The 72,089-nt window shown below is 32.9% G+C and overlaps 1 pseudogene; it reads right to left on the reverse strand.

The window, feature by feature from the left end:
• Positions 1-5,909: 5,909 nt before the first annotated feature.
• LOC139707676 (SMC5-SMC6 complex localization factor protein 1-like) lies at positions 5,910-50,301 on the reverse strand (annotated as a pseudogene).
• Positions 50,302-72,089: the final 21,788 nt, after the last annotated feature.

A 72,089-nucleotide genomic window follows, 5' to 3' on the forward strand; every position in this document is an offset into this window, starting at 1 on the left:
TAAATCTAAAAAATAAATGAATAAATAATTAAGGCAACTTCAGTAAAAATCAATACTGATTTTTACTTCGATCTGGAACATTACTTTCAAAATAAATTGGTTACTGGCATTCCAAACAAATCATGTTGTAAAAAAATGTTAAGTGAAAAAGAAATTTTCAAAAATTTGCCACATAAACACAACCAATAATTAGGAATATATTTTTGTTTATTTTATTTTATTTATTTTTCTGGTACCAAGGATTGAACTCAGGGGCACTTGACCACTGAACCTCACCCCTAGTCCTATTTTGCATTTTATTTGTCTAGGGTCTCATTGAGTTGCTTAGTGCCTTGCTTTTTCCTGAGGCTGGCTACTGATCCTATTGCCTCAGTGTCCTAAGCCCATGGGATTATAGGTGTGTGCCGCTGCACTTGGCAGCAATATATTTATGTACAGTAATTTTCCCTATGTAAATGGAAGTGATTTTTAATCACATTTAAATAGCTTTTAACAAAGAACAAAAACTTGTCAAGAAAAATGGTTTTAAGGAACCTTTAAAAAATGGCTTTTGATGTCCGTTAAGAAGATCATTTTCTCCAATAACATGTCAGAAGCATGAACTTGGAAAGAACTTAAATGGCAGGAAAATAAGAAATAAGGCATCTAGACTTACCTAATCTTGAGGAATAGACTGAATACTACTAGTCAAAATAGTCTGTTTTTGATGATTTCATTAAACTGGTATTTTTATTCTTCATCATTTTTATTGAATTTCAACTAAAAGAACCTCTTACAAAATAATTACCCAGACCTTTGGCTTAGTTTATTGAAAATTACTCAAATTTTTCAAAGACATAGTTAATTACTGATATTAGATTTGTCTATAAGCCTTCTAATTTTATACTTTCACTAATTTCATAATATTAAATAACACCTGAAAATTTTTACTTTCTTCATACCTTCAAATCAAAACAATTCCTAATAGTTTTTCCCCCATTCGATTGGCAGTTTTCTTCTTTACAATTCTGCTATTAAATTTTCCTAGAAAGTTCTTTCAAAACATATTTTAATTTTATCAAACTCTAACTAGTGCTTGCAATTTCATCTTCATTTTGTAAGAGAATTCAAAGTAGAAAAATGCATGTTTAGGGCTAAGTCAGATACTTGAGATGTACTTTCCTTAAGATAAAAACCTATTATAAATTAAACCATTCTGGTCATTCAATAAAATTTATCAAGCATCATGACTTAAACCATCATAGACCTAACCTTGAAGCTGAAAAGCCATCAACAACAAACACTCTTTCATCTGTCAGTCACCACTTTTGGATTAATTTTTTCAATATGACTATATCACTTGGGGACAGAAGGTTGGAGAAGCAACGGCAATTTTAGTTCATCTACTATCAAGACAAATGATAGTATGATAGGTGCAAATTCGATGCTAGATTCCAGATTTTCAATTCAGTGCAACTTATCTTTTGGAAGCACTTTTTTTTTTTTAAAAACATCTATTCTTTGGTGGAACTAAAGCATATGTTCCCAAGTAGTGAGCCGTTCTCTACTATAATGATTAATAGCCATTAAAGTATTAATGTTCACTTAATCCAATCTAGATACCCAGGGAAGGAAGATGATTAGATTTACCAAATCTGGGTTTAACATCCTAAAAATATTTGGGAGCTAGTATACAAAAACAATTTTAGAGAGAATGTTTCAATTCTAATTAGAGACAGCTATTTAGGAATGTCTGGATAAGGGCCTTTTGAGAGTGAGTCTGTGTCACAGGCAATATGATGTTATAATATTTAAAAATATTATGTATACATTTATAATTTATACTGTTTTTATAACTGAACTAGTCACTTTGCTTACTTAATACTGCTGGATTTTAATTCGGCAACAGTTTTTAAAAACCAGAAAAGTGTTCAATGTCCTTCTGTTTTTAAAAGGGAGGGAAAAGGTGTATATCCTTAAAAACAAAAATGTTCTAAAGCAAAAAAAAAAAATCACTTGTATCTAGTGCTAAGGGTTGTACTTCAAACTTAAAACCTACAGTAATTAGTTCAAATATACAAAATATTACAAAAAGCTAATAACACAAAAATACTACCAAATAGCAGATTCTTCTGTGAAAAAAAAGCTAATCACTTGGATGTATATGTGGTAAACCTAAGAAGTCTCTTTTTCAAACATTTTAACAGAGATACTCCTTCCCCTTTAAAATTCACATAAATTCATGTCTCAAGAAACAAAGATAGGTAGAGGAGAGGTGTATGTTGTTTGGTATTTTCATAAACTTGAAACATGAGTTGAATATATTTTGGGTGTTCTAGAAGACAGAAATTGACTATAACAGGGCAAACTCTTTAAAAAAACTAATACCAATGTTAAAAATATCTTACAAGGGGCTAGGGTTATAGTTCAATGGTAGAGTGCTTGCTAGCATGTGTGAGGCACTGGGTTCGATTTTCAGCACCCCATATAAATAAATGAAGAAAATAAAGGTCTATTGACAACTAAAAAAAAAAAAAACTTACAAAATGTTTATTTTTTCTCACAAGGTCTTGAGATATGTATGCTTAGAACCAAGTACATGAATAATACAACCTTTTCTAATTAATTAGCCTAATAATTTCTAAATATATATGAGATAGTAACCAAGAAAATATATCCTCCAACTCATTTTAACTTACAAGGCAAATTTCTGGATAACAATTTAACTTATAGGGAATAGTTAACTATTCCAGGACTCCATTTTTGACATAGGCACAGCCTAATTCCAGTAATGCCATCATTGACCTTTCTAACTCAATCCACATTGGTTATAAAAACAATTATCATTCTGAATTTTGTAAGCTCCACGTCAGCAGGAGGTACAATTGGTGTGGAAGCTGTGTGATAATGCCTAAGGGAAAGAGTGCCTCATGTCACTCAAAGATGACCCCTTTCTACTCATAAAGGAGCAACAGTGACAGGCTCTCATCAAGTTCATCACTAAACTGGAAAGGTGTATAAAGGCATGAGGGCACATTCCACCATTTTTTTTTTCATGTAAAGTTATTCATTTAAATTTCTGTAACAGTGTTAAGAAAAAAAAACATTTTCTGGAGTTTATATAAAGTATCTAACTGTTAATGCATTTGTATTTGCCTAAGAATGAGTACTAATTCACTAACACTGAAAACACACTCTACATTTGACCCACTCTAAAATAAAAGTGCTAAAATAATACTAATCAAAGGACTAAACAGCCAGACTATTGAATATTTACATTTAAAGACAAAAGCAGAGCACCATTACTGCAAATTTTAGAAACACATAAAACTGAAATTAGTATTATTTTTTTGGTATTGGCCATCAAATCCAAGGACACTCTACCACTGAGCCACATCTCCTAGCCTTTCTTTATTTTGAAAACAGGGTCTTCTTGCTAAATTGCCCAGCTTGACTTCCAGTTTGCAAGACTTCTGCCTCCCCAGTTGTGGGATTATATGTGTGTGACACCAAGCCTAGCTTAAATTACTTATTTTTAACAGCATTTTCGAAGGCAAGAAAACTCACAATATTTAAGCCTAGATTACCTTCCCAGACTATTAAGTCTTTGTTTTTTTGTAGAGTCAGGCCATTAAGTACACCAGCTGGTACATTTTAGGTATTCAAGAAATACTGAATTCAAAACAATTATTAATTATTTTCATTTGACTTATATGAAAACCTGTGTTTTTCTGAACAGAAGATAGTAAATGATATAAAATCTGAAAGAGTACAAGTTGGAATAACATTATTCAGCTGGACCTATGAGAAGTTTCCAGCTAAACATCTAGGACTCAGAAAGACTATTTTAAGTTTTTAGAATTTCCACTTTTCTAAGATTTAAGGCAATTATTGTTTTTAATAACATATATATATATGTATATATACATTTATATGTATATATATATGTTTATATATGTATATTGGAATATTAAAGGTTGAAATACATACTCATATCCTGGTATTGTTAACTAGACCAAAAAACATAGTGACCTGTGTTTGCCACACTGGACATTCAAAGAATGAAACTGCAATATTCTTACAAAGAGAGACTTCAATGGCATTTGAATATGTCATCACAACTTGTAGAAGTTGGCAGATAGAATAGTTATGAAATATTAATGAAAATATCAACCAAATGACTATTTCTCTATGAATATCTATTTTAGAAAACTACTTTTTTCTACCAGTGCAAAACCTCAACTCATGATGTCGATTACTTAATTACCTTAGCATTACTGCTAACTTAAGCAATTACATCTTACATTCTACTTTAATGATTCATTATAACCAAAAGAGGAGGTAAGAACTAGAAAGGAAGTAATATTTATTAGGTGCTATATAAAATGATAGACTAACTTAATTCTATCATGATAGGAATGCTTGATGTTATTTCCATCTGATATGTAAGAAAATCAAAGCACAGAAATGAATTTTCCTTGTAACTTAGTCATTAACAAACTAGACAAAAGATTTAAAACTGACTTGATGTTAAGGCCTATGTTCTTCAATTTATAATAATTTACCAAGCAAACATTATCCCAGGTGCCTTCATAAGTGAGGTAAAATGGCAACTCCTGGGAAACAAAATGTTCACAGTCGTCATCTGGGGAAGCATGTTACTCCTTATGAATATCTTAACATCCTTTAGAGAGTTTCCCCTATGTCATTTTTCTCTGATAGTTTGGCAGATTCAGTAATAAGGAGAAATATGTATGATGTTATATGTGAAGGCTAAATAGAAATTATTAATATTTCTTACAGTATATATAAAATTTTAATTATTTAAAAATATGGAAAAACATTGTTTTCGGAGCTGACATACTAATGTAGCAGTTTAGTTTAGATTATAAACTCTATAGTAAGAAACTGAACATTTGTATCTTGTTAAAAGATCTACTTCCAAGATAAAATTGATGTATATTTCTTCAGTAGATTAATTTCTGAGATCATCACTTTAGTTACATAAAAGCTAAATGGAAGTTTTAATGTTTCTTTTCCAGCTGTAGCACAATGTAACTTATTTTATAGTGAAGAAATTCCAATTTTAAAAGTGGTTATTATCCATGCCCTGTCTTTTAGTTTTACTATAAATTACTATTTTGAAAAACCTGTTATTTGAAACATTACTACTGTATATTCATATTGTACATTAAATTTTTAGATAATCTCACATCTAGTACTTAAATGCCACTTATAATCTTAATATTTAATAGAACTTATTATGCAGGAAAATGTTTTTACTTATAGAATACTGATTGTATGGAGCAGTAATATACTTTGTACATGAACTGCTAAAATAAAACAGATTAAGGGATGGAACTGTCAGACTTTGCGTATTAAGTGCATTTAAAAACATAAGAATAATAATTAATATTTTAAATTTCAAAGATGTTTATTTGGGAAACACACAAAACTAAAATGTATATTTTAGTCCATCAACCCATAGAGAAGAAAAGGTAGTTACAAGTTTACAGACACACATTTCCATGAATATCCTTACTATGATTCTAAGACCTAGAACACCTAGAGGACATTACATATTGATTTGAAAAAATATTTAAATTAAATTTTTTACATTTACAATGAGTAGATAAATAATATCAATTCCAGAACAACAACAACAAAAAAAATCAGATTAATGAAAATAGTTGATACCAAACTTTTTTTTTTTTTTTTTTTACTTCTGAGTCAAATTCTACACACTGTAAAAAGACAGAAGCTTAGACTATACTTCTGATGAAGATTTTTAAGTGCTTTTAAAATTTTTCAAGGCTGTAAAGTCTGTCAATAAATAAATAAAATTACTATCTGTCAGTAAGCCATGAAGTCTGTACTAAATGACTAAAGCAAGTTGAACATGTTTAGAACACTGACTCATATTTTTTGGCATCATCATGAAAACTCTGTGACTGATCGACACATCATTTCCAATGTCACTAATAAGGCCTCTGTATGTACTCCAGGACATACTTTCAAATTCTCAGGCAGTTCCTGAAGAATATTTGGGAGCTTCTGCAATGTCTTTATATTTCTAGCATAAAGATCCAATAACCAGTCAGTATGAGAACTAGGGGTTTCTTTATAACTTTTACAAGGCATACGCAGGTCATTTAGATGAGTTAACCCTTTGAAAGCTAAGATGAACTCTGAGGATAAGTCAAAAATCGAACAAAAATTTAGCAACATCCTACTAAGTAAAAATGAACCAAATTCAAGTTGCTGGTGGTAAAAATGTTTCTCTGCTTGTGCATGAAAATTCTCCACTGTGTCTTCTAGTTTTGTAATAGCAAATAGTTCTTCCTTGGTTTGAGGTGATACTACATAATCCAAGGGCAATTCCCCTTTAGAGTTTCTCTGCTGTAAAAGCACTGGGCCTGTAAAAAAGAAAATGCAAAATGTTAAGGGTAAAATATTTTTATTTTGGCAACTTAACAGCTGTTTTCTCTCTCTTTTTTCCCAAAGCACACAGGGTTCTATTTATAATCATGTTTTTAACTAATTCATGTTTGCATAATTAAGTGGCTATACATACTAACTGCCTAATAAAGGTGCATTAAAAAAAAGCAAAATTCTGTCAATTGCCTAAGGAGATTAAAAGTATATTCCTTAGGTGCTGGGGTTATGGCTCAGCGGTAGAGCACTTGCTTAGCACATATGAGGCCCTGGTTCAATCCTTAGAACCACATAAAAAAATAAATGAATAAAATAAAAAGTTACCTCATTAAAAAAAAGTATATGTCTGAGTGAAATATACAGTATATATGATTATAAATGAAAAAGGCTTTTATAAAACTTTATTAATTATCATCTTAAAATAAGAATTTCAGTATTTCCGTAAGAAATTAACAAAATAGGGGCTAGGGATATAGCTCAGTAGGTAAAGTGTCTGCCTTGCATGCACAAGGCTCTGGGTTCAATCCCTAGCATCACAAGGAAAAAAAAAAAGAAATTAACAAAATATATATTTTTCTTAAATTCTATAAGAGTCCCAAGGCTGTCTCATATTACCAAGAAGGAAAAGTAGTGCCCTTTTCCACTGGTGGTCAACAATTCTGGTAGTACAAAAACTGGAAAACCTTACTTCTTTTATCCTTGTTTATGCTTAATTTTAGTATAGGTAAATGATTCCAAAAAAATTAGGTGTTAATTATTCTGCATTAAACTCAGATCTTAATCTGTCTATCCAAGCTAAATGTATCTAACTACTTAGAAGTACTGAAGATATAGTTTAGGATGCTGTAGTAAAGGATGGTATAACAGGGCAAAATAAAAATAACATAGTATTTGGTGACACAGCAAAACAAAGGAGTATTAGACACCAAATCTTACAATAATTTATGCACTTAGTTATAAATAAGATGTCAGAATGGATATAAAGGTTTTAGTACTAGCAGACACCTTAGAAAGTCACACTGTTGAAGATTATATTATCACAGAGAGAACATACTGTAACTGTGAAACCTCCTAATGGTAACTTTGATTAAACATACATAATGACTGAGATATAAAATGCATTTCATATTAAAAAAAGACAAAATTATGAATACTTAAATAAAAATTTTCGAGACATAAATTCAATCTTAAAATTATTACTCTCAAGACTAAACTACTCAAAATGGATAGATAATACAGCTACTACATGATAATGTCAAACGATGTAACAGATTTAAACCAAATATTACTGAGGCAATACTAAGTCTTGTACAATTGTCAAAAGACCTTAATAAATTCAAGAACAAGTAGATTTCCTCTCCCAGGTCAAGGAGCTCATCCATTTACTATCATTCACTAGATAAAATTCAAATTGGCTGATGGAATACTGAAGTCTACTAGAGAAATGGACCTAATATAATATCTTTTATATTAACAATACTTGAAGCAAAATCAGCTATTGGCTTGAATGTCAGATACAAATTAAGTAGAAAAACAAAACACTTAGGAGTAGAAAAATAAAACATTTAGGAGGTCGAATGTTATGTTTAGTAAACAATACTAAAAAAGAAGGCAGAAGAACTGAAATATATTGATTATGAAATGGTTAGTAAAACAGACACACTAACGCCTTTAGGGGGCAGGAGAAGACTATAAATAACCAAATGGCTTATGTTATTGTGCTATACAACCTTTCTTATATGTATATACAGAAAAAAACAAAGAGAGAGAGAAAGAAAAGAAAAAAAAAAGACATCCCCCCCCAAAATATGCTTTTCGTTTTTATGAAGAATCAAATGCTTTCATTATGGGATAAAATCATGTTAATTTCTAAGATTAGAGTACATGAAAGCAATGAGAAATTTACATAAATTTGTTTTTGTTTTATAAGCTCATCAATTTTCTTTTGTTGTTCTTTTTAAAACACAAATCAGTTTGAATATTTTGATGTAAATTAATAATATTCAGCTCAGATTTAAGAATGTTACTGAAAAAAGAAAGGGGCTTGCTGAAAGCAAAGATTAAATATCAGTAGAAAGAGCAGTAGTTGAATATTAAGCTTAAGTTAGCCTTTTTTATAAAATCCCTGCACAACAGTTATTACCATTTGAAAATTCTTCTACTTTAATTTAATTGACTGCAAAATGTGAATGAAGAAAAAGATTCTAGGACATCTTTTTCACAGTCTGTAAAGATATGCCTTATAAAAATAATACTGAACAGTTACATATAAAAAGCATGAAAAAATTCAAGTAATCACATGAACATTTACATTCATTTACTAATAAGCTTTCAGAAATGACTAGTTCATAGGGATTTCATATATTAAATGAAAGGATTAATATCTAAAACCAACACATTCAATTAAAAAATCCACTCTTGTACATGAACCGTAATAGACTTAACAATATATACATGCGTCCATAATATGAAAAGGCTTTTATCACTATTAATAAAAGGTGATTACATTCTATGAGACTTTTTATCCTTACTTTTTTATTAATATGAAATGAAAACCTCTTTTCTTACAGGTTTTAAATATAAAATGCTATCTACCTCCAAGGGATTCGTCAAAAAACTGGATAATTTATCAAAACCCATTTAGCATAAATGCACTCACCCCCATGCTGTAGTAGCAGCTTGCCAATTTCTACATGTCCGTTTGACAGTGCATCATGCAAAGGAGTCACCCCGTCCACTTGAGTGAGCAGATCTACCTCTGGACAACGTTGCAAAATTTCCTGGACACACACTGTGTTGCCATAGTTACAGGCTTCATGCAAAGGCGTCCAGCCAGCATTGTCTAAATTAGAAATCAAGGCAAGTTTTAAAACAGCAGAAGTAGGACTTCTGTTAGTAAAGTATTGATGTTCTACTTCTCTTATCGGAATGATTTTGTACGCACTTCATATTAAAAATAAACTTTGCTAAAAATACCCAGTGTAAGTACATTGCTTTAAAGAAAAAGAAATTTAAATAATTAAAGACAATTTTAAAATATTATGAACAAAATATAAACACTAAAAATGTTTCTATAACATTAGCTATAAATCATTACATAATGAAATTCTTGGGTTTTGCTAATAGCTATATTTTAAAGACATCTTAGGTAAATTAACTCAAGTGTTCTTTCTTAATGTGACATAAAACTGTTTTATATCACAAATATTAAGACATTGTATAAAACCACAAAGATTTAAAACTTACCTTTAACATTGATGTCTATTCCTGGCAAAGAAAGAAGAAGAATCAATTTCTCCACTTGGTTATTTATGCAAGCTCTATGCAGGGCTGTTTCTCCTGCCATGAAAAATTAATAGATTATTCCAGAGAAGACAAGATATCAACTAAAGAAAATAATCAAAGGGCATGAACTAGGAGATCTGGCCCCATGCCAGAAAATTATTTATTGAGTTTTCCTTTTGATTAGTTTAAACATCTCCTGCATTAGAAAGTGTGTGTGTTGGGGGGGGATCCCCACCAATTCATAGAGCTTCTGTTCAATCAGCAATTCAGCAATGAAATTCTACAGCAAAAGGTTTAACATAGGCACTGTCTCCCCCTAGTTCAAGTTTTAAAGCTTCAGCCCTGCTATAAAATCCCCAAATGATCAGAGAACACCAAAAATACTGGGTTTTGTAGCAGTAAAAGTTTAGAGTGCAATTGCCCTCTCTTAAATTTATTCATGAACCTGCATTAAATGTATGGCTCCTTTTTATACAGCATTTATAGCTTAATTCAAATGAATGTTTCTGGCTAAGCACGAGTGCCTCTACACACTCAAGTATAATTCAGAACTTCAAATCCATTAACAGATGGTTTGCTGCTTCTCAATAGGCTGTCTGGCTTGGCTACAGCAGCACAGAGAGGGAGAAATGGAGGAATCTTAATATAAACACCACACACACACACTACACGGGAAAAAAATCTCTAGTACCATTTAAAGCTGAACAAGTGTAACAAATAGAAAAGTAAAGATTTGCTAGGAGGAATGCAATTAGTAGTTGCTGGCAAAAATTAACTATATCTGTCTTGTTATAACCAAGATTAATAAATTATAAGTGATGATTTGACGTAAATTTGTTAAAACTTATTATAGGTGACTGCTTAAGAAACAAAATGAAATACTGAAACACACTTGTTCTTACTATAAAATACTATGTAGTTTATTTTTATAATGTTCAGTTTTACAGATATCTCTGTAACTTCTACTAAAATATTACTTTTACATGCACAGAGAAGCTTTTCAAGTTTTTTTGTATTATTTCTCAATTCTCTTCCTCTCCCCCAGTTCCTTCTGTTCAGACTAGTCATTCATATTCATTTTACTTTCTGCAACAATAAAACAAAGAAAAAAGACCCTGATTTGTGAAGTTAATATTAAAGATCTCATGTAATACATTTTTCAGATTTTGAGCCAAACGAGACATTATTTTGAATTTGTGATATGAAATTATGAATTTTTATCATATTGAAAGACTTTGAGAGCTTTACTCTATTTCTATGGGTGTCATATTAATACTATATTGAAAATATGATTTAGTTTATAAACAAAAGATTCAACAATTTACTTTGGCCAAGTACAGACTCTTTAAAGATAACTTACATTTTTAAGTTAAGAGATAACTACATAAAAGGGGTGACAGTAAATTATTACAAGACTCTTCTTAGTTATTCCATCCTTTAGGTGCTTAGGTTCCAGTACAGTCAGAACCAAAAGCCAAACACATTTCATAGTCTGGGCTCAGTGCCTAGAAGAAAAGAGCCCATATGCTTAACACAGCTATGTAACATAGCCTACTCCTCATTCTTTGTTCACAAAATGTCTAAGACTGAAAGAGATGAAGACTGAATTATACTTTCAAATCAGAAGACACTGATCCTGAACAACACAGGTTGAGGTGGAATAGAAAAGTAAGGCTGGCAAGTCTGGAATATGCTCAATGAGTGCTGCACACTATGTTTAGTATTTGGAAGGCCAGGGGGAGAAAAGAAAGGGAGGAATACTCTATTATACCAGGTATTAACTGATCATTTTCTCTGTACAAGTGACAGTACAAGAAAATAATATGGTATCCAGGAAGGCATTTCCTGGACCTAGTCCAATATTTAAGCTACAAGTATTCATCAGGGCAAAATTTACAAGTACTGACTATAACCACAAAAAGTTCTTAGCATAAATTAATTTAGATACTTGGAATACCTTTTAGATTAGTCTTATGAAAATTCATCTTCGTAACTAAAGAGGGGCAATTCTTCTTGGAACATGACAATTCTCCTTCTGACTTCTTTTTCAATTTTTTAAATGATGAGGAACATTTAGCAAGGTTCAGCTCCCTGAAAAGAAAAAAAGAAAGAATGAAAGCTTGTTTTTCAGCAAGGCATGCCAGCATATATTATATGGTGGGTATTTTTCTTAAAATCTAATTTAAACTCCCTTAATCACTCAGTCTTCACTGTTAATTCTAAAATTGATTTCAATCATATAGAAATAAGTTTTTATGCATTAATTTTCATTTTACTAGCCTCAACTACTCATTGCGAAGGTTCTGAATACAGAATGTGGGGTAAATAAAAGGAAACCAAGTATAAACCATATCTGACAGAGAAAATAAAGTGAAAAACTAAGATTAGAACACAGGCCTCTGCTCCCAATTCTTATTTTCATGTGAATACTATTCTCTTTTTTCTTTTAGAGAATAATTCAGGCTTTCTGAGTTTTCTACAGCATACATCTAGAGGAAGTTTCTCATTTTGGAGAAGGTAGTACAACAACTTGAGTATCTCAACATGAACATGCCTTCTGAAAGCTCATCTATATAATGGAAAAGCAGTAATTCAAATCACAGGGCAAAAATTGTATAAAACAGTAATTGTTATACAGATAAGCTAAAGTTCAAGGAAGATGTCAAAAAAAAGCTGTACTCCAAAATAACGCACAGCAGAGATAATAGCAACACTTACGGTAACTCTGACAGTCCTTCAACATGTTTCTGCTTAGCACCATTCAGCATTAGTAAAGCTCTCGGAGATTCAAGGCAAGGTCGCTGTCCTATTTTCTTTGGTATTGGTATTTTTCCAGCTCCATGCATAATAGTTTTCCCCAAAGCTGGCAAATAGGAATATACCTGTTGCAAAATATTATTATATTGCTTTCTCAACTACAAAGATAGCAGTAAAAAGAAATTAATTGATTAACTATTAAATGTGATTACATTTTCTAGATTTCACTATTACAGTTTCCACTTTATTTGAACACGATAAAATATTAAAAAGCTGATAGTTCCATGTCAATATCATGTAGACAAGAAGGAAAATACCTTCTTGAAAATAATTTTTTTATTATTCAATTTTAATACTCATTTAAGAAAGTTGATTTGTCTTATATCCAACTTATGAATCACTCGTATACTTTTACATTGATGATTTATACAACTAATATTCTGTCATTTCCATTTTAAAAATAATTTTCTTCAACAGAAAGGCTGAAATAAATGAATAATGAGTGAATAAGGAGTGAAAAGAACTTTAAAGGTAAGTATTGTTGTAAAACAATTTACCCAATCTGATCAATAAATAAACTTACTTCTTATTTGTTGAAGAAACTGCTAGATACTAAATCCTAATTATATCTTCGGGTAGCCTAAATAAAACTAGAAAACCTTGGATCAAATGTAACTTATATGTATGTGTATATAGGATATATATCATTTATAAATTTTGTTCTTTATAAACCATTAAATATTAGGTGGAATTGTTTTGAATCTAGTTCAAAATAATCTTATGTATTATTATAGAAGTGATTAGGGAACAAAGATTACTGTTCCGCTTTTCTATTATCAATCCTTAATTACTTTTAAAAATGATTAAAAATTTCTATTCACTGAATTTTTTCTATATTTTTACTGATGCATTATAGTTGTCCATATGGAGGAATTTGTTTTTACATATCTGCACATGTACACAATATAACAATATAATTTGGCTAATATTCCCCAAGAATCCCCCTATGGTCCCTTTACTGATCTCCCTTTGATTTTCGTAATTAAACTATTTTTGAAATAGAAAAATACTAGTTCTTTTATGGGTTGGAAAGATTTGTTAACTCTGTTCATTTATTAGAAATACCTAAGAATATTTAAAAGTTGAATTTATAAAGATACTTCTTAGGAATTACAACATCTAAAATAGTGCTTACCATTTTATGAAGAGAGAGTGGCTCAGAAGAAATACTGATAGAGCTCTGCAAACACAACTTTTTAAAGAATGCCTCGGCAACAAACATTTGAAGCCAGGAGGAAGAAAAGGAGCAAATGAAAATCTCTAATTCCTGTGAAGAAAAGTCTGCAGAAAAACAAGAGAAGAAAATAGAACTATATTCTTTCTATATATTTTTCTCTTTTGGGGGCGTTTAGGGGACTGGAGATTGAATCCACAGTCTCTTCACCATTGAGCTTTATCCCTAAGCCTTTGTATTCTGATAATTTGTTTAGAGGCTCACTAAGTTATTGAGGCTAGCCTGAAACTTGAGATCCTCTTGTCTCAGCCTCCCAAGTTACCAGGATTACAGATATGTGCCACTGTGCTCAAATGAATTTTTTTTCCTTTAGACTATTTCATCAGTAGATTTTCTTCAACCAAATGATGGTTCCTACACCAAAAACATTTATCCACATTATAAACTACACACACATATACACACCAAAGGAAAAAAAAAGTAGTTTTCCTATTCTTTGCCTTTAAAGAGAAAAAAAAATTATGGCATGAACTCTCATTTTACTTTTTATTACATCAAATAAAAGCCTTACAATTGCATACACACACACACACACACACACACACGCAGAATAAATAATATAATTATACCAAAATACATGAGATTTTTATCACTATATTTTCCAATTAACATAAAAGATCTCTTCTCATGAAACAGCTGCTTCTTTGGAAAACTAGTACTTAGTTTTGACCACACTTATTTAATTTGCAACGATCAGTCTTGAGGTGATAGGAAAAAATATATTAGACTATTACTCCTAATAACACCCATAAATCCTATTACTGAAGAGAAGAAAGACAAGCACAAGATAAATAAAGAAAACATAAAATAGAGAGTATGTAAGTAAAGATTTCATTAAAAATTTGCACTTGGGCTGGGGTTGTAGCTCAGTGGTAGAGTGCTACCCTTGCACGTGGGAGACACTAGGTTCAATCATCAGGATCACATAAAAATAAAATAAAGGTATTGTGTCCATCTACAATTAAAAACAAAACCAAAAAATTTCATTCATTCTACCATGAGGTTATTTTATTATATTGTATTTGGGAGGGTATTACACCCAGGGTTGCTTCACTGCTGAGCAACATCCCAGTCCCTTTTACTTTGTATTTATTTTGTTTTGTTTTTTGGTATTGGAGATTGAACTCAGGGGTACTTTACCACTGAGCTATATCCCCAACTCTTCTAATATTTTCATTTTGAGATAGGGTCTTGTTAAGTTGCCTAGGCTGGCCTCCCAAATAACTGAAGTCACTGGGATTACAGGTTGTTGCCACCGTGCCCAGTGACTATGGGCTTATTTTAAATGAAAAACAACCAACAAAAAGACACCCAAACCCTCAAATCTCTGCTATTCAATTACATCAGTGTTCCAGTAAGATGGAAATGCATATACAAATGAACTGAAAGTGATAAAGTACTAGGGTGATTTTTCCCCTGTAATCTATTTAATGTTATAAATTTTCTATTATTACTATCTGTGTAACAAAATGGATAAAACAATGGAATGTCAAGTAAAGAATGATACCAAACAATAGGATACCAAAAGAGCTAAAATTAAACAAAACAAACAGTATAAAAAAGTTGAGATACTATATAATATGGTAGATTAACTACACTGAAACAATAAAGTCAATAAAAGTAACAAATATTTACAACACATAAGAATTACAATTACATGTATTAATTAAAATATTTTTAAAATGGGGCTAAATAAGAAACTTAATAGCCATATTAAGTTTTATAAAGCTTGACTTCTCTACTCAGAGGTGGAGTTTCTTTTAGTCAGGACAATGCAGTCACGCACTGAATACCTGCTCAGATGTATTCACAGAAAGGCTGGCACTCAGGTGTCCTTGCAGTCATTGACCCTTCTTGACCAACTGATTATCAGTGAGGAGGAGGAAAAAGGTAGGATTTTTCTTCAAGGGAAATTTTGGTTCTCACAAACGGAGAAGGGAATGCTATTGGCCCCTAGTGGCAAAAGGCTAGGAATGCTATTAGACATCCTATTAATGTGCAAGAGAATCTCAACAACAATTATCCAGCCAAAACATAACCAGTGCTCAGACTGAGAAACCTTGCCTTGATTAAAGAGATCGAGGCTCTTGCGATGTGACAGACTACTATACGAGTCTTTAGCAAATGATTCCATTCATATGACAACCAGATTCACATATCCCTGAACAGATATGATTGCTAAACTCATAACTCCTTTCACAATGATCTCAATGGAGATATGGTTTTTATGAACAGGAAATGAGAAAGGAGTTACATTTAATTTCTACTTATGGACATTAAAAACCCTATATCTACCATCACAGAGTTTACTACAATGAATTGATCTGTTAACTTGAACTCTAGGCAGTCAAAGGAAAGGAGAAAAGGTCTGACTGTAAAATTTGAAGAAGATAATCTCACACTATCAAATGGAGTTATTCATCTAAGAAGAAGCTATTTGGTAAGCTTACAGAAACAGGGAAATACAAACTCTAATGGATCCACATATTACCAGGTAACAGAATAAAATAGAATAAAAAATAACAGATGAACAAGAGAACTTAGCCAAGACTGCAAAACCTTTAAAGAATAGGATCATATTTTTTAGCCCTCACAGAATGTATATCACTAAATTGCACAGAATAAACATTCATATTTGACAGATGAAAAAATGAGTGACAGATAACTTTTTACTAATTATAATTATCTTTTTACTAATTGTAATTATCTCATTCAAAATGCTTCTTTTTCTTTCATAGAAATAAAATACAAAGTAAAGCAAGAACAATCTTTTGAAAAGTTAACCAGATCTTTCCATTCCCTTGTTAAATAGCTTCTAATTCTCAGCATGGCTTACAAGTTCCTACATAAACTCCCTTACCCATTTCTTTGGCCTTATTCTGACTCCATTGATATTATTACCAGTCGGTGAGAAGGCTTCACACAGCCTCAGCTCTTTCCTACTTTAAGAATTCTGGTAAATTTTTACTCTTCTGACAAGAATACTCTCCCCTGAATGTACCAAACTTTTGCTTATCTTTCAAGTTCTGTGTTTTTTGATCATCCAATACAAAGTAGTTCAGTATCAACCCCTGGTTTTAATTGTTCTCAACATTTATTTTTAAATGATGTATAATGGTACATTTACATTAACTTTATTACAATCTTCCTCTCCCACTGAAAGCTCCAAAAAAGCAAGAATCATGTTTTATTTCCCTCCTTCACTATATATGAAGTGTTAAGTTGAATGCCTAATTGAACACCAATAAAGAAGTGTTGTATGAATGAAAGAAAAAGAAGCATTTTGAACGAGATAATTACAATTAGTAAAAAGATAAAAATTTGCATTCATGGAAGCATTAAAAGGGAATAGATGTAAAAAAAGTAAAACTGAATAAAAACAAAAAAATATCAGGAAAAGATAATAATGCAACCCAAGGGAAAAGGAAGGTTTATTAAAAATACTCTTAAGGGATGGGGTTGTAGCTCAGTGGTAGAGCACTTGCCGAGCATGTGTGAAGCACTAGGTTCAATTCTCAGTACCACATATAAAATAAATAAATTAAATAAAGGTCCAGCAAGAACTAAAAAAAAATATTTAAAAAAAGTACTCTTAAGATGTGAAAAATAAAAATTTTAATGACAAGTATTCTTTCCCATTGGAAAAAAAAAAACAGAAGAAATTTGTTTAACTCAAGAATTAGCAAACAATGGTTTGCTGCCTATTTTTATGAACAAAGTTTTACTGGAACACAGCCATGTTCATCCATTTATATACTGTGTATAGTTGCTTTTTCTTACTAAAACTGCAGCACAGACAGGACAGAGACAGTAGGGACAAAAAAGCCAGAAATGTTTACTATCTGGCACTTTACATTAAAAAGGTTTGCTAACCCTAGTTTACGTCAATAGACTGGGAATTTCAATTAGGCATTGAAAATAAATTTCACATGACCTTAAAATACAAGAAGGAAATTCTTTTTGTCCAAAATGTGAATCTGATAGACACAAGATGTGATGGAAAGAAAGTAAGATTTTACTTGTCTTCTGAACTATTTATTGCCTTAATTTTCACCAATTATAAACTAACAAGGGTAATACTAAAATTAAACGAGAAAGATGGATCAATATCTTCAACTGGAAGTAATGCTACAGCAACATAGCATCTTTACTTACAAATTAGAAAAAGCAGAAGATAGTAACTGAGCCAAAGAATAATGAAAAAAAGCTGGGTGTGGTGGTGCATGCCTATACTCCCAGAGACTGCCTAGAATGTGGCAGGAGGATCAGCAGTTTGAGCCAGTCACCCCAACTAGGCAAGACCCTGTCTCAAAATAAAAAGGGTTGAGGTGCTGCTCAGTGGTAGAGTGTACCTGGGTTCAATCTCCAGTACTGAGGAAAACCAAACAAAGAATGCAAAAAAGTGTTAAAAAATAAAAAAGCAAACAACCCAATGTCAATGATTCTCAAATTTCTTCATAAAAATATGAGCAGAAAGGATATAATTAGAAATAACACCTGGTTCACTTTGTAGGGAAAAGTGTAGTATTCTACAAATCCCATAATAAATATAATTTTATTTTGCACTTTAGCTATAGAAAAGTTCCTGCTTTCTTAATGTTGAAATGTTCACTTAATTTTCTACACCCTGATAAATATTAAATATAAAAACAATAATATAAAATAAATTTAAAAAAAACTAGGGAAATATTTAATTTGAACCAGTTTTAGAAATATATGCTAGAAATTTTTAACTAGCCTATCTGCAATCTAATTTGGAACCTATGGAAATAAGTGTGTGTGTGTGTGTGTGTGTGTGTGTGTGTGTTACTGGTATTGGACTCAGGGAGTTGTACAATGCTAGCCAAGCACACATCTAGAGTTTTAAAGATTAGTGATCAATTATATATCCTTGGCATCATTTTGGTGACATGATTATCAAAGTAACATTAAGTTCTACCTCAAGTTAGTCATAGGTTTAAACTTCTAAGGTTTAAATTTGACATGTGAAAATAAGAATAACACTGGATAACAATGCCCTACTTCATAGTAAAGAGAAATTTATGAGTAAGGAAAGCATTGAAGCTACACATAGAACTCTGTTAACATAAAGCTCAAATGTCATGTATTTGACTAAACTATAAAATAACTTTTATTTCCTTAAAGGCAATTACTGTGTACTGGAAATAACATATTTAATTGTATTGGTAGGCTCTAAAGCCATTGCTAATCCTGTCCTGGGCCCTCAAACTCAAAGAGGTTTCATTACAGAATGGAAACAAGGAATTCTGTTAGCCAAATATTATTTGTCACTCTGGCAAACAATGCCAGAATTCTGCTGTTTCTAAAAGGACAAAAAACCCTACACTACCTAGTAGAAATGGTGGGACAGAAATGATAAGGTTCCAAAGGAAGATTGAATTTGTGCTAAGAAATGTTAAAAAGTCACTCAACAAAGGACAGCTAGTCCACAAAAGAAAGAGCAATCACCCCCTTGGCTCAATAAAAAAGAAAGAGAAAAAAAGGAGACAAAGTGCTTTAGATAAAAATCTTCTAACTTTGGTAGTATAAAAAAAAGACCTCTCTTTCCAGAGGACATCATCAAATAAATCCTGAACCCAGTTATAACCTGGATTCCTATTCTGGAATCTCTCTTTCAAGTATTAAATTGCTTGACAGCGGATTCAAGAACTTTTTCTTTATATAAAACTAAGATGCACTGCAATATGTGCAACAAAATTATATGTTTTAGCAGTCTAAATAATTGAAAATTAAGTATGTAAAAATCATCTTTTATATCTGAGAGCCACACAAAGTACACTTGATTTAAAATATGTTCATTTTTGGAGTTCAGAGTTACAGAAACAAAAAGGAATGGCAAGAGTTCAGAAAAGCATACTCTTCCTAAATTGGGCTATGAAGTTAGAAAACATACATAAGGTCTTAGGGAAGCCTTCCTCAGACTAGACATGTCAAAGAGTTGACTAGAACTTACCATAAGATGATAGTTGTGAAAAGGAATTCTGTCATCATAAGACTTAAATAACACTCTTCATTTAATTTAGAAAAAACTTTAAAATTAGATAATAAGGTGAGGAGGAAAAGTGAGAAAATTATGCGTATAAAGTACTTCTATTTGCTTCATCCATACTCCTTTCTTGTTAGATAACCAGATGAAAGCAACCAAACTAGTTGGCTAATAGTTTTTTTACATTATATTAAGAAAAACTATACAGCAAAAGGTACACTGGGGGGAAATATTATAATGAGTGATATAAACCAGATTAATATAAGGGGCTTTGTAAAAAGTATTCTTATTCAATGAGTTTCATTTTTTAATGTTATTAGGTGTTTATATAGGAAAAAACCTGGTAATTATTCATATAGCACAGGTAAGACAAGAGACTGATAATGCATCCTACTCAAAGAATTAGAGGTATTAAAGATACTGAAAATAGTTCTGAACATGTAAGATTCTATAAAACATACATTAAAAAGTGAATCTATTTCTTCAGGGATGGGGTTGTGGCTCAGTGGTAGAATGCTTGCCTAAGCATGTGTGAGGCACTGGTGTTCGATTCTCAGCACCATATATAAGAAAATAAAGGTCCACTGACAACTAAAAAAAATATTTAAAAAAAAAAAGTGAATCTATTTCTCCAATGAAATGGGGGTAAAAACTAATTTTTAAAACTACTGCATAAGATTGTCTAATTACAATTTTTAGTTATAGAATCAGAAAACCATATTAATATTATACATAACCATATAATAAAAAATTTCTTTCCATATATTATTTTTATTCTATTAAGTAATATTCAACTTTTATGAAACATCAAAATAATATTTTTGGATAATAGGGGCTGGGATTGTGGCTCAGTGGTAGAGCACTTACCTAGTATGTCTGGGTTCAATTCTCAGCACCATATATAAATAAATTAAAAATAAAGGTTCATTAACAACCAAAAACTATTTAAAAAATACTTTTGGGTAATAAATAATATATATGGGGGGATGCCTCCTGTAATATTTAGAGGAAAATAAGAATACAAACTTGCATATATAGTAATAATCTCAACTACATAAAAATACTTACAAATACTAGAAAAACATCATAAGTTAAAAGTGATTATCTATGTGGGTGCATTATGGGTAATTTTATCTTCAGTTGTTCCTGTATATATCTGTCTATCTATCTGCAATTATTTTAAGGAAAGCATCATTTAAACATACATTAGAAGATTACATACTGCTTAAAGGAAAGTCAAAACTAATTTCTAGCTGGGTGGGGTGGTGCACACCTGTAATTCTATCAACTCAGGATGCTGACGCAGGTTCCAGGCCAGCCTCAGCAACTCAGTGAGACCCTGATTCAAAATAATAATATAAAAAGAACTGGGTATGTAGCTCAGTGGCAAAGTCCTCCGGATTCAATCTCTAGTACCACCAAAAGAATTGAAAAAAAAAAAATTAACATAACAATTTCCAGAATGAGGCTAAGAAAAAACAAAGACACACTTACCATCACATGAAAGGGAAATATAAGTTCCTAAGTCATCAGACATGTGTCTCATCACATTTCTACCCATCTTAAGACCAAGGAAAACCCAATAATCTATTGCTGCTCCAAGAATTCCAGTCAATAAGTAAGCTAGTTCATGTTTGAAGACCTAACATTAAGATGGGAAAAACATTACTAAAATATATTAAAATATGACATCTCTATCATTGAGTACTTTTTGAGGCTAAGCTTAGTTATTAAAAAAAAAAAAAAAAAACAGAGTATGCTAATGCTAAAAGACAGTGTTAAGAACCATAGTACAGTAACTCCTGTTTTCCCTCTTTTTCCATTCATTCACCCCCAACTCCTTCACCTTTCTTTCTATGTACACAAGTATGTATATTTCTCTCTTTCCACATATATATCTGGCTTGTTTTACAAATTATGTTAATGTGTTTATATACATATGCAGACACACACACATACACACACACACAGAATTTATCTCCAGTTTGGGTAATCCTTATCTACAATTATTAGGACAAGAAGTGCTTTACATTTCAGATTTTTTTCAAACTTTGAAATTATCTACAAATGCATAAGAGATATCTTGGGATAGGACACAGTACAAACACAGAAATTCATATCTGTTTCATATATATCTTACACAGAGCCTGAAGGTAATTTATATGATATTTTTAGTGGGCCTACAAACCCATCAAAAGAGGCCAGGTGTGGAATGTCTCCACTTGTGGCACCAGGTTAATTAGTTTTGGATTGGAGGACATTTAGAATTTTGGATTAGAGATGCTCAATTGTATACAAAAAAGAAAAACAATAATTTCTCTAGGGAATAGTTTACAGCAAACTGTTAAAATAATTTTTTCTGACACTGTAAAGTGCTTTATTCAGGCAATAATTCAATTTAAACAATGAGAAAATACATGGTTTCTGTGGATTTCTGTTAACAGGAACATATATGACAATAAAAGCAGATAGATTTGCTACCCTTACTATTCAAATATAGAATTATCCTTTACATGTCTCTAAATGACATTTTTCAGAAAAAGACAAAAACAAAACAAATAAAAACTTTAGCCAATTTGTCGTAAAGAAATAGTGATTCAAATTTTAATTAAGTTATATTAAATACCTAACTTGAATATGTATAGAGATCAGCCTTCAAAGGATAAACATTATTTATATTGTCACTTTTATAGTAAATATTATTAAATTCCTATAAGAAACATAGCAAGGCTAAGTGTGGTGGCGCACGTCTGTAATCCCAGCAGCCAGGCTGACTGAGGCAGGAGAATCACCAGTGCAAAACCAGCCTCAGCAACCTGGAGGTGGGGTCGGGGGCCACCTGGGGATATGGCTCAGTAGTTAAGTGCTCTCCTAGGTTTAATAATTGGCATACACACAAAAAAGTATTATTATATATTATATAAAAGCATAAAAACCTTAGAGAGTGATTTACTCTTGTTTAAAAATATCCTTTTAATCCACGAAATTCAGTGTGAAGATGAAAAAGTGTGAAAATAATATTTAAAAACACCTTTAATTTTAAATATAAACACTTTTTAAAAATGACATTAAAACTAGCTGAAATTTCTATATTCCTGGGATTTGTTGTCTAGGCATGTTGGATGTATGAAAAAAAATCACTAAATTAACAGTTGGGTAGAAGACATTTAAGAAGATTTTAATAAATGCTATGGTAGCCAAATAAATTGTAAGTGCTATTTTCTGTCATCACACAATGCCTAAAAGGGATTAGTGACAGAAAAATTCCTAATATATGAAACCCTCAGTGACTGCTAGATTTGCTTCTTCTGCCCTCAGCAAATGAATCTCCTATAGGTATATTTTGCACTTTATTAGGACATTATTCCTTATCTTAAGAAGAAACTACACAAGTGATTTCAAAAGGAAAGTTCTATTTCTGGTTTGTTGTGCAAACACAGGCAAATGGTCAAGCGGCACATACATCAGGCTTGCCAAAACAAGTGCTTATGGAAGGAAAACTCATAGTGAGAATCAGTACTAGCTGTACAGGTCCTCTGGCACCCTACTACATTCTATGGTAGCACACTGCATTCTGTCAGGGCTGGGTATTATAAACTATGAGAGAGATCCTGAAGCATGGGGTTGAGGGGATTTTAAGTTGCATAATAAACACTTAAAGAAGGAATGGTCTTCTTTTGATATGACATGGGGCCACAATGCATGGCCTGATCCTACCAGGTCAGAAATCACAGGCTGGTAACAGCAGTACTCCTTCACACCTTATTAGAAGGCTTAGTTAAAAAGGATTGCAGCTGCAACTGTGTGGTATGGGGAGCTAACTGCAAGATTGGCCGTATCACCAATACCAAAGCCTCCTTTGTATGATCTGAGATTTAGGATCTAGGGTTCAGTATTAGTCTCTAATTTGCAGGAAAACAACTCTATTCTTTGTAAAGCCAAATATGTAGATGTGATCTCTTTGAGCAAGTAAAGGTAACCCTTACTCTCATCATTCAAGTTGTCAAGAGAACATAAAACAGCAAATTGATCATGTCCATATGTATACCACAGAATGTTTCTTCCAATATTATACATATGAATATTAGAAATGATATCACTTAAAAAACAAATAAACAAGGGACTAGTACATTTTGTTTTCTGAATGTAGTCCCCATCTCAAGTTTATATTAAATCAGGATTACTTAAGATCCTTAATTCTGAGACTGTGAGGTAAGTTAGCCTTCAAGGTAAGTCTCTAAGTCTCACACAAAACCACATCCAGCAATCCACCAATCAGAATTAATAAAATCAACCAGATAGGACTTTCCCTTTTTCCTTAGACAAATGTATGTATACCTATATCTGAAATCTTAATTGAACATTAATATTAAATTTACCTTGATATTAATGTTATTAAGCAGTTAGAGATGGGCAAAAGTGGTTTTGAGGAAAAACTGTAGATTCTTTACCATGGAAAGATCCTGGTAAAGTTATTTTTTAAGTGTGTCACTGGGCTAAACATGCATGTTACTTCTGATCCATAAATGTATTCTACAAAAAAGACACCACCAAATCAGGTTTTTAGATTTTTTATACTATATTCTTAATTATGACACTTAGCATAACCAAGACATCGCACCATGGATTATACTCACAACCACTTCAAGTGTATAAACAATGCTACTATTTCTAGTATAATGGATATATATGCTTCAGAAGTGGATTAATAAGAAAATGGCAAATAAACCAAAGGAAGAAGCTTTCTTGAAATACTGAAATGTTTGCTAAAGCTGAAAGAAGAGAACATGAATATTCTAAGAATTAACAAAGAAATAAAGACATGATTTGCATATATGACATATATTTACCTTAGAATTCCTTTCTAATATGTTAAAGTGTATTACCAGACATTGTCAGTACAGTTCTCTATTATCTTGCTGTATAGTACAAGTAATCTACAGTTTATAAACTTGGTGATTTTCCAAAAACTGACTACTCTGTAACACAGAACAAACTAACATCATGGCCTTTTAATACTCCCAGATTAAGAATTTCCACAATATTCCACTGAAATAGATGACAAACTACTCTTTTGCAAAGATGCAAACATAATGCACATACTGTGCCTCTTCTTGCTTTAACCACTGGTATTTGAAACATAAGAAAGCAGGCTTCACCAGAGACTTGGACGCCAATCAAGACTTTGACCTAATAAGCTGTGACAGCTTGAGTAAGTTACTTAAAGTCTCTAGCTTCAATTTTCTAATCATTAAATATAAACTAACTTCTATTCTACCTATAATTGTGGGGTTAAGCTTAAATAGCTCTTAAGGATATTTCAAGGAAAAATGGGTCTAACCACCAAAGCTTAGTAAAATTCACACCTCCTCCATAACCTTGACACAGCCCACCTCTGCTCTTTGCCAAGGAAAGCCCAAAGCTTTCTCAGATTAATGACAATGAAATTCACAGCCATTGTGTCACTCTGCAATACTTGCTGATTGACATTGTGACAAAACAATATTAGCATAAACTGAGGACTTCTGTTTAGCTAATGACTTAAATTGAATGCTTCAACTCAGCAAATCAAGAAACAAATGCTTTACAGTAAGAAAAATGATGTCTGTGAACATGTGTGGAATTCTTGAACTAGAAACTGCCAAAAAAGATTTAATTAAGTGCAAGAATGAATTCTTAACAGAAAGGTAATACAATAAAAAAAAAAAAAAACACAATTTATGTGAATTTAAGCAATTCAAATGTTAAAATATTAATCTGCAAAATCTAAAACCAGCTTTGATATTATAACTAATGCTACAATTTATTGCAGACTGCTTCTCAAATATGTTGCTTTTATTTATAAATTTGAACAAAAATCTTCAAGTTAAATATATATAAATCTGTTACTATTTTTATCAGTGTTTCTTTAGCAATTTCTTATCTGTGGTTATCCATTGGTGATTTAGTAAAATGTGAAAACATCAGTTTTGTTATTGATTTCAGATATTAATATGAAATTTCATTTATTCATCAAATGGATGAAGAAAGGAAATGTTCTATAATGAAATATTTTCTCTCTTAAATGATTTTATTTTATTAAAAGTAAAAAAAAAAAAGACAGATGGTAATTTATAAACTCTGGCTTACAAGTACTATAATCAACTCTGATAATTAGGTGTAGATAGTTCTATTTTGGTTGAAGATTAAACACTGAATATTTTCAATTTATATATATTTATATAGTCATGCTTCTTTTAAAATCATATACATGTGCAAAAAAGTGCCTATCTACCTGGTTATAGTCACATATAGTATTACTTGATTCCAAAGAAATCCAGTTATACCTAGGAGTAATCTTGCTAATTTTTAATGTTGATTTACAAAAGAGAAAAAACCCTAACACCCTAAAAGATTTTTTTTTTCTTTCCTGAAGCATGAATCACATGCCCAATAAATAGAACTTTAAAAAACAGCAAGGAGGGCTGGGGCTGTGGCCCAGTGATACAGCGCTTTCTTGCCTTGAGACACTGGGTTTGAACCTTAGCACCATATAAAAATAAATAAAGGCATTCTGTCAAACTACAAATACAAAACAAACAAACAAAACAAACTAGAGCCAGGGAGGTAGCACAGGCCTGTAATCCAAGTGGCTCAGGAGGTTGAGGCCCTAAGCAATTTAGCAAGACCCTGTCTCAAAATAAAAATAAAAAAGGCTAGTGATGTGGCCCAGTGGTTAAGCACCCCTGGGTTTAATCTCTGGTACAAAAACCAAAACAAACAAACCAAAAAATCAAAATAAATAAATAAATAGAGCCTAGCAAGAATTTCTGTTAATCAAATCCTAGGGAATTCTGATAAAACCAGTTTTGAAAACAAAATGTTGGATGAACTAGATAAAGTATTTTCTGAAGAGAAACAATAAATTATGAGTAATTGCTAAGCCAAGATCCAAGAGAAGTGTAAAAGTTAAGCAAAGCATTCAAAGCTAACTGACTTTGCTCTGAGGATTCCTGCTGATTTTATCAAAAAAAGCTGAGATATAAAGCTGTGTTTTGAGGAGTCTAGGGGAAAGGGGTTTTAAAAGGGGAGGGGGAGATCACAGTCTAAGGCCTAATTCTCAATAAGCTAAGACACTGAAGGACCTCACCCCAAGATTAAGAATGAATCAAAAGCAAAACTACATTTTTAAACCCTTTTACTTCACTTGAACTACCCAAGGTCCATGAGACAGACACTGGATTAGAGTTTTCTTTGACTGGTAGTACAACTAGGCACCTGGCAGAAGTAAACATAAATTCTTTTTAGAGGAAGATATTTTGATCTTTGGCAAACTAGTTCTACAAATAATTTTTCAAATGTAATTGAGAGCACACAGCGAATGATAACTAGTTTGCAAGAAAAATTAAAAAGCACTAGGGAAGGAAACAGCAGAAATAACAATAAAAACAGACCCACAAAAACTTCAGATATGAAATAATCAGTCATAGATTATATAAAAACTTATTGCCATTGTCTTTTTCAATTTTTAAATTGATTTTTAAAAAAAAATAAACAACAGTGGAATGCATTACAATTCTTATTACACATATACAGTACAAGTTTTCATATCTCTGGTTGTATATAAAGTATGTTGACACCCAATTCGTATCTTCATACATGTACTTTGGATAATGATGTCTATCACATTCCACCATCCTTGCTAGTCCCCTGCCCATTTCTTTTCCCTCCCAACCCTCTTCCCTATCTAGAATTCATCTATTCCTCCCATGTTCCCCCTCTCTACGCCACTCTGAGTCAGCATCCTTATATCAGAGAAAACATTCGACATTTGTTTTTTGGAGATTGGCTAACTTCACTTAGCATTATCTTCTCCAACTCCATCCATTTACCTGCAAATGCCATGATTTGATTCTCTTTTATTGTTGAGTAAAATTCCATTGGGTATATATGCCACATTTTTTTAATCCATTCATCCACTGAAGGGCATCTAGGTTGGCTCCACAGTTTAGCTATTGTGAATTGTCCCATTTTCAAATACAAAAGAAACCTTAAAAACTTTGCAGGGGGTTGGGGATATAGCTCAGTTGGTAGAGTATTTGCCTTATATGCACAGCACCACAAAAACAACAACAAAAAAACTTTGTAGGGTATTAGTCACCATAAAAACACATCATAGCAGGCAGTAAAAAATTTCTAGGGAAAAAATGCAATGATCATGTTTAACAATACATTAAGAATGTAGCTGAAGAGAAAAAGTAAACTAAAAATTGAATGAAAATGCCCTACTCAGAATGCTACAAGTATAGAAAAGAAAAAACAAAAACCCACAGAGGATAAGAAGAGGAAGTATAATACAAATTCAATTGGAATTTAAACAGTAGAGGAGAAAAAAATAGATCTGAGAAAATATATGATGAGAAACTAATATGAGAGCATAGTTTGACACTAAAGATTTCCACTCAAACCACTGTTTACTGCCTCCAAGGAGAATATTTCCTAACTAAGCATCTTAACTAGTACTTATAGTACTTAGGCATCACAACTCTAGCAGTTATAGTGATATATGAATTCAGAAAAACAAAATGGTCCTATATATATATATTAATAAAATTAAAAAATGAAAAAAATCACAATTCAGAAGAGTTGATTAAAATAATTTTTGAAGTTTGATATAGTAGGTGACAAAGAACACTGTAAACCACAAAGAAAACATGTTTTAGTCCTTAATCTTATAAGGGACAAAAAGAAAAGTTTAGTAAATTCCAGAAAGTATAAATTGTATAAGGCACATTCCTTAACTATAATTTATCATTAGAAATTAACAAAGAAAAGCATAGTCAAACAAACCCATTCATCTTAACAAAACCCCATCCATTTAGAAATTTTAAAAGACCTTTTTAAAATTATTTCTTGGATCAAAGAAGAAATAAAAACTGACAATAGAAAATACTTTAAAAAATAATAAGCATGACTTACATTAAAGTAGCAAATCTATAAAATGAAGATCAAATTGTACTCCAAAGGAAATTAAGTATTAGAAAGAAAAACCAAGAAGAAATAAATCTAAACATTTGAGAAAACAGAAGAGAAAGTAAAAAATTAAAAATTAAAGAGCAGGAATTAACACAAAAAATAGATGATAAGTCTCAAAAGCAGATCATACTTAAAGAGAAAGGTGAGTAATATTTAGTATGCACTCAAAACATGCCAGTTTGTTGCTATACTTTACACATTTTCTTTATACGCTGGTGTAATTTTACTACACTAAATATTCTGGATTCCCCCATTTTAGTTAATATGTAATAGATATCATTCCTTGTCAAGTTATCTAGACAGAATTGTCCCTTTTGTAACAATTGTATAGAATAGCAGAAGAGATTTGTATATAATTTAATAATTTCACTGTGAAGATTTAGGGAATTATGTTGTTTGCAATTTCATATCATTAAGTACCATGGTGCAATACATTCTTTTTTGGAGGGATGGGGGAGTGTTACTGGGGATTGAACTCAGGGGCACTGGACCACTGAGCTACATTCCCACCCCTATTTTTTGTATTTTATTTAGAGACAGGGTCTCACTGAGTTACTTAGCACCTCTATTTTTTGCTGAGGCTGGCTTTGAACTCTTGATCCTCCTGCCTCAGCCTCTGGAGTTGCTGGGATTACAGGCATGGGCCACTGCGCCCAGCTCCACAGTCATTCTTATGGATTCATTTAATTATGTAAAACTACTGAGTACTAAATTTTTATAGATACTTCAACATTCCCTCCTACAAACAAGAATAATCCCTTCCATAGCATTCTAATGAACAGTAATCACTAAAAAAATCACTTAAAAATTTTTGTAAGCAGAGAGACAAAAATAATATCCTAATTCATTTAATGATAAAAGTGGTATATGAAGACCAAAATGCCTGACTTTTGAGGATAAAGAGACTCAATTTCTTTGCAAACATGCAAAATGTATTTAGTCACTCTCACTTTCAATTTTGTATTCATAAAATGACAAGCCTTACAGTTTTAATTCAGGATACTGTAAAGAATAAATAAGATACAAAAGTGCTTAGTAGATTAGTTAGGGTGTAGTTAGTGCTTGGTGTATAAATATTATATATATTTTTAAAATTTCACATTCTATAAATAATAGAAAGATTGAAAAATTTTTAATATTTGTATTCCTTGTCCATGAGTTGCCTATTATTAATTTGTGCTCAGTTTTCTTTGGGCTTACTGTCTTATTGATTACTAGAAGATATTTATGTATTATGAATATAAACCCTTAGTGTATACCTTACTTGTTGCAACATGTTTTTCAATCTACCCTTATTTTTTATATTTATTATGATGTGGTTAACTCAAGAATATTGGACAATCTGTCATGAATTCTTGGTGTCCTATTTTTCCTAGAATATCCTTCTCTCCACATCAAATTTATATCAATATTAATTTATCTTAATATTGGAACCCAGCTTATCACTTCACATATTTTACTGCATTTAATTTTCCCAACTGTATTACAGATAGATGATACACTAAAGTCTCCAAGTATTAAATTTGCTGTAACAGGTAAAATCTACGTATGAAGAAATATTTCAGCAAATAATTTTTAACATCCAGAAAGGTAGTTTAAAAAAAAAGCAAAGCTTCTTATTATAGTGCCTCCCCAAAATTGTATGAATTGATTCAATTTTTTTTACTATAGTTCTGAAATATATAAAAGTAAAAAATTTTAAATCGTGGCTACAGATTTCATAGCAGTAATCAAATAACATTTACTAGCTACTATAACCAAGTGAGAGATGAAGAAGCTGGTCTCTAAGGACATCTATCTTAAAATTAGATAAACTAAAGAGAAAACAAAAAGTAATTAATACAATAAAGAAAAAGTGTATCCATACAATATTCATACAAATATTCATACAATAAAGAAAAAGAAAAGGTGTGTTCATTCAAGGTACAGTCATCCTCATCAACTGTCAGGAGATTTGTTTTGGGACCCATCTTAGATACCAAAATCTGCAGGTAACTAAATTTGTGAATAATGCCTTAAAATAACATAGTACATGCATGTAATTTAAACATATCCTACCATATGTTTTAAAGCATATCAGATTACTTATAATATCTAATACATCTAAATGCCATGTAAACAGTTGTTATACTGTATTGTTTACAGAATAATAACATGAAAAAAAGTCTGTACATGCTCAAGGAAGACGCAATTTTTCCCCCAAAGACTTTTGATTAGTGGTTGGTTGATACAGAACCTACAAATAAAGAAGACCCAGTATACTTTTTCCATAGGCCATTAATCCTACTTACGTCATTAGACTTGCATTTCTCTTTGTGAGAATATATAGTCCATTCCAAAAGCATATTCACTGGTTTGGTCAAAAGCCCAGAGGTCTCACTTCCTGACCAAAAGATTTCAAGAAGAATTGCCTTTCCTGTTATTTTTTAGACTCTGAGAATCTGGCCAGTCATATAACCTAATGAAAATATGAACAAAAAGTAAATGTTTATGCCCCAATTGATGATAGCGGTATCTTCAGTCAAAAACACAAAAGATTACTAGCAATGATTTAATATAAAAAAGGTCATAACATGTAAAGATTATAACATAATTACAATAAAGGACAAAATACAAAAAATAGCCTCACAGTTAAAAAAAAGAATCACACTAACATAAACGATAATCTATACAAGTTTAGAGTATGGGGAAAACTTATTAAGTATATCATAAATTCAGTGTTTAAGATTTTTCTTCAGCATTCATTTACTAAAGAAGTTTAAAATATATAAATCCTTTAAAGTTAAATCACATTTATCTATCTGAATAAAGAACAAGAAATAAAAATGTGAACTGAGGGGGAAAAAAAGGGGGCATATAAAACTTTACTGTCACTAGAGTGTTTCTGAAAATGTCTTAAACCCACTCTAAAAAAGAAAACAGTTGACTTTTTAGAATATGTATTCCAATCATAAAATTGGTAGGTAAAAAAGTAGAAATATAGAAAAGTACAGTTTTTTTGTGATTAAAACTTACTTTTGACTCAGATGCCATACTTCACTTTCAACCAAATTAAAGAAAAATTTGAGCAGTGTTAGGTGGAGTACCTTAGACCCAATATTTTCTGAAATTTGGTGACAAAAACTTTCACTGAAAAGACAAGACCTGAAAGACAGGAACCAACAATCTATAACATACAATCAAAACCACAGAGTAATTTGTGGATAAATTTTTTTTTTTTAGAATACTGATGTAATTTTCATGAAATTTTCTTCAACAAAATATAAAGGAAGCTCAATAAAATTTCATTAACATTTTCTTCCTTTAAAAATTAAACCACTACAATATCTCATGACTACTTAATTCCTAATAATATACTTATAATTTCTCTATCAATGATCATGATATTTAACAACTACCAGTGTTCTCTCTTTGTATTTATTTCACTGATAAAAACAAAGAAAGGAATTTCATTAAGTCCTTTTGATCCAAATGGTAAGTTTTGCTCTCAGACTCTTAACAGTCACTAAAATTCTTTCTTTCTTATTCACAATTATTTTCTTTTTCATTATTTAGTAAATTAAGGTTATTCAGGGCTGTATTTTATGAGTTTTAATAATTTAAAAAAATTTAGATGTTGGTGGATCTTTATTTTATTCATTTATTTATATGTGGTGCTAAGAATCGAACCCAGTGCCTCACACATGCTAGGCAAGTGCTCCACCACTGGGCCACAACCCAGTCCTGAGTTTTAATAAGTTGATATTTTGTTTTCTATCATCTCTTACAGTCATCAAATCCAAGAGAACTTCTGTGATGATGAATATGTTCTAGTAGACACCCGAGGATCTCAATTTTGAATTATAAAATTTTAGTTAAATTAAAATATAAATAGTCATATGTCTCTAGTGGCTACTGGGTTAGGTAGCATAGTTCTACAGTGTATTTTTTTTATTGGTTCTTCAAAACATTACAAAGCTCTTGACATATCATCTTTCATACATTTGATTCAAGTGGGTTATGAACTCCCATTTTTACCCCAAATACAGATTGCAGAATCACATCGGTTACACATCCACGTTTTTACATAATGCCATATTAGTGACTGTTGTATTTTAAAAGAGAACCTAAGATTATAGCGTTCAGGAAATAATATTTATTACTACCTCCTAAGTTTCTGATTAATTATATCAACAATACCTTTTTATTCTGTCTCAATACTTAACTTTTTTTCCCCAAATAGCAAGCAATTGAACTTTATTTTCCTGTAACATAATTTAATGTCCATTTTAGGCCTCATTCCACCAATGGTAGAAAAACAATCCAGTGAGCTACATTTAGACCAGTTGTTTCTGCATTTTCTAAGGATTTTAGGTTTCACTCAACTCAGGCTATTCTCACAGGTTTCTTTATCTCTGGAAAGGTGCCTCAGGATTTCTTGGGTGTCTTGATATTAGGAGGCATTTAGTCCAGGACCATCTCTCTGCAGAGAGATGTAACCCAGAAGTGATGTGTTCCATCTCATCCTGTATTGTGTCCCTACAGAGCACCCTTCACCCACCTTATTCTGAATGACAGTCCTCTATAGGTCTTTGGCCATTGTTAATTTGTCTCTTACTTTCTACACCTGACTCAGCTTTCCTTGTCTTGAATCTACATTATTAGGGGAGTATTTACTAGCTAATAAATTTAATTATTTATTTAATACTTGACTCTGTTCTATAAGATCCCAGATCTGCCAGGGATAGAAAACAGTTTCTTGTCTTGCTATTTTAAAAACACATATTATGAGATATTTCAAATGTATAAAAAAGTAGAGAGACTAACATCACCTAGCTCATTTATTAATATTCCACAACTTCTCTAGGTACTTTTCCTCCTCAACCTATAATGAAACCGATTATTTGAAACAAAACCTAGTTATTTCTGCTTAATAAAAAGCCTACTTTTAAACCGTCCAAATTCCATCTCCTAATAGCATCAATTAATTTGTAGAAACATTCATTAAGCATTTATTATGTTCTAGACATTTTCTTAGATATTGAAGATGGAGATATACAAGACTTAGCACCTGATCTTAAGAAAGGATTACGTGAATGATAAACTTAACTCAAAGGAAAAGGCAAAAGGTAGGAGGTGCATCTGCGTTGTATTTTAAAGGATAATTTGGAGGTGGCCAGATATTTGTGAGGTGGTAGAAACATGAGAACAAGCAGATAGAAATGGAAAACAGTCAATGGGCATTTGGGAAAGTGATGATGAGAATGGAGACATACATGACACAGAGGCTAAAGCATGAAGGGTCTTGTATGTTTTGCTAAAGAATTTCACCCATCTTCAATAGGTGATATGTGAGTCAATAAAGGACTTTCATCTGGAAAATGACAAGAATACTATGGAAAGAGCATAGTGAGGCACCCTAGAAGATAAAGGGAATAAAGTGAATCAAGATCAGTAAAGTAGGTACTGCAATAGTTTTATACAATAGGGGCTTTTAAACAAAGGCAATGACAGTGAAGGAGGGAACAGATTTGCAAATTAGGAAGAATGCCATATAATATAAACCATATTTTTCCCCATCCTATACCTATGTTGGCTAGTACTGTTATGCTGGTATTTTGTTTACATCTCATTCACCTTCCAGGAAGTGAAGGAACTATAATTTTATCTTTTTATCCCTGATAAAAAGTATATATGGAGCATAGTGCCTGTTTCCCTAAACATTTTGTTGAAAGACTAAATAAAAGCATGCTACCTAGCTGAATAGCTTGCTTCTAATATATCACAACCATATAGATGGTATGTCATTTTTTTTTTTTTATGACTCAAAGAGATAACCAAAGGTCAAGCCTTTTGCCTGGCAGTAGTCTTCTACCACTGCTATGACTCTCCTAAAACTGAATACATGGATAAAAAGAAAGATCTTCCAAGACAAAGGAGGGCTATCAAATACAGAAAACTTATCAGAGTAGAAATGAGGAAATTAGTAGCTCCACTATAAAAAAAGAAGAAATAGGATTTCTGGAGATAGCAAGATTTGGAAGACAAAAGAAGGTCTAGATAGATGATAGCATGTACAGAGGCATAATAGAGATAACATATGTATGAAACATTAAGACCTGTTTCAAAATTCAAATTTCTAGCTGAAAAAATATAACAAAACTCTAAAAAGGATATTATATATAGTTAGAAATATTTATACTTCTGATGACTGAAATTTGATATGTATTTTCATAAACTAATTTTCTTCGCATGACCTAAACTTATCCTTTTTATAGTTTTGTCATAAATACAACACACAAATATATTACACACTTTTTCTAAAAATAGAAGTCTATTTCTCTACATAATTTAACAACTATTACACTAAATTTAATATCCTCACATGTGAAATTCCTTACCTGATAAGCACTTCTACTAAAGACCAAGCTCCTTTCATACAAGTTGGACACTGAAACAACTCTAAGTAATATCTTGACATGGCTGGGGACTTCCAAGGAGGATGCAAGTGAAGAAGAGCTGACAATATATGAAAGTATCGACTGGAAAACGTATCTATATTATCCTATTATTTAAAAATAAACAAACAAATAAAATACCGTAGTTAAAAGTAGTTTCCACAGAATTCATTCTAAAACTAGAAATAACTGTGGCTTAACTTTTTGCCAAATGTATGTGTTTAGACAAGATCAGAAAGAAGTATCATATCTAGCTAATTAAACAGTGCAACTAAGAGGTACTCTCTAAATAGGTATGTACAAATTAGGTAATGTTTAGTTATTAGGGCTACCTTATACAAAACTTTCATTTTTCTTTTTATGATTACAGTAAGATTGAGTTCCCAAAGTCACCTAAAAGAAACTAAAGGTAAGAAATTTTCATGGAACATTCTTATCATCAACATTAGTCAGACAGCTTAGTTTTTAAATCAGCACCTTTATTAACATGATTAGAAAACTATCTTTCATCAGCTGTTCCTAATGTTCATTCTCTCTGAATATTGTAAATATAAATGATTACTATCAATGTACTAAAGGAGTAGTTTACTAAATAGTACTCTAGAGCATTATAATCAAGACTTTATGTTGGATAACCTTATTGCTATGGAAAAAATCAGGTACCTTTTTCACCTAAAAGAAAGTTATATTGTAAATTCTGAGAAAATAAGCCAAAAAAAAAAAATCCTTGAACAGTACCTAAATATGATTAAAAAATAGAAAAAGTGATATCAAACAACTATTTCCTACTAAAATGAGGGGGAAATACAATTGAAAAGAGAAAATAAACATATAAAATTAGAAAATATTCACATTTTAACATCCTTTGGAAAAAGAAAATAAACCCATAAGACTGTTCTTACCTGTAAAACATTCTCTAGAAGAGCGTGAAGAAGGCATACAGGAGGGATATAATGTGCTTGCAAAGAGGAAAGTTCCTCAATTGCTTCTTTAAAAAACTGACCTTCTATGAGACTTTCAATTAAATTCAATACGCCTCTAGGAAATTCAGCATTTTTAACCTAAGAAAAAAAGACTGCATGACTCAAAGAATAGAGAACGAAATTCTAGGATTAAATCTCTTTAATTTCCTCATCTGTAAAATGAAGGTAATTCCTATCCTCACTACTTGATAGGGGTAGGCTGTGATTCAAAAAGGATGATGAGTATGACTGTGTTTTACAACAAGAAGGTGATGCAAAAATGTAAATTATTGTTATATTTATTATTTTCTGTTGCCTTAAATAGTGGGAAAATGCTTCCTATCTCAAAATGAAAATATTTAAAAGAAATGTGCAAAGTTTGGTGGATAAAGAAGAATCTCTTAGGTGCAAATATTTTTTTTTAAACTTGAAAACATACTTTATCTATTAGGATTTCTGAATATATTAAGATATCATCAAGGACAATCAACATTAGCAAAAAGTACCAATTGTTAGAGAGTCATAAAATAACTCCAAGGATGTGCACTAATGTAAGACTTAGTTTCACAAAATATATTCATTCCTCCATGGTCAAGACACTTTTTAACAAGAAAAGTAACTACCTTGAATTAGTAGAGTGAAAAACATTCTGAAAGACTTCATGAAATAAAATGACAAATTTTAAAGGAATGAATAATAATATTAAAAATAATATACTTTGGAAATATACAAAAATTTAATCTGAAAATAGTAATTATGACAGTTATAAAATGTAAGAATAAGGATATATATTTCACCTGTCATAAGCACAGGTAAGCTTTTAATTCTCAGGATCACTTTTTACAATAGTATGAAATTTTTTCTTTTTAATTTCTCACTAGACTACATTTCAAATATGATAGGAAGTTTTCTTGTATAGATAACACTTTCCTTTAAATCAAAATGACTAAAAATAACAAAAGACAAAGCTTCTTTTTGGTCCTCATCACCACCCTACTCCAAGCCTCTTACCTCTACATTGTACACTGGTTGTTTTTCTAGTCTAATACAGTTGTATCTGACAGCCTAGAAAATAGAAACCATATAATTAAAATTTAACATTTTAGGTTGAAAAATATATTTCAGCTTACATAGCATGAAACCTTGGTCAAACATAAAAAATAGATCCAGGAACACATTAATAGCTATAATTAATCTGATAGTCATGTCTGGCCAAATTAGCAACTTTCATTATTTTGGGAAATAAACACTCTCATAAGTAATGAGTATGAATACTTTCTATTTTCTCCTTCTAAATTAAAATAACTTAAAAGGTAAGGTCATTTTTTACTTTGAAGATATGAAATGGTGTACTGTCCTTAATATACTAATAATAAAAATATAAATGGGAAAACAGTTTCTATAAGAGCCTTTGGGGGCATTTTGTATACAATCATTGTACATTTTTAAAAATATTGTCCTGAAAAAAAATCTGCAGCTAATTATAATCTATTGCAATAGATTATAATGCTAGATAATACTCTGATTTTAGAATGTTCTAGAAGCAAGAATATAAAACAAGCAACCCAATGAAATAAATGGGCAAAGAGTATGAATAGGCAACTGGCAGTGGAAGAAATACATGAATGAGAAGTAAAGGTATCAAATATGCTCAAACTCGTTGCTAACAAAGAAATAAAATCAAATCAATAAATCTTTGGCTTCAATAATGCCAAGAAAAAGTTGTATAATCTATCAAAAAGCAATTTCCCTTAATCTAATCAGACATCAAAAGTCACAGTGCAACCGACTAAACTAAAATACAAAGCTACCAAAATTAAATTGGCTAAATATTAAATTAGCCAAATATTAAGCTATCAAGTATTCAGCAAAAAGTTATAGTAGTCTGTAAGCACAATTAATCTGTAATATTATTAGTGAGGTATAAATAGCAGAGAATTCAACATATTTACATTACTGTTGTTAGATCAATGAACTCAGAAAATTATGACATATTTAACACAGTAATGAATCATGTTATATGTGCATATGTATATAATTATATTTTGGTTATATTACAGAAAAAAGTGAAAGTACCAAGAGTACCAAGTTTTACCTGAGCTCTATATATGTGCTTCCTTAAGGCATTTTTTATTTCAATGACATCCACATCTGTCCTGATATCCTTGGTTTTTGATTCTGTGGCATAATTGGCAAAACCAGAATTCTTCATTTCCTTCTATATACACATAAAAGAACTTTAGACAAATGCAGTAAAGATAGTGCCAACATGAATGCTATCATAATGGACAGTACAAAAACACATTTATACAATGTTATCTTTAGCAAAGAGCCTCACAAACATTTATCAAGATGATGCAATGAATAAAAAAGTTTAAAAAGCAAACATTTCAATTTGAGAAAGTTTTATCTGATATATACAAATACAATATCTTAAAATAGTTTTCATTTTAACCTGTTCTAAGTCTTTCCTGAAACCTCCTTGTTTTTCTTGGTTGCCATGTTCATGTCAAACTATCTTTCTGAAAGTCTTTCTGAATGTATGTTTACAGGTTTATACTAGAGAAAAATATGAAATGCTTCCTATCTTAAATACTTAGGACAAGATAGAGTTTCAGATTTTGGAATGTTTGCACAAATAAATATACAATGAATACAACACAAATTCAAACACAAAATTCATTATGTTTTAAATACTTTTTACATATGTAGCCTAAAGGTAATTTTATACCATATTTATAATGCTTGTGGCATGTGTTTTGATTGCAACCCATCACATGAGGTCAGGTATGAAATTTTCCACTTGTAGTATATCACATTAAAAACTATTAGATTTGGGGGCTGGGGTTGTGGCTCAGTGGTAAAGTGCTTGCCTAGCAAGTGTGAGGCACTTGGTTCAATCCTCAGCACCACATAAAACTAAAAAATAAAATAAAGATATTGTGTCCATCTACAACTAAAAAAAAAAATTAAAAACAAAAACAAAACACCTACCAGATTTTGGAGCATTTTAGATTTTAGATTTTTGGATGAGGAATGCTTAACTGGTAAAAACATACTGTGGCTTAGAATGCAAAATAAAGTTATACTACGGAAGTAATTTATCTTAGAATTCCATTGAAAAACAAGCTTTCATATTATAAATGATCTGTATTATATATACCAGGGAAGTATAAAAAACAAAATCTATGTGAGAATGCATTACTCAAACTACATATATGTATAGAGTTAAAGGTTGTTTTTAAATTTCAAGAAATTCAGACTCTCTCCAGAAACTCTTTTTTGTTTTTTCTTTTTGGTTATATTCATGCACAAGAAAATTAATTTGAATATCTTGATTATTAACTCAAATTTCTTTGTGTATTCATGCAAAAATGCTTTCACTATGTACCAAAGATAATTATAACATTAACTACATTATACCAGATCAACTCAAGATTTTTTTTTCTAAGACATACAGGTTATATTGAACACAGCAAGGAATCATAAAAATAAGATTATTTTTCTAGATTATATTAGTAAGAGCCAGAGAAAATTAAACCTACAGTTTGTTAACAGAGATTTACCTGATTTCTGTAATATATATGCTTCCTTAAGGTACTTTTAATTTTGTCATGTTCAATGTTTTTCTTGCAATCACTTTCTTTTTTGCGTTTTTTCTTCAAAGTATAATTTCTTTGACTGTCTTCATCTTTTTGCTTAGTTTCCTTCTATATGCATTTAAACCACAATTAAACAAGTATCAATATAAACTATGTATCTTACAAAATCCAAATTAATTCAAGAAGAGGGAGTTACAACACAAGTATAACACATTAAAAACAGAGCTCTACATAAAAGAAAAATCTTCTTTACTTTTGGAATAGGTATACATTAACAAACATTCAGGGAAACAGGTTTTAGAATAGTTAAATATGCATAATCCTCATGACCCACCTATTCCATTCCTAGGAATATAACCTAAACTAGAGAAATTCCTTAACTTGTATATGAAGAATCACACAAGATAATATGTACACTGTTCAAATAATTATTCAAAATTTTAAAATAGGCAAATCAACTAAAAGAAAAGTGAAATGCTTTATCAATAGTAAAACAGATAATGGATAATGTGACACGAATAATGAAACGTATACACTAGCAAAAATTGTCTATAAATTGCATGAACTACAAAATGATTATTAACAGGCAAACCTAAACAAATATTTGTTGGGAATTCACCAAACTGGTAAAACCATAATGAAAAGCAAGAAAATAGCACATATTCTAAAATAAAGGATACCTTTGGGTAAAAGGGAAAAAAGATAAAGTTAGGAATGACACAGCAGGGACTTAAAATTTAGTAAGGCTCTGGGCTTAGGGTTGTGGGTTAGTGATAGAATGCTCACCAAGCACATGAAAGGTACTAGGTTCAATCCTCAGCACCACATAAAAATAAATAAATAAAATAAAGTTCCTGTGTCCTACTACAATTAAGATATACGTATATTTTTTAAAAATCAGTAAGGCTATTTCTTATACAATTGGTGCATATAAATACATACTTAAAAAGAATCTACTTTTAAGAACTAAACACAAATATTTATAAATACTCATACATATGTATGAAAAGAAATTTCATGAATGACATTGTACTTTGTAAATTTAGAAAGAAGTTGTAAATGTAAATAAATTATTTTTAATTTGTAGAGTTTTACCTGATTTCCATATGTATGCCTTCCTAAGGTGTTTCTCATTTTAACAAATTTCAAATCTTTACTGGATTCTCTGAATTTTTCTTTTTTGTGATGGTCACTTAGAATACAACTAACATTAACATCTTCATCATGATTTTGCATTTCTTTCTGTATATTTATAAAATTACTTTAATTAGTCTATGGATTAAATGTAGCCTCAACACAACAATGCAAGTCCCAACAGAAAAACTCAAGATGAAATACAAAAAGTAAAAAGCTCTGCAAATTATATTCCATCTAATTCAGACTCACATAAAGCAGAACATACATATTATAGCTCCCTAAGTTTTATAGTAAGTTTACATATACACTTAATTTGGTGTACCTGTATGCTCAATTCAGATGTTTAATATTTACTCATTATACTGTGAAATTTATTTTACAAATGAGAAATTTTTATCTAAATTTTATATACATTCTCCTAGATATACTTTAATAATTTCTGTCTTTTACAAAATCTTATTTTATTCTTTTACTCATGTTTAGTCAAACTGAATTTATTTAATAATTTCATCATTTTACAATCCTTTATGTATTTAAAAATATTTTATGCTATATTTTGCATATTTCAACAGACACATCAACCCTAAAAACTTTTTTTATAAGCATGCATAGGTGATCATAGAAGTAGTCTTATAAGTCACATAAATATCAAATATATTTTGGAAAAACATGCAAAAGTATTAACTTCAGAAGTTTTAGATAATCTTACCATGTAGAATTTAAGGACTATTCAATTAAAAAACTTCCAAATTGTTCCTAAAATTCTTTTTCTTTTTTAATATTTGACACATTCAGTGAAAACTCAATCTATTTAGAATTGTTTTTTAGTTACACATAAGAATACTTCAATATAAACTACTAATAATTACTAAGTTAATAATAATTTGGTAAATTAACCAACAGACTGTTCTATAAAACACAATATGAAACAACAGAATTGAACATCATGTGTTCTAGAGTAGAACAATGACATTTTTGTTTGTTGCTGATATCTGAAAATTCATACATGACAGCCACAAGTGCACCATGTTCAAAGTCCTTCCTGTATTTCCCCACATATTAATCAAAATCCATGCTTTTAAAAAATTTGTTATATATGCAGTTAAATACTTGAATTTAGATAAATCCAGGATTCAGATATCAGCTTTCAGATTCCAAAATTCATGTAATTTCTACCATGTACTGTTTCTCTAACAATTCTGTAAGAAAATCCAGAAATGTACATTTTTTTTTAGCCTATAAAATCTTACCTGGGTTCTACATATGGTCCCTCTTAAGGCACCTCTCACTTCAATAAATCCCATATCTTTCCTGAAATCTTTGTTTTTCTCTTGATTGCTATGTTTGCTCCAAACAGAATTGGTTTGGGAATCTTCATCATTCTGAATTTCTTTCTGTATGTATGTAAAAATGGTTTAGGCAATTAACTAAGTGTAATTTCAACATTGTGTACTTCCTATGGTATTCAATTTAATCTATAATTTTTTAATACTTCACTAGTCGAGCAAGGATATAAAACATGTCCTCCAAAAAAAGGTTAAACACAGATAAATCTCTCAAGGAAAAAATTATTACTACAAAAGTTGTGAATAATAAAGTGATTTTAGTATGTCAGAAAGGAAAAATAATGTTTGTTAAGTCTAGTAACAATCTTTTTCTTACAAATAATCAAGAAAAAATATTTATCTAATCCCTGTCCAACTTAAAGTTATGATGCAAATTGCTGGGTGGATACAGAGTGGGTGGGGGAGGTACTAAGGATTGAGCCCAGGGTGCTTTACAACACTGAGCTACATCCCTGGCCCTTTTTACTTTTTATTTTGAGACAGGGTCTTGCTAAGTTGTTTGGGCCTTGCTAAGTTGCTGAGGATAGCCTCAAACATGCAATCCTTCACATTCTGAGTCACCAAGATTACATGTGTGTACCCTATGTCCTGCTACAATCGAGATTTTTTTTTGTTTTTGTTTTTTTTGGTTCTTGTTAGTTATACATGACAAAAGAGTCTATTTTCATAAAATTATACATGTGTGGAATATATCTTGATTAGGGCCCTAGTCTTGTAGATGTACATGATGGTGGGATTTATATATGTACATTTATATATGTCAGATTCTTTCCACTGTTTCTCCTATTTGTTTTCTCCCTCCCTTCCCTTCATTCCCTTTTGTCTAATACACCGAACTATTCTTCCCCTCCCCACTCTTATTGTGAGTTAGCTTTTACACATCAGAAAAAACACTTGCCCTTTAGTTTTTTGGAATTGGCTTATTTCACTTAGCATGATAGTCTAAGACCCATCTGTTTATGACTTAATTTGTCATAAAGTCATTCTTTATGGCTGACTAATATTCCATTGGTATATATGCCATAATTTCTATATCCATTTATCTGTTGATGGGCATCTAGGTTGGCTCTATAGCTTGGCTATTGTGAATTGTACAGCTATAAAGACTGATGCAGCTGCGTCCCTGTAGTATGCTGATATTAATCCTTTGGATATATCCCAGGGACTGAGATAACTGAGTCAAATGGTAGTTCCACACCTGTTTTTTTCTGAGGAAATCTCCAAACTGCTATCTAGAGTCGTTGCACTAATTTGCAGTTCTACCAACAATATATGAGTGCACCCTTTTCCCCACATCCTCACCAACATTTATCATTACTTGTATTACTATTGTTATTTTTTGGTACCAGGGGTTGAACCTAGGGGAATTTAACTACTGAGCCACATCTCCAGCCCATTTGGTATTTTATTTAGAGACAGGGTCTTAATGAGTTGTGGGCCTCGCTAAATTTCTGAGGCTAGCTTTAAACTCAAGATCCTCCTGCCTCATCCTCCTAATCCACTGGGATTACAAGCATGTGCCACTGCACCCGGCTTATTTGTATTCTTGATAATCACCATTGTGGTTGGAGTGAGATGAAATCTCAAGTGTAGTTTTAATTTGTATTTCTCCAATAGATGTTGGACTTTTTTAATATATATATTTGTTGACTGTTCATATTTCTTCTTTGGAGAAGTGTCTGTTAAGTTCCTTTGCCATTTATTGATTGGGTTATTTGGGGTTTTATTTGTTGGCGGGTGTGTGTGTATGTTAAGTTTTCTGAGTTCTTTGTATATCCTGGAAATCAATGCCCTATCAGAGGTATGGGTGGCAAAGATTCTCTCCTATTCTGTAGGCTCCCTCTTCACACTTTTGTTTCCTTTGCTGTGAAGAAACTTTTTAGTTTAATGCCATCCCAATTATTGATTTTTAACCTTTTTTCTTACACTTTAGAAGTCTTGTTAAGGAAGTCAGTTCCTAAGCCAACATGTTGAATTGTTGAACCTACATTTTCTGCTAGTATGTGCAGAGTTCCTGTTCTAATTCCTAGATCTCTGATCCATTTTGAGCTGAGCTGTATGCAGGGTGAGAGACAGGGGTTCAATTTCATTCTGCTGAATATGGATTTCCAGTTTTCCCAGCACCATTTGTTGAAGAAGTTTTTCTACAATGTATGTATGTTTTTGATGCCTTTGTCTAGTATAAGCTGACTGTATTTATTTATGTGGGTTTATCTCTTGAGTTTTCTTTTATTCCACTGGCCTTCATGCCTGTTTTGATGCCAACAACATGCTGTTGTTTTTGTTTTTTTAACTATAATTCTATTAAAAATTATCTGATTATGGATCAATTTTTCTTGGATTGTTTTTCTGATAAGCTTCTCACTTGCAAGTTTACCATTCACATGAGGGAGGGAAAATAAAAGTAAGCAATAGCTGAATTCACAGTTCTGATTTTACCATATTAAAAATAACAATTTTTGTCACCCTACTGTATCTCAAACAAATTTCTCTTGCCAATACATTCAAACTAAATTCATCAATTTCCTACCAATCATTTAACAAATATTCACATATATATCTATACATATAATTCTACAAGTTTTAAGACTTCACAGCAAAGAGTTAGGAGTAAAAGTGAGTTCATGACAGTTCCTAAAACATACTCCTGAAAGGTTGTTTAGAGATTCACATTTACCCAAATAGCCTGGTAATCAATGCCCTCTCCAAGGGCATGATTATGATAAAATCCAAATGTGTTAAGGCCTATATAGTGTAACATTTGGTTCCCTCTCACGTCAGGCTTCCTTTGTGGATATGATGGACTTAGCACATTGTAATCCTGTAATCAAAAAACAATCCCTAAGAGTGGTTGACTGAATTGACCCTTCAGCTATTCAGAAAAGTGAAACTAAAACTAAGAAAAATACAGACTTTTGTTCCTTTCTATCAAAGACATTCAGAGTAATACTCTGAATGTACAACAGTAATTTCCATTAAGGATTCATTTGCAGGGTAAAAAAAGTTAAGTTTCTGGCTTTCCATTTCACATGGTATACAACTGAAGGACAATCAGTCCATAGGCCCAGATTGAGAAATGTCTAAAATATAGGATTAATTAACCCCACATAGATTCCAGCTGCACAGAATGCAAAATGAATCTGCCATTATCATTAGCAAGGAGGCATGAAACATTATGTTTACTTATGCAGCCTTTTCAGATGTTATTTATGACTTATCAATGAGAACGGATGCTTCTAGTGTCCTATGTCCCATTGGACTATTTAAAAATCATAACCTCACAAAGAATGACATTCAAAGTTTTTTTTTTAAAACCAATATGTTTTATATGAGAGAAAAAAAAATCAACATATATTTTTCTCTAAGCCACCAATACTCTAATTGGTTACTCATATGAAAAATAACCAATTTTTGATGAAAAGTAATTAATAATTATAATTATTGTAAATGTAAATATTCATATTTTATTTCTTTATACCAATTATGTACTAGACATTATGGCATATGTCTCCATATAATATAGGAAAAAATGGCTGTATCTAGTATATTTTATATAGTATGGTGTCATGTAAAAGACAGCCACTTATTCTAGTAGTAGTATAGTACGGTTCAGACAATGATATTGTTTCAGGATTGTTTCCTACCTTGGACTAGGTACAGATATACTCTGGTCTCCAGGTGTTATTCCAATATGTAGCCAAGGAATTTGTCATACAATTTGAATGAATTCATGAGACTGATATGCTAATCATAAGATTACAGAAAGCCAGAGAAATCAAGTAAAGAACAAGAGTCCTTTGAGGGCTACTTGGTTCTTAACTTGTACTTACACCATGATTCTTAAATAGTACTTCATAATCCTATGATTATCTACTACCTTATGGAAGGGAGATCTAACAAAAGAAATCAAAATTTATTCAAAAGAAGTAAAAATGTATTGAGTGTATAGCCTTAAATTTTGCTCTCATACATGACAGCTCTGGGATTTGGGGCAAGTTATTTAACCTCATTGTACAGTGACACTATATGAAATAGTGAAGGAGAGAGCAGGGCTTACAGCTAGGCTCCCCTCAGCTCTCAGGCCAAGGACAGGCTCTTCTCACCCCCAACCTTTCATCACCTATCTCTGTTCCATCCAGTAGCTTCTAGTTTGTCCTTCTGAGACTGCTCTGAGGAGAAGGGAGGTCCAGGTCTTGACTTTATAAACCACATAAATTTATTGATCATGTACTATGTGAAAATCCTCAGGCTAGATTCTGAGATGAGGAGTTCTTTGAGGCAATGTGCAGTTTTTAACTTGCATGGAAATTGGTTCCTCTTATCAACATTATTACAGTCCTGCTTTTCTCCTGCAGAAAACAAATAGTTTGCTGAGGAGTGTGACATATTCTGTCCACTTTAGCACGGCAAGGCTGCAGGTAAATTGTTTCTTGGAAAATACAGCATGGTGAGGTTCAACATTGTGGGCCCACTTTATAGAATTATTCCCTGAAACTCATGCTCCCACCACTCACATCTGTCCCCTATCATTTAGGAAGATTCACTATAGCCTAAGTCATATTATGGTTGAGACTGGGTCCCAAAGAGTGGAACCCAGACCAACAACAATTTCAACAGAGAACTGGACATGAATGTGGATTCTCAGGTCACAAACAGACAGTGTTAGTATTAGACTCAGAGTGGCTCAGGAATCTTAATTTTGATGATCCCTTCAGGTTCATGTTTGGGGCTGAGTACTTATGGTCTGACTTGGTCTCTCCTCCAAGAACAAGATCTTTTTTCACCATTGTACTAAAAACAAACAAACAAAACAAAACAAAAACCAAAAAAAAAAAAAAACTTTTTAAGATGACCTCATTGACTGACACTCACCACATGCTGGCATCAAAAACTGTCCAGTTCTGGTGCAGATGGAAATACCTTGAGATCCAAAGGAGTAGGCACCACAGTTCCCTAGTGCTCAGGAGACCAGGGAATCCTGTTGTAATGACCCCTTTAAGACTCTCAACGACAACACCCACACCAGATAGTCAAAACCTTGTAAACATTTTGAACTTTACTACTCTTCCAAGATGGAAGCAAAACCCACTGTCACTGTGCTCTGACCACAATTGGAAAGACTGCAGTTTTCTTATATGAAGATCCTGGTTTATGGTGTGCTGATACCTGCAGTTTCTTGTTGAGACCATGAGAGGGCAAGCATGTGTTTTCCTGCTGGCTTCTCTGAGCCGCTCCCATCACAGTCCTTGAAGTGTGCCTGTGCTCAGGCTGATTTTACTGCAGTGCCCAGGAACAGATATGAAGCTAGGGGCTTTGATTAGAGAGAGCAATGACTATAGTACTGTAGCAGGAAAATCCTTTGGAAGGTTACAAGTCCTCCTCCCCTTGAAGGTCAGCCTGACCATTTCCCCCAGCCTGTAGTTCAGGAGGTAGCACAGCTGTGGTCACAGGCCCTAAATACAATTTGGGAGGAGTGGTGACATAAAGTGGCGACAGTCTATTTTCTTCTGGTAAAAAAGTTTACTTTGATTGTAAGGACACCCAGAACATATGGCCTGCATTTTTTTAATGCTTTAAAATATTCATTTGGAAAATAACTGAGTGGCTGGAAAGAGAACTAACATTTTATTCTTGGGTCCAAGTCTAGCTCTATCCCCATCTTTTGTGGGCTTTTGTCTGCTCCTGGGTCTCTTCTGTGGCCCACTTTGAAAGAAGAGAGTGTGCGCAACAGGAACAGTGCTTGCACACTTCCTACTTCACAAATTCAGTGGCCTTCCTTTGCTCTCACCACTGACAGCCTTTTCTATTACCCAGCATTAAAATGGGAGGGACTAACAGGAATCTGGTGCACCCCCAGGACCCAGGCTCAGGGTTGAAGGCTATATATGCAGTTGCCCTGGCCCTATGGAGAATCTTTACAGGTTTGGCATTATTGTAAGAGTGCCTTGGGTTTGTCTTCATCAGATATGGAAGACTCACAGAAATAGACAGACTGTCACAGAGAGCTATAGTTTTCTATGAACAGCACTGTAGAGCCATGAGGGAAGTGCCAGGGTTGGTTAGGAGCAGAGAGGGCAGAAGGTGATGGACAACATGGGAAAGAGACTTTACTGTATCTGTGCAGGAAGAAACGACAAGGCAGCAGAAGCAGGTTTAGTTAGGGTTAGTATATTTTAGTCATTTCAGTGGGCTCTAGTGGGCAGGGGTCAACCCTGGTTCTTTGGTACCTGGACCTGCTGTGCTTGGAGCAGGCAAAAAGAGGCCTGTGAGGCTGGGTGCCTAATAGGGGACTGGTGGTGTGAGAATTTGATTGCCTAATTTGCATAAGGTGAGCATGCTAGGGAGATGGCTGACTCTCTGGGAATTAGCTATATCCAGGAAGGTATGCCCTGGGTACAGTGGTATATGTCTTTAATCCAAGTGATTCATGGGACTGAAGCAGGTGGGTTGCAAGTTCAAGGCCAGCCTGTGCCATTTAATGAGACCCTGTCCCAAAATAAAAGTTTTAAAAAGGGCTAAGGATCTTGTTCAGGTGTATATCATCTGTGGAATGTTCCTGTGTGCAATCTTCAGTACCTCCCCTACCCCAACACATGCTTGCGATAGAAGAGGGGGAAAGACTACTTTCTCAATTGGGATTATAGCTTAGGAATAATCTTCCCTGATGTTCAAGGAGGGACATCTGGCTTGACATCAACAACTGGACTTGGCCTGGAAAACTTTGGAATGGATTGCAGAACTCTTTGACAGAGAGACTGTAGCACTGCAACCAGGCCCAAATTAGCAATTTTCCTGTATGCAGGCTTTCAGTTTCTCCTGAGAATATACTGGGTGTCTTCTTCTCTCCCTTCTTTTTTTCCTCCCTTCCTCACCAGTAGGAGACACCTAGTAAGGAGATGATCATTGTGGTTAATGTACTGGGGACAAAATAAAGAACTAGACAGGCCCAGTGCTTTCATGTGCAGCATGTGTGATCTAGCCCAGGTTTCCTGAGCTCTAGCATGGTTAACCTTAGACACTATAGGATTGTTTGTGGTGAGGTGCTTGCCCATAATTATGATGTGTAGCCATTCTGTTCCCTACATATTAGATATGCTATGACCACATCTTAATTTTTTTAACAATCAAAAATGCCTCTAGACAGGCCCCATGTGCCATGGGTGTGACCACTGCCCTAGCCTGAGAACTGATGAGCAGTGAGGCAGACAGGTAAGTTCACACCTGCAGTGGAGTTTGAACAAATGTCTCTGTGCCTACTTGGGGTCTGCTCATAGTTTGCTACTGTTCACAGAGTCTGAGTTAGTCGGATTTGCAGGGGTTGTTAATACACGTGTGTTGTGAGAGAGTAATTGACCAGAGGCTCCCAAATAAAACACCCATTAAGAGAGGTGACATCTTAGTATGGTCAGTCGGTTTATTATTGACATATCAGCAAAACTCAGTGAAGGTATCTGGTTTAGAGCACTATGGTGAACATTCAGTAAGTATATCTATTATCATTTTAAAAACATTTTTAAATGATGTAATTATTAACATTTACACACAGTAAAAACTGAGTCTGAGTCCAAAGATTGAGTCTCCTCTTCTTCCTCCTCCTCCTCCTCCTCCTTCTTCTTATCCTCCTCTTTTTCCTTTTTCTTCTTTTGTTACTGGAGATTAAACCAAGGGGCACTCTACCACTAGGCCACATCACCAAATCTTTTTTATTTTGATTCAGGATCTTGCTAAGTTGCTTACAGCCTTGCTAAGTTCCTGAGGCTGTTTTTGTACATGTGATCCTCCTTCCTCAGCCTCCCCAGCTGCTTGGATGACAGCTGTATACCACCATGCCCAGATGAAGACTGAGTCTTGCAGAGGCCTGGGAGAACCAGAAGTACTGAAGTTGAAGAGATCTGCTCATACTTTGTTAGCTGTTAAAACCCTAATTCTCTGAGAAAAAACACCTTGCAGAGTGATTTGAAGAAAGATCCAGGGAAAGGTAAGTTCCTGAGTTTTCATACTGTGGCTGGGCAATGGCTTGTCTTTTCTTGGTGACACACCTGCATCCTTATAACAGTTTCTAGCAAGATGGATGCATTACTTTGTGGGCTTTTTATTTACATCATTCTTACATCATTCTTATTCTTGGTTTCACAAATGTAACATATCAGGATGTTACAAAACCAGTGATTTGAAAAGGGTGCAAGACTGTGGTTTTATTTTAAGAGAAAGAGAGCAACTCTGCTTCATCAGGTTCTGTCTTAGCATTCTCTAATACAGATGTCATATATATGCAAATAGAACCACACATTGTTAGAAAGGCACACCATACTTCAGCTGGCCTGTCTAGTAAATAATATAGTGTGTTTATGGGGAGGTGTTGTGTGCTACATTCTTGTTTCTGCAAAACCTCTGGAGGGTAAGGGGCTCAAGGTCATGAATGGAGGCTCAGGGGCTCAAGGTTATGGATGGGTCTCCAGCTGTCTATTCATTGTAAGCAGTCACACACACACACACACACACACACACACACACACACCCTACAAGTATTATTTTAAATAAAGCTTAAAAAATAATGCACACAAATCCAGTGGAACTTTGAGACTCAAATGATCCTCCTGTCTCAGTCTCCCCATAAGCTGGGACCACAGGTGTGCCCCCTGATTTTGAGGATCCTTCACACACACACACGCACACACAAACAAAAACCTTTTCAAAATATTATCTAATTCTGTGCATAAGTCTATACAGCATTAAGTGATCAGGCAACATGGATTTGATAGAAACAGTAGTGGCTCAGTTTAAAAAAAAAAGTTGAAAACTTGAGTAGGTCATACCTGTAATCCCATTACAAAACATTTTTCTGACAAAGGACTATATCCAGTCCTACTAAATATACTTCTACAACTCAGTAATAACAGGACAACTCAACAAATAATAGACATGATCCAAATCTATTCTTCACAGAAAAAGAATGACTGGCCAATAAAAGACAGTCAAATGTTGTTAACTTCATTAGTCATCATGGAGTACAACCCTAAGCCACAATGAGATACCACTATATACCCAGCAGAAATGGCTAAGGTATGAAGACTAACATCACTAAACAATGTGAAGATATGCAGCAATTGGAACTCTCATATATTGCTCATGACAATGTTCAGAATTTTTGACAGTTTCTTTTAAAACAAAACAGAGATCTACCTTATGTGGTAGCCATTCCACTCTTTGAGTTATTTACCTAAATGAAATATACATACATACATATATATGTGTGTATACACACACATATACACATACACATACATATTTTTCCCCAATACATCTAGTAAGATAAAGTTCAAAGCCTGGAAAATGCTCACATGTCCTTCAATGGAAAAAATAAATGCACTATGATATATTCATAAAATGAATACTACTGCAGTAATAAAATAGAAAACAAAACAAAACATTGATTCAAGCAACATGGATGAACCTCAAAAGCATATTGATTCAGACACAGAGTGTAAGATCCCATAACTTTCTTACTCATCCTAATAAGACTCACATCCATAATAAGAATGAAGTAATTCAGACTTGAAGACGGCACCAGAAGGTCTCAGAAATGAATATCTCCTAAATTAACAAGTGAGTTACAACTCCTTGAACAGAAAATAGGTGGAATGTAGCCTTTGAATTGTATCTTTAAAAAAAAAAAAAAACCTATTCCTCCTGATGGGCAGAATCAATATCCTCTGGAACAAGAGTCCCATTGTTTCTCTATTGCTAGGAAAACAATAAAACTTCTCCTTCAATTTTTACTAAAACAAACAAGAAACAAAAACAATAACAAAAAAGTGTAAGTACCCATTATGTTTCTAGGTTGAGGCTCAATGGTAGAATACTTGCTAGCATGTGTGAGGCATTGGGTTTGATTGTCAGCACAGAATATAAATAAACAAAATAAGGATCCAATGACAACTAATTTTTTAAGAAGAATCGATTTATACAAAATTCTAAAAAGACAAAGTAAAACACTCAATGGTAGGATAAAACAGAATACTGCCTTTAATCAGTGGGAAAAATCAATTAGAAGGGACATAAGGGAACTTTCTCAGGTGTGGTTTAACATTCTTTATCTTGAAAGCAGTTTAGATTATAATGATTTATTGAAATTCAACCACATTTGACTTAAAATGCATTTCATTGTATGAACATTTCAGAACAAATGAATAATAAACACTGAAATATAAATGATATACAAATAAGTGTATGCATGTGTGCCTACACACACATATGCCAGAGCAGTGACACTCAAACAGCAATGAACTCATATAGAACCCAGATTCAGGATTCTAAGTGCTAGGCCCACATTAAAAGCAACCAGGGCTTTTAGAGAAACAACTAATATCAGAGTTTGAACAGCCAATAAAGAGTACATTGAACCTGAAATATCTACTGTCAAAAGAAAGTACTCCATAAAGGCAAATACCACATATTCTCATTTACATGTGAAATGAAAAATAATTAAATTAATAGAAGCACAGAGTAGAATGGTGTTACCAGACGCTGTGGCATGGGAGACATGGGAAGAAAATGGTCAAAGCGTACAATATTTCAATCAGACAGAAGGAATAGATTTTTCTGTTTTTTGAGAACCATTGCACACCATGGTAAATAAATAATAATATGCTATACATTTCAAAATTACTAAAAGAATAAATTTCAAATGTTCTCACCACAAAAATACTCTGGTATTTAAGATGATGTATATGTTAGTATGCTTATTTCACACTGTGTATATAAACTATAACATCACCTCATACATCATAAATATATACAACTAAAATTTGCCAATTTATACTTTTAAAAATAAACAAAGAGGAAAGTAAAGTGTTCAAACAATGGCCCCAATTGAGAAGCCAACTTAGATTTCCTACTAATCATATCTGGCACAACTTGAAAATCTAAATAATGAAATAATGCATTACAGCCCACTGAATAAAATAAGTTTCAAGAAGTCTATATTAAAATAAATGTGAGTAAATTTAAAGCACGATAATGATTAAGATATAGAGTCCCCAAATACCCTACAAGTCATTCATTAATCACAAAATGGAAAAGAGTAACTCACAAATGAAAGGCCTAGCAGACAATTCCTTAATCAAGTATTTAAAATGAGCATAACCACGAAAAAAAAATTGAGTACTATATATCATGCTACATAATAGGACTAAAGCACTGATCAAGAATTAGGTTATGGTCCTGGTTTTTGTTCTAACCTAGCCTGAAGAAATAAATATAAACCTGTACATGAGGATGATTAGTCAAAACTACCTACACTTAAATACTGTTGGCTACCCCAAAGTAGTAATGGGCATATATTGCTTCATACTGCCAACAACATAGACCTACCTGGTGGCTGCACTCACACTTCTTCGTGATAGAAGCAGTGTGTACTATCTAAGCATTTCCTCCTTCGTCTTTCATTCAGGTCAGAGTTCATTATCACCACACAGCCCACTTTCAAATTCATTCCCTCTCCTTACAAAATTGGACTACATATGGAAGAAGGTCAGTTTACTACTTGAGAACCTGGTGCACTAGTGAGATGACAATCACTCCACCCAGTGTTTCAAAAAGCCATGACTTGATATGTGCAATAAGGGAGTCAATGTCTACTTTTAAGAATCAGGAAATGAGAAAATCTGAAATTCTGAATGCATATGAGAAAACAGGAGAGATGCATCCTAAGAATGCCCCTCAAACTGGAAAGATCACGTTGGATAAACTGTCCCCTTTTCTGCTCCTGAAGGCGATTCCAGGTTGGAAATCACAGCCAGAGAAGAAACTCACCACATTTCATGGGGGGAAGGCCACACATCCCTTCCTGGAAGCCACAGGCCTGGAGAGCCACCTCAGGAACTGTACAGCGAGCGTGATGGCTGACACTTCACCCTCTGAAACAGCCCACTAGGGACAAGGAAGGAAAGGCAAGCCTCCTGAACAAGAGGACCACCTGGAGAGGCCACCCGCCTGGGGGACACCCCAATCACTCATCCAAAGCACTTCCCATCCCGGGGGAGCCCACCAGCCCCTTGGCGCTGCGGCCTCTCTGCCTCCCTGGCCACCCGCTGCTGCCCGCTCGGCCTGCCATCATGGGCGCAGGCAGGCGCAGTACCTGAGAGGACAGCCCGCTCTTTGTGAGCGCCTTCCAGGCCTGACTTCCTGCAGGCGTCCGCGTCCTTCTCCCAGTGCCCTTCCGCTTCTCCAGGTCTCACGCTTCCACCGCCACTGAAGCACCACGTTCAGCACGTGGGGCTGCGACACCCAGAGACAAGATCCTGGCCTTCGTGAGTCTGCGCCCCTTGGGCTGCCTGAGCCCGCCGACGGCGGACCAGAGTGCCGCCTGGAGGCCTGTGGAGGGCATGACACCCACTCCAACCACACCCCACCCTCCACTGGTTGCAGGGATAACTTCTGCTCCAGTCCTGCTCTATTCTAGTTCATCCCTGCGAGGGTGACCACTTTTGCATCCATTACCCTACCTCAGACCTTTCTCTGTTCATTTAGTTGTACCCTGCTCCAGCAGACTAGCAACAAGGAGTTTGATGAAACTGTTGAAAATTTTGAAAGAAGGAAACATTCCTGCACAGTTCCACTTATTAAATCCCCATTTTATTAGAGACAGGGTCTTGGTTGCTCCTAGCCTCACTAAGTTGCTGAGGCTGGCTTAGAACTTGAGATTCTCCTGCCTCAGCCTCCATAGTGACTGAGATGACCAGCATGTTCTACCACACCTGGCAGAGCATAGGTTTTATTGTATTTGAAGAGAAAAACTGAAAAGTCTCAAAAAAAGTATATGGAGGTATAGTTTTCTAGTCTTGTATCATTGTGATTTTATTTTTATAAATACAAACATCCCAGTGGCACTTTTCCAAGTCATTCAAGAAAATCATCAGTCCTCTGTGAAGTCTTACAAATACTAGTTTTTCTTGAATATTGTTGGCCACTTTCCTGAGGGTCCCAGTGTGCAGACTTGAAGGCGCTTCTGGTTTGCCTTCCCCCTTTCTCCTATAGACTCATCAAAAAATGTTCATCTGCATTTGAAGTTGAATTCATAGGAAAAAAGCATTATCAGCATTTTTGACATGATCCATTATCAGCTTTGTGTTAAAAGTTGACAACAGTGTCTATTTCTGGCTTCAGGCATAGCCACATGCTTTCCTGTTTATGCATTTTAAGTCGCATTTCAATTCCTGGATAAATTTTTATGATGCTACGTTTGTGGAAGATAATTTCTTCAATAGGGAGAAGAAATTATCTTCCACAAACGTAGCATCATAAAATATCTTTGAATGTCCCAATACATTTTGTCTCCATATCCTGGAAGTTTCCTCCACAAACATTGGTGTTTGTGACTTACTTTCCCTAAAGTTTCTAGGGCATCTTCAATCCTATAGTGATTGTGTATTTATAATCTTGGTCAATCCCATTGCCACTATCCCTTGCATGAATTTAATTACCTGAATATTAGACCACTTGAGACTGAAATTGTCAACCCAGTCACTGAGGTAGCATTTACTATTTCAGCCATAGATGCCAAATATGCTTTTCAGCTCCTAAAAATCCATTTATCCTTCTGAGTTTCTCCAATAAACATCACTATGTTTATATTTTCCTTTAAATATTTAAAAGCATTTCTAACGGCAGTTTTAAAGTCCTTGTCTGCTAAATGCATCAACTCTGTCACCTCCAAATTTCTATTTAAGGATGTTTTTTTTCTCTTCTCAAGGAGTTATATGTTATTTAGTAATGTATTTAATTTCCAAATATTCAAAAATTTTCTGGGTGTGTTACTGTTACCAATTCCCAATTTGATAATTCTATGATCACAGAAAATACTTTGTATGATTTTATACTTTCAGACTTTTATTCCAGTTTATCTTACTGAATACTCCAGGTACACTTTATTCCAGGTTCTGTAGTTCTTGGATGTAGTGTTTTATAAATGACAATTTAGTCACATTGGATGATAATACTGTTCAAATCTTCCATATCCTTATATATTTTTCACCTACTTATTCTACCAGTGTTTTGAAAGTAGCATAGTCAAGTCTTGAACTATGATTTTGGATTTGTTTCTGTTTGTCATTTGTCAAATTTGCTTTATGTGTTTGGTTTTATTAATTCTGTACACATTTGGAATAACACATTGTGTTGTTTTTCTGGAATAAAATTGTCTCCTGTATGATTACACATGGCCCTTTTTGATATCTGGTAAAAGTTTTATCCTTGAATTGTCCTTTCTTCAATGTTGATGTAAATACTGCACTTTCTTATGCTTAGTGTTTGTGTAATATATATTATTTCATTCTTTTTATCCAAACTTTTTATTTCCTATTAATATGATGTAGTTAGGGTTTTACCATTTCATTGAGGAATATGGTAGACTGAACCCTCCCATCCCAGGATGTTCATTTTCAAATCCCCTGTGACCTATGAATAAGTATTGCATATGACAGGGGGGGACTTTGAAGGTGTGATTCAGTTGGGGATATGATCCTTTATTATCCAGTTGGGGATATTATCCTTTATTATCAGTTTATCTCAGGTCATTATAAGGGAAAGAGGGAGGCAGGAGAGTCAGAAAGTGTGATGCGATGAGTGTGGCTGAGGTCAAGGTGCTATAAGGCTATTAGCAAGGGTGGCAGCCACCTCTAGAAGCTGAAAAAGGTAAGGAACTGGATTCTCTGGAGCCCCTGTAAAGACAGAGACCTGCTAACACTGTGATTTTAGTCAACTAATAGCACTGGAAACTTCTGATCTCTAGAGCCATAAGAGCATACATTTATGTTGTTTAAGCCATTATTATTATTATCATTATTATTATTTTGACAATTACATATAACAACAGTCAGAAGTTAATATGGAGCTTAAATTGTTTTATTTTAATGTGATTATTTATAGTACTTTAGATTTAAATCTCTCATGTTGATTTTGTTTGTCCCATCAATTATTTTTTCTCTTTGCTTATTATTGGCTGCTTTGGAGAAGACACAGGAGATGAATTGATATATTTAGAATTCCATGATCTCCTCTATTGGCTTTCCATTTTGCTTTTTTGTTAATTGTTTAGGATTGCAGTAGAAATGGCATTTTTAAGGTTTATGAATGTCTGGGTTCAAAAATATGCTATTCAGGAATTATTAAGAACACTACAAAAAATCTTGCTTGGAATTATTCTGAGCTTCTCAGATCTGTGATTGATTTGCTTTAAGTAATTTTAAGGAATTCTTTTGTTTCTTCTCATACTGGAATCCCAGTTAAACGAACACTTTGGACATCTGAGATTATTCTATACATCTTCATGCCCTGTTCCATTTTATTTTTCATCTTTTTTTCTCTTTATGTTTTGATTCACATAATGACTGTTTCCATGTTGGTTGATTCTGTTCTCTTCTTTCTATGTCTAGTATGTTAATAACCATGATTTCATATCATCCCATTAATGTGTGGAATGAAAAACTCTAAAAAATTCCTTTCAGAAAGGAAATGAACATACTGACCAAAAATAGCCAGTACCTACTTTTTCAAAACTCTGAAAATTAACCAAAGGCTTGCAGCAATCCTGGAGCATTTAGAAAATTTGAAGACCCTCAGCAATGCATCAAGGCATTTTTATTTATCCTCCCTTTCCTACAACTCTACAATCATCTCAAAAACTGGCATCCCATATGTAGGTTCCAGCCTGAAGCCTGCCAGCCACTGGAGGGGGCAGAAAGGGCTTGGAGCTCTTCCACGGCTCCCAGGCCCCAATTCCTAGGGAATTGCCATCATTGTTCCTGGTGACTGACTGTCACACCCCACTCACAAGATTGTTTATTTAACTGGACTCAGCAGTTGCTCATTGCAAACCCCCATTACAATGGTGGCATTTCTCAAAAACAACCACAGGCAATTGTTGAATGCTATAGCTACCTGAGATGGATAGCAGATGAAGCCAACTATAGGATAACAGAAAGCTTGAGAAGAAAAGGTAAGGGGTTGCTATGGCGGGGCACATCTCTAATACCAGCAACTTGGGAGCCCGAGGCAGGAGTATAACAAGTTCAAGGCCAGCCTCAGCAATTTAACAAGGCCCTGAGCAAGTTAGTTATATTTCTATGTTTGCTATTTTAATTGGCATTACATTTGAATGCTTTTTTTTTGCCTTTTTAAGAGAATTTTATTTGAGTGGTTCTTACAAAGATTGTTGCAATATGAAAGTCATTTGTTTGATATAAATATCAAGCTGTCTTGTCAAACACACTGAAGTAACCCAAAAATATATTTCAGAGCTCACAGAGCTTAAAAAGAGCAAAAAATATATGCAACCAGACAAAACCTATTTCTGCATTTCCTATTTCTTGCTGAGACTTCTTTGCCTTACCAGACTCTTGACTAAGCATATTCAGGAAATGCAGTGATCATTTTGTTTGGAATCTTAATATACACCAAAACACATAATATTTACAAAGAAACTTTTACAGATACATTAATTGAAAAGAAACCATCAAGAAATATAATTTTGAAATCTCCCTTTCTTGCCAAATGGTCAAAATGCAAGATGAGATGCTAGCCAAACAGCCCTTTACCTGGCTTGAATCCCCATACACTAAATGTGTATTCCAGAAACCTCTGATAAACCATGAGTAAAATATCAACATTAGTGAAATGTGAAATGTAACCTGGGTAAGAAGTTAGGCTTCTGAAACATTAAAAACATCATTACAGACCTGTCTGCCTTTATACAGAAAGCACACACTTGTTCCCCTAGAGCTATTCCTAAAGATCCTTAATGTAATTTTCTACATGAACATTTTAAAAGGCAGAATGAGAACAGCTTTGTATACAGTGGGATTTGCTAGTTAGGGAGAATGAGCACACTGCATTCCTGTTAACATTTTCATTTTTTCAAGGTAACAGGAATTGCATACAAATGACAGTAGACCCTGTCCTCTTTATTTTTATCTAAATAAAAGATGACTCAAGATGAATTCTCAAGAAAAAAAGCTATGTAAATAAGGGACTATATCTTCCTTCATCATGTACTTGGAACCAGTAGTTGTGTTGCTGTCATAGAATCAGGGAAGAGGTTGTGGTAAGTTGGAAGAGGTACATAGGCTGCTGTTATCATTTTACCAGCAAACCACCTGCCATGCAATGCATTGACAGCAGCAATAGCTGCAGCAATTGAGGGGCACTTCGCATACACATTGCCCTGAGCAGAATTCTTGTCAATATAAATATGAATGACTCCACAATGTTTATTACATTCTTTAATCACATCATCCTTAATCTCTGTATCCCATCCAACTTGTTCTTCTGTTTGAGGGTTAAACATGTTGGAGTGTTGGAAACACTGTATTGCAAGTGGCTGAACAGAGGCAGCTGCAGCTAAAGCTGAAGCTTCAGTCTGTTGGGAAAGTCGTGTTTGCAAATCTGCCATAGCACCAAATGCCAAAGAGCCACTCATTTGTAAAGCCTGCTGGGCTGCTGGTAGAATCTGCAAACCTGTACCCTCAGCAAGTCTTGTCATTAATTGGAGTGTGTATGATGCTTGCTTGAATATCCAAAAACAGAAACAGTAATATGAATTCACCACAGATCTAATTTTCTCTTAGTCAACCAAGTCTAAGTGTCATTCTTTATAATGGTAGCTTCATTATATAAAAAAATTGCATCTGCTACTTTATTCAGGTGACAGTGGACAAGTTTATAAACTGCTTAACATCTTAACTTTCTCATCAATAAGAAGAAGATACTGATATTTGATCTGCAGACTGAGATCAGATCTACAACATGATAAATGTCCAACATATGTCATTACAATTCTTATTAATAGTTAGTGAATGCTACTAATCCTAGGGATTATACTTTAGAGGTCAATATCTTCTTATCAATTCATATAATTACCAACTCTCTGTATCATTTCAGAAGTATCTAAAAGTTTGCCAAATAGAAATTTCTTTCTCAATGGAGTTTAAAATTCTTTATTGAAAGTGTGACAGACATTTCTGGTAGCTCACATAGACTAGTAAATATTGCATTTGAAAACAATGAGATGATTTTTCAATGCAAAAAAAAAAAAAAAAAAAAGACTTGACTGAAACTGAAATTTGTTGCCTGAGAGATGGAATGAAAAAGAGACTGAAGGCAGGAGCTAATAGGAGAGTTAAAGGGAGTCAGTATATGCAAGATGGGAGGTGTCATGGATTATTTTTGTCTAGTTCATAATTCTGCCAATTAAGCTCCAGCTTTGCTTCTTTAAAGAAGAAAGGCGTTATTTAAATCCCAATGCTGTTGTAAGTGCAGCCAACACATTGTGACTACAATTATCTGACTAGGAACACTGTCTTGCCCACATTTAAGATTTTAGCTAATGCCAAAGCATATAACTCATTGGAAACAAGCAATGGGATCAATCCCTGGGATTCAGAAGTTCAAAAGGATTCTAGAGCAGCTTAGCACTTACATAGGTGGATGATCAGTGCTAGGATTGAAGGAGGGAATTAGAGAAGTATCAAGGGGAGAGCATTTGCAATAAATAAATAAATAGCAAGTAGTTTGTGGTAGGGGAATTAATCATAATGGCAGCTGTATACTCCATATTTGGGAAGTTTGCCCTAACAATATGTGATCTCTGATTTATGATTTCAATAAATTCTGCACTTTTAAAAGAGACTTTCTGTTATCAAGAGAGGGATGTATGTCTGCTTTCACCAATGATCCTAATTTTTTTAAATATTATTTTTTATTATGTTCATCATTCCCTCGATTCCATTAATTGTTCATGCACATTAATGATGACCTTAAAACTGAAAAGGCATCTCAGTAAAATATTTCATGTCCTCTACAATCAAATGGAGAGACCTGAGGGACAAGTCCAACAAATAAAATGCAGTTACTTCCAAATAAGTTGCCAAAAAGTATTTTCATCTCACAGAATTGCAATATGTGCTATCATACAGAGCAGATGAAAGGCCATTATATTTTACCTGAGATAACAATGCTTGAAGTCCTTCAGAAAGTCAATATTATAAATGGAGACTTCTCTTTCGCCATTCTGGCATGCTTTCATTATTTCAATTATATCATCTTTTCAATGGTCTTCAGTATTCAAAAGTATAAAATTATATGTTGTGTAATGCCATTTCCTTTCCTTTTTTCCCCTACAGGTGTTCTCTTTCCAGTGTGTTTTGGTAATGATAGAGTATAAGTGGATACTTCAACTATGTGGTGATGCTTCAAAATATATAAATGCACTTCAGTTTGTGAAATAAAAAGAAGTCTCATGGTCACTGATTTCCTCTGAGAAAAAATGATTATTTGACTTTGTCTTATTATAATTTCTTGAATGATGTCATCTAATAAATATAATATTATCCTCTTAGCTCTTTTTTATAATGTGGAACTAGACAAAATGAGTTTATGCTTTTAGTAGCAGAAGGAATATATTAAAAATAAAAAGTTGTACCTCCATTGTAATAAAATTTGAAGGGAAAACATCAGATAAGTTAATTTTTTTTCTCATGTTTTTTATTTCACATCTGTATTGCTGAGGTATCTCTTAATGTTCATGTTTCAAAACTCTTTATCTTCTCTTTTCTTAAATCCACAAAATGCCAAAATATCTCTTGTCTTTTAAAAAGAAAAACTTGTTGTCTAACTCTTACTCTTCTTTTTTTCTTTATAGCCAAAGTTTAGAAAGTGCAGTCCACACTTTCTTAATCAATTCTTCATATTCCAGTTACTCTTTAATAAAATTCAGAAGGAAAAATTTCAACTATATATTTATGGACTCACTAACCAAGTCTATACAATATTAAAATATATATTCCTGTTATTTCAAGGTTGTATTTAAGAACACAAATAAATAATTATTGATATTGTTGACGTTTTTGGTATAGCTATGCTTTATCCTCCTTGCTAGCAATAGTTAATCACTGATTAAACTATTTTGATACTCACCTGCCTTGTATTCTATTATACTTTTACTATATATGTGTAGGTCCACAGAAAACATTACATAAAGGACACCATGTAGCATGTACCTCCCTTCTCTGTTGGTATTTTCTTTTCCTCTATATATGGTGCTATTCTTGTCTTTAGGGCTATTTTTAAATAAGTAATTTTTAGAACTTATTATATGCCAAATGCTACTCCATGAACATCCTGTTTGATCATCCTTGCATAGTTTTACTGCCACCTGTGAGTTTACAACTCCCAAATGCCTTGTATTGACCTCTCCACTGACACCCATTCTGTATACAGAAAGAGATTAAGTAAAAGGAGGAAGCTTCTGTACAGGAAAGAAAGCAGTCAATAGAGGGAATAAAAAACCTGCAAAATTGGAGAAAATATTTGTAAACAATTCATCTGATAAGGGATTAATATCCAAAATATAGAGAAAACATAGGAGCAAGAAAACAACACTACTTGTAAAACAAGTTAAGGTATTATACGATAGTTCTCAAGAGAGGGCAAATAAATGGCCAATACATACACAAAAAAAAATACAAATTAGAACCACAATATATATTAGTTATATCTGATAGAATACCTACTCTGGAGAAAGGAAAAGATAACAGTTTTGGTGAGGATGTAGAGAAAAGGGGAAATTGCACGCTGTTAGTGACTATTTAAATTAGTACAGCCATTATAACAAGCAGTATGGAGGTTCTTCAAAAAATTAAAATTAGAAATACCACATATCCAGCAATCTCTATTGGCTATATATCCCAAAGGAATGAAATAAGTATGTCTAAGAGACATCTGCACTCTAATTTTCATTGCAGCATTATTTAAAATAGCCAAGGTAAAGAATCAACCTTAGGATCCATTAATAGATGAATGGATAAAGAAATGGTACATACACACAATAGAATAATATTCAATCATTAAACTAAAGAGAATCCTGGTCTTTGTGAGAAGATACATAAACATGGAAGGCATGATGTTATTAAATTAAAACCATGCACAGAAAGACAAACACCATGATTTTACTTGTAAGTACAATCTAAAATTATTTCCCATTGAACTGCAGAATGGTGCTTACCTGGGTCTGAGGTGGTTGTGGGAGGGTTGATGGAGAGATTTTGGTCAAAGGAGACAAAATCTCAGTTAAGAGTAACAATTTTAAAAGTTCTGTTGTACTTCATGTTAGCAATAGTCAATAATCATATAGCTTAACTTGAAAAATTCTGGGACAGTGGATAGTATGTGTTTTCACAACAAAAATGATAAATATGAGAGGTAATACATATGTTAATTAATAAGATTTTATTATTCCATAATGCATACATACTTCAAAACTTGTTGTACGTAATAAAGAAAGAAAGAAAGAAAATTTTATCTGTCAATTAAAATAATAAAAAAGAAAAAAATAGAAAAAAAATGTTAACTGTAAAGTAGCTGGGTATAAGATCAACATCTTTATTGTGGTAGCTCTTACCTAAATTGAATGCTTGAATAGAACAAAATAGCAAACTCTCCCATGAGTAAGTAGTAAGGAGCTTCTCATACAACTGCACATAATATAAAAAATAAAATTTCTATACTTTTTAATTTATGATTTTAAGATATAAGTTAATATTTCCATATAATTATGTAAACACACAGAAATATATAAAGTAACAAAACTAACCAAAGTATAAAAACAGTTACCAACTTCTATATATTTTGCAGAGATTTCTTTTATAATTTAATGAAATAAATATTCCTTATCTTATATACACAGCTTAACAGAAGCAAAGGAACCCAATTTTATGAAATTATTATAACCTTGATCTTAGGTGTCATATGGAAAGAAAATTATATGCCAGCAAACATAAATAAAGATGAATTAATTAATTAACAAAACATTGCAGGGATCAATAGTTATAGCACCCTATGAAATATGAAGCATAAGTAATTCAACCGTCTGTTTCAGTTGTATATTTAACAATATTATATATATATATATATCTCAGACAAGGGCTTTTTCAATGATGGCCAGAATTTGTTGTATCTACCAATGTAATTTGTCACATAATGAACAGAAACTGATGAGTATTAATAGGCAGATGAAACATATTTAATAATACTCAATGTCTATTAGTGACTAGGAAATTATTTTAAAAAATCAGAAGTAGAAATCAATTAACCTATTAAAATTAGTTTCAATTTTTCAAAAGGACAACAAATCTGATGCAAAACATCATCTTGATTTGGAGTGCTTGTATAAGAGCCCATACATAAATATCTGCTAGAAGGTGAGACAAGGCAAAAATATACTTAAAATAAGAAAATTTAGAAGAATTTGAGTAAAAAAGTAAAACTCAATACACTCTTTGAGAAAATGGATGTTTATTGTCTTCATATGAATCCAAGGAATCTACAGAAAAAAACTTTTATAATTATTAAGACAGCTTGAAAAGTATCTGGCTATAAGATCAACATACTAAATTTGACGTTTTTATCTGTCAATTAATGTTTAATATGCTAATTACCTTAAATTAATAAATTCAGTTCTAATCCAATGAGAGTTACTTGGAAAACCTGTGTTGTTTTGTTGTTATTGTTGTTACATTGATAACTTTATGAAAAACTGAATATAACATAATTTTAAAGGTTCCGTATCCATCATCTTGCTCCCCACTTCCATCTTCACTGAGAAATTCTGCAAAATTTTTTTCTGGGTCTGCTGTTTTGGGCTTCTATTATTAACCACATCTTTATTTCCAAATCTGGTATTGCAACTTTTTGATCATTTTAGAATTAGCCTCAAGAGAATGACGTCTCCTATTGATCCATTGCCAAAGCTGTCACTTTTGTCAATTTTCTGATAGTCTTTTCCTGGATAGATTTTGATCCTCCAGTTACAAGTTGCTTATATATCCTTCAGAGGACTCATTACATGTCTGTATTTATTTCATCACATTTTGAATAAAAGTTCTGCTCAATTTGGCATCTTCTGCTCATTCCTCCTAGTGACTATATTCTTTCTTTTTTTCTGACAAAATCTTGATTTTACTCAAAAATCGGACATCTTATATCTGTACTTGCTCCAAATTTCATTTAATAGAATCAGGAAAGTTTTGGAAGAACATTAAATAGGGTCTGTCAGAATCATGTAAAAAACAATTTTATACAAAATTGTGATGTAGTTCAAAACCTACTCATGTCTAAAAATATTACTAACAAAAAGTTGGAAAATTTTCCTCAGATATAAAATATTGGTACCTTTGTTTAAAAAACAAATTAATCTAAAGTGAGATTGTTCATAATGTTCAATCTTCAGAAGAATTTCTTTGAAATCAGAAACACAATGCAAATACCTGCTAACAACTGTGAAACACGTAATATTTTAAATGCACATCTTCTATCATTCAGTAATTTTACCAAAATCCTTCAATACAAAAATATAGGTACATGTAAATATTCATGCCAATTTATTTGTAAAATGTAAATTCAGTTAGGCATAGTGATGCATGCCTGCAATCCCAACAACTCAGAAGCCTGAGGCAGGAGGATTACAAGTTCAAGGACAGTCTCAGCAACTTAGAACTTGTCTAAAAATTTAAAAAATAAAATTAAAAGAAATGGGGATATAGCTCACTGGTTTGGTGACACTGGTTGTTTCCACATAGGAGCCTAATTGCACTGTGACTTTTGTATATAAAATTGTGTTTTTATATAGAATGTAAACAAGATTGTATACAGAGGGTGCAATGATGAAATGCATAGCTTCACAGAGAAATCAAAATATCTTTCTTATATTAGGAAATAAACTGTAGCGTGAATGTCTTTTTTATATAAAAGAGTGCAATAAAAAGATACAACAATGTACACAATTCATAATATAATGTATAATATTCCATAAAATATTATGCTTCATATCTCTAAATAAGAAACATGGATCCTAAGGCAAATTAAAAGATTCATTTTGTTTTAAAATTAAAACAACATGTTACTAAATTGTCTCATTTCTAATAAGATTTTAGTCTATCATTTTCTAATTAAACGGGATGAAAAATACTTATGACTCAAAATCAAATGATAAAAAAACATAAAATAAAGACAATAATGAAGAAATTAATATAAGCTGTACACAGAATGATGAGATTTGATCATTAAAATATCTAAATTTCTTACTTGGAGAGAAAATACCAGATTTTGGTTACACAGTTTTATGTTCAAAGCCTTGAAATTTGGTATTTTTTTTTTTGCTATAGCTAAGAGATGAAGATACAATAATCAGAGTGAGACTTGTGTGTATATATAAATAAAAAATATCTAAGTATATTATGGCTAACATAATTGTAAAATGATCTCGTTTGTCTTTAAATCAGTGGCTAACATAATTTTAAAATGATCTCACTTTTCTTTCAATCAGTGGCATTCAGGAAATGAAAATATAATAAAATTTATTTGTGAATAAGCATGCACGTGCATTTCTAGTGATTAAGTTTATGCATGGATTTCTCTGGACCACTTGTCCCCAGATGTTTGGTCAAATATTATTCAGATGATGCACATGAAGGTGATTTTTAATGAGACTGATTTGAATCAGTAGAGTGTGAAAGCAGATTACCATTTTTACTGTGGTAGCTCTTACCCAATTTGAATGTTTGAATAGAACAAAATATTATGATTAACTGAGTAAGTAATAAGGAGCTCCTCACACCTGATTACCTGAACAGAAACATCTTTTTCTGCTTTGTTTCTGCCGTTGGACAAAAACTGAAACATCAGTTCTTCTTTGATCTTGAATTGTCTGACGTTTAGACTGGAACTTATCTTCCCTCTTCCTCTTCTATATCCCCAGCTTGCCTACTGCAGATCCTACAACTCCTCAGCCTTTATAATTGCATAAGCCAATTTCTTTCTTTTTTTTTTTTTTTTTACCATGGTTTTCATATAAATTTCTTTTTTTTTTAATTTTTTATTGTTGGCTGTTCAAAACATTACATAGTTCTTGATATATCATATTTCACACTTTGATTCAAGTGGGTTATGAGCTCCCATTTTTACCCCATATACAGATTGCAGAATTACATCAGTTACACATCCATTGATTTACATATTGCCATACTAGTGTCTGTTGTGTTCTGCTGCCTTTCCTATCCTCTACTATCCCCCCTCCCCTCCCCTCCCCTCCCCTCTTCTCTCTCTGCCCCCTCTACAGGCATTCATTTGTCCCCCTTGTATTATTTTTCCCCTTCCCCTCACTTCCTCTTGTATGTACTTTTGTATAACTCTGAGGGTCTCCTTCCATTTCCATGCAATTTCCCTTTTCTCTCCCTTTCCCTCCCACCTCTCATCCCTGTTTAATGTTAATCTTCTTCTCCTGCTCTTCGTCCCTACTCTGTTCTTAGTTACTCTCCTTATATCAAAGAAGACATTTGGCATTTGTTTTTTAGGGATTGGCTAGCTTCACTTAGCATAATCTGCTCTAATGCCATCCATTTCCCTGTAAATTCTATGATTTTGTCATTTTTTAATGCAGAGTAATACTCCATTGTGTATAAATGCCACATTTTTTTTATCCATTCATCTATTGAAGGGCATCTAGGTTGGTTCCACAGTCTTGCTATTGTGAATTGTGCTGCATAAGCCAATTTCTTAACATAAGTCACATTTATGTCTGTACAAGAATGAATGTGTGGTGTGTGGATACAATGTTTTTTATTTTTTCTATTTCTGTAAATAATCCTGACTATCTCACTATGGAAATCAGATACCAGTAAACTTACCATATAATTTATTCAACCAGAATGAGATTTTGAAGAAGTTTTAAGTCTCCTAAAATTTTCCAAATGAGGAAAGGAATATGCAGACTTCAATCATCATGTGAATTATTCATGGCCCATGTCACACTTCCCCTAAAACCTTTTTAAACTGAAATACAATGAGAAGGTAGGGAAGTACTATGTAAGGAAACAACAGTAAGAGCTGTTTGTAAAATCAGTATACAGATTCTTCACCATGGTTCCAGATTTATTTGCCTGCATAAATTAGACTGAAAACAGCATCTAAGACGTTAGGAGGGAATTATGAGTATGTGATTTTTCTAGAACCATTAGGGACAGGTTTTGCAAAAAAAAAATATTAGAGTAAAAAACCCTTTCCATGGAATCTATGGACACACTTTCGTTGCCTTTTACAGTCAACTGTTCAAAACTTTTATTGAACATTTATTGTGTGACATGACATCGTCTAAATTTTGTAGATAAACTGGCAAGAATCAAGGACTACAAGATGTTTTTATGTAACCTGTTTCATAAAGGAAAATTACAAGTCATGAAAAAACATATTTTCCAAGAGCATCTCCCTCCCCTGAAAAAAGGCAGCAATCAAAATTAATTTAAAAAGAGCATCAAGATGCCACAGAGAGTGAGGAATTTAGAGCATGTACAACAACAACAACAACAAAAACACCTAAATCAGTGGTATTTAGCCAAGGTGAAAATTCACATGAAGAAGGAAACAATGCACTGTGATTCAATGAAGTGTTGATGGCTATCTTAGGTTGGGTACCTAGATGCAGTTTTCTTTTGTTATTGTTGTTGTTTTGTGCATTAATAAATTTTGAGAAAATGTTCTGCAAGTAAAATTGAGTACTAACCTTTAAAGAAGATGGTGAAATAGAATAGGGAAAAAGAAAACTGAGAAAGGGTGTAGTCTCTGGAGCATGAGTGGTTTGACACAATTTCACATTGTCATGAAGTATTGGGGTGATCATGTATGCCCAGTTTCAGTTACTCATTGGTTTGCAGTTATATACACCTGGAGAAGCTAACTTGTCTGCCAAAATTGTTCCTATTACCTGAGGTAAATTCTAGAATAAAAACACTCATAAAACAAGGTTATGTTTTTATATGTTGATGAAAATGGTGATATCAGTCCTCAGAAAATCAACCTTTTATTTCCCACAAGAACAGTAGTTCCATGTTCATAAATTGAACATTTGAGGTGACTATACCGAACTTAATCTCCAAAAATAACAAGTATATTATTTAGTTATTTATTTCTGATCATTCAAAATTGATAGTTTTAACATATCAATACATTATTTAATCAGACAATGAATTAAATAATTTTGAGTAAATACCACAAATATTTAGAAACTTATTTGTATTTTCAAAATATTTCTGCACTAGCATAATGTAGACAGCTCTACAAATATATTTTTCTCTTTATATTATAAAACATACAAGGACCTGGCAAATGTAAAAAAAATAAGTTTAATTAGAATATGTGAACAAAAATTCAATTGTAAAATTGTGACTCTACCTAAATCAACATAGGATACCTGGAAAAATATTCAGCATGCAGTAAAGAGTCAGAGGTGACAACAGGTGCAAGAAAAACTATTTAGTTTGCATATGATGGTGGGAATACCCAGAAGAATCTGATATATTCTGGATGAGAGTATAGAGATGGATCTGCGAGCTAATTTAAGTATTATATTCCCAGTAGGATGACTTGGAGAAATCGTAAAGAAATGAGAATAGCCTCTTGCATTCTCACATCAGTTTCCCTATCAGGTCTACAATTTAAAGGAGATAAATATTGAAGTTAGTTGGAAGACACAGATTTCTTGGTTTAATAAAGCATTTAGATAAAATGGAAATAGGTGAAGAGAGAAAAAAAAATTTATTCTGTTAACCCCTGGATGTTTCATTGACATAAGTGATACTTGACTACTTATTAGCTATAGCAAATTCTCCATCTAGACTAGCTCCTTCTTCTCAGAATATGATGATCAACTCTGTATTGTCTTCAAAGAAGCAAACAATCCAACCTTTCTTTACTCTAGTTACTCCATCCTTCCATTTGCTCCCTCTACAGTCAGTAATCTTTATATTATTTTTCACCCTTCCCCTCAAAACACTATCATCTCTCTTGTAATCAGGATATAATATGAAAATCTACCTGTAAAAATTAACTTAATTTGCCAAATACAGTGGATGTTTTCATTTCATACTGTTGTTCATAGTATAAATATTAATTTCAGGAGTGATATTAAGGAAAAATTTTAATAGAATTATATCCTACTCTTTCTCACACTAAATATTGTTTTTGTCATTATTTGTCTTGTGGGGAGAAACATCAGTAAGTCAACTTTTAAAAAAGTCAACATAAATTAATATTATATCTCTTACAACATTTAGAAAATCATGTATTCTACAGAGTAGTAGTGTTTAACACCTGGGTATACCTATACCTAGGTATACCTGAAAGTTCTTCAAAAGATAATAAAATCTTTAAAGATAATAAGATCTTTAAGGGAATCAGTTCCTAGTTTGTCTGAGATCTTGCCTGTATATTTTACATTGTTCTTTCCAACTTCTCTTATGCATTATACCTTGCCATATCTAATTTCCTTTTAGACACTGATCCAACATGTGAAAATCCCCAGGGCTCCAATGAAAATGAGACAAAAAGGATTTCTACTAACAATTCATTGAGTACAAACTAAGAATACCCAAAAGAAAGATTTGGGGTGATAATGGTAAAAGATCTTGGTATTTAAATGCCATATGTGCCTCTGCCTTGTCACGTTTATCTGACTACCTATGAATTAAGAAACAATATATGGGTGGCTTGGGTGTGACTCAGTGGTAGACCAATTCCCTCCCACATGTGAGGCACTGGATTTTATCCTCCACACCACATAAAAGTAAATATACAAAATAAAGATACTGCATCCATCTATAACTAAAAAATAAAGAAAAAGATTTGATTTCAAAGATGATTATTAACTTTTTTAAAAAGAGTGCTTCATTATTTATTGACTATATTTAAGAGGGTAAGCATGTACAATTCTCATACCTGGATGTACTATGGTAGAAACAATTTTAGATCCTTCCTTATGCTTTTACTCCTTGAGACCAGGGTATTAATATGTTTTTTTTTTAAAAATCTAATCAACTCAGGCTTTCTGACAAATATCTGACCTGTCTACTTGTTATATCAATTGAAGATTGGCTTTATCAATTAAATTATATAACAAATATTTCATAAGTTAAATGGCTTTAGTCTGAAATTTATTCAGTCATTGGTAAAATATACTTAAGTCACATTTATATTAAACATCATCTCTTCACATACACCCTTTATTGGTATTTAAACTTCATACATTTCTAATTACAACATGAAAATGTGCAAGAGAGTATGCAGCATTTTAGAATTCCTTTAGGGTATATGGAAGCTCAAATGTTTAAAGAAAACCTTCAGAAGTCTTTTGTGAGAGTTATTAGCCCTGCCCAAGAGGATAAAATGTATGGTGTCACCAGTGATGCAATTTTTTCCCAAGGAGCCGTCAATTGGCTTGGTGTCATGGCATTTCTGTATCCTCCTCCCTTCTGCTAGTGATGGTCTAAAATTTGGGGGCCAATGGCTTATGCTGGACCGGTAGTCAGTGACGGGTATGATCCAATTGCAGTGGTATCAACCTAAGACAGGAGGCTGACGCCTAAAGGTCAGTTTTCCAATGACGGGTAAGAACCATATGTTGAATTGGACAACCTACCAGGCACGGTCCATAAGCCACATTAACCTCACTCCCCCACTGGCACCAAGGCCAAATTTGGTTGCCAACAGAGGTGAGGCAAAGAACCTCACCCCCCCACTGGTGCATAGACCTATCCACAAGTATGGCTGTATGCTGGACCGGTAGTCAGTGACGGGTATGATTCAATTGCAGTGGTATCAACCTAAGACAGGAGGCTGACGCCTAAAGGTCAGTTTTCCGATGACGGGTAAGAACCATATGTTGAATTGGACAACCTACCAGGCACGGTCCTTAAGCCACATTGCTTGTTGTTTAATTAATCAGAAGGGGGGA

The sequence above is a fragment of the Marmota flaviventris genome, chromosome 11 (assembly GCF_047511675.1).
Source record: "Marmota flaviventris isolate mMarFla1 chromosome 11, mMarFla1.hap1, whole genome shotgun sequence".
In the NCBI taxonomy this organism is placed as follows: domain Eukaryota; kingdom Metazoa; phylum Chordata; class Mammalia; order Rodentia; family Sciuridae; genus Marmota; species Marmota flaviventris.